This window comes from Hippocampus bargibanti, linkage group LG19, assembly GCF_051943395.1.
Source record: "Hippocampus bargibanti isolate YZ-2025 linkage group LG19, ASM5194339v1, whole genome shotgun sequence".
Lineage (NCBI taxonomy): Eukaryota > Metazoa > Chordata > Actinopteri > Syngnathiformes > Syngnathidae > Hippocampus > Hippocampus bargibanti.
This window is the reverse complement of record NC_142752.1, coordinates 2,836,385-2,908,473: the sequence shown is the minus strand read 5'-3', so window position 1 is coordinate 2,908,473 and position 72,089 is coordinate 2,836,385. Positions and strand designations below refer to the sequence as shown.

Here is a 72,089-nt window from a genome sequence, read left to right as displayed (position 1 = left end):
CGCGTTCATGAAAGGACGCGTTTCTCTTCATAATAATACTACTAATAATACTACTACTAATAATAATAATAATAATAATAATAATAATACATTTCATTTATAAGCGCCTTTCAAAACTCTTAAGGTCACTTTACAGTCACAGGATAAGCCACACACGCCAGCGTTCACTCAACCCGAAAGTAACTCAAATAGATAGAAAACTATCTATCTATCTATTACATAGCCAATAGAAAGCTAGCTAGATAACTAGCCAACTAACTAATAATAATAATACATTTCATTTATAAGCGCCTTTCAAAACTCTTAATGTCACTTTACAGTCACAGGATAAGTTGTTCTGTGGGTGAGCAGCGGGAGCCACACGCGCCAGCGTTCACTCAACCCGGAAAGTCACTCAAATAGATAGAAAGCTAGCTAATATATAGCTAATAACTAGCCAACTGGATAGCCAACCAGATAGCTAGCTAATAGCCAGCTATATATATATATATATATATATATAGCTGTTATATATAATATAACGTTATATGTTATATATAAAGTCTCGTTATATCGATATCGTATATATCGATAGTCCCTGTTATATCGATACTATTTCTATGCACGCACGGAGAAAATTACATGCAAATAGGGTCGGATATATCGATAGTCCCGGTTATATTGATATTTTCTGGACTCCCTTGAATATCGATATAACGAGACTTTACTGTATATATATATATATATATATATATATATATATATATATATATATAGATAGTCAGCTAGCTAGCCAGTTTGACAGCTAACTCTGTATCTTACACAGTGGAATGCAAGCTAATAATAATAATAAAAAGATATAGCGCTAGGCAGCTACATAGCTATCTATCTCGATAGATATATAGCTAATAGCTAGCTAGGTAGCCAGCTAGATAGCAAATAGACATTGAGAAATGGAGTGACCTTGTGACCCTTACACGAAAGCAATAAAAAGTCACATTTTTGTCATGCCGGGAATCCTTCAAACATCTGCTACGCCGTTGAGATCTTCCCGACAATATACGCAACCCGCAGAGCTGACAAAGGGTTATTCGTACCGTTGCTAGTTTACAGGAAGTTTTCCCTCCACTGCTGAATGCAGCGTGAAGTAAAATGTCAACATTGACCTGAAAAGAAGCCAAGATCGGAAAGCAAAGGAACAATCTGACACCAGCTGACAAGAAGAGAGCGTGCTACACTGGAGGCATGAGATATAAAGTTGGAAAATACCGATAGATTTCGGAATGGATGTATTCTGTGTAGGCCAAACAAAAACAATATAAAGGAAGACACAGAGATCGACCTGTCACTCAGTTCCACAGGCGGCCAGAAGATGATTTATGTCTATTTACAGTTCCCGTACTCATATTGAGTACTTCAAAATCACAATTTTTGTTCATTCCGAGCCTGACATGACACCATCGCGGTGAAATAACATGACCTTTGACCCCACAGTGAGAAAAAGTGAGAGGATGGCAAAACCGCACACATTCACACACAAAAAAAAAAAAATAATAATAACACAAAGAACCCCCCACCCCCACCCCCACCGCCACCCCGACACACACACACACATTGACACACATGGACAGACAGGAACAGACAGAGAGACGGACACATGGGTCCATATATAATATATTCGTGTGTGTGCATATAAAAGCCCGAATTCGATGTGTGTGTATGTGAGGAATGTGTTTTGTGTGTTACGTATGTGTGTGTGTGTGTTGTGTGAGTGTGTGCGCTACCTGGCCAGCAGTGGTAACAGGCTCTGAGGCCTTTAATGGGATTTAGCCCGAGGCTGTTTTATTAAGATGTCGGCTTTCCCTGCTGCCTGCGCAGCTGACACCATTCCCCACTGATACCCCACCCCACCTCACCTCACTACCACCAGCGCCAACCGTCCACCCCCAACCCCGCCGCTTACCAGCCTTCAAGCACCAAGCACCCCCCCACCCGCCAGCCTTCACCCCGCGCAAATCCCCCTCAACCCCCCCTTCCCCCTGCACCGATGCCCCCTCATCCACGCGCTGCTATTCCATGTAATTGCCCCCACCCTTCCCCGCCGTTGCCAAATACCTCACCACCATCATCCCGCTTTATTGCGGGGCCAGTTTATTGGTAATCAAGACAAAAATAAAATAAAAATTAAAAAAAATCGGATTGTCATGTCATACATGCATTCACTGAACAAATCATTGTCGCAGTTTGGAAATGAAGCGGATTTAAATGGGACAGGAGATGTGAGACAATTTTCCCCCCTTTCAGTCATTGTGAATTGACAAACCCGTGATTAAATCAACACAAAAATATATTTGCCTATACCACACCCTACAGATACAGTGTGCTAGCTCTGGCCAGTATGCGCTTATCACTAGCGGCAAGTGATACTGTGATTAGCTAGTGACTACTCAATTATGTGACGAGCCAATCATAATTTGCAAAAACTGACGTTTCCAGCGCCTCATACTCTGCAACAGTTTCATCCCCATTGATTTTTACGTTCCAGGGCCTGCAGAACGGATTGTGAAGGCGTCCAGGTAGATTTCCAACGCTAGTAACAAATGATGTCTGAAATGTGATTGGTTAAATTCTTAAATACGAAGAAACACATCTGGAAGCAGGGGGAACAAGGGAAAAGCAATGAGAGGAAGCTGAAAGACAATTTGGAATTCATGGACAAAATGTAATTCACATGAGTCTGTGATTCAGATATTTTTAGGCCATCAGAGAAGGCCTTGCAGGTCCTGACGGTCCACCCCTGATAGATAGATAGATACATGCAAATGTACTTTACTCTCACACAGAAAGCTCCCCTGGCCAAGTTATTTCGTTTAGTCTTCAATATACTTTGATTAATTTCCTTCCCTCCTGGCATCACGTTGGTGATTGCATCTTCCATTTTGCCGCTTTTGCCCCGATTCCTCTTGAAACGCTTTGCCCCGATCGTTCCGTTGCTAAACAAAGCCCACAGCAGTGACTCTGGACCTGTAGGCACTTCCTCTTGCTGTTTCAACACCCCCCAGGTACTCACTTCCTGTGCCCCATACCCTTCAGCATCCACCTTAAGGTAGCGCAGCCCTGCGGGCAATGTTGCAACCAAGGCGTTGAGGACCACGTTTGGCTTTTTACATGTACGTAAGTTCTTATAACGATGATGAAGAAGTTGTGTAACCTTGCATTTTTTCGCGTCGAGCGTTTCTTTCTCGTGATGGATTGTTTGCTTGGAGGGAGTTTTGAGAGGGGTGTGTATGTGTGTGTTTTCTCCTGTCCTTGTCTTGAGTGCCTTTGCTGTTTTTCCCTGGCAGGCTGTTCTGATTGGCTGGCCCAGGGGAAAGAAGATATCATGTTTAGCCCCAAACCAACATGCATCCCTCATCCGCCATCCACCGCCACAACGATTGTGTGTTTGTTGCGTGTGCGCGAGAGAGAAAGAGCAGAGAGACTTAGAGAAGCGGTGAAATCGCACAAGAGAGAGTCAGAAGGAGGTCTGCCCGTTCGGGCGATCAGACACTATCCTCTTTCTGCTAAAGTGCTTCTCGTCTACTTGGCCGAGGCTGATGAAGGATGACATCACAGCACTTTGTTTTATCTTTAAAAGATGAGCAGCGAGTCCTTCACTTCCCCTTAATGAGGCCGAGGTGCCCGCACACCACACACGCTCACAACAAAAATCGTGGCGTGCGTAGGGTCGGGCTTGCTTTTGGTTTTTTCCGCACACTCTCTTAAGCATTTTACCCATAACCCCTGGCGTTTCCTGTCCTGAAGCCATATGTCAAAGCTCATTGGCTACCGCATCAATAACGGTACCCTCACTCACATCTTCGCACCGCAACCGACGGCCGACATATCACTTTACAAGACACGGAATGTTCTGTTTAACGTCATCTTTTCTGCGGCTTTGGAGGGTAAACTAAAAGGCGCTAGTATCTTTTTCAGGGTTTGTCAGCATATAGCGAGTACGTATCAGAATCAGAGAGAACGAGAGGCGGTATCTCTCTTTCTTGCAGAGCAGGTGTCACAGTTTCTGGCTTAAAGAGCTACCCAGTGCTGTCAGGGTGAGCAGCAGGGGGTGGGCGGGTCTGTCCATCACATCTTTTATTTTAGCTAGCGTCTATCTGTTGCCAATGTCCTCCAGAGAGTCCAGGGAGCATCCCAGGTCAGAACTGGCCTTCTTGACCAGGCGCTCCAGTTTTTTTCCGTCCCGGAAATTCCATACTGGATGGCTGAAGTGACCACAGAGTCAAAGAAGGTCTTAAGGAGTGACCCCTGAACCCCAAAAGACCTCAGTTTCCCGAGTAGGAGGAGGCGACTCTGTCCCTTTTTGATCAGGGCATCCGTGTATGTAGTCCAGTTCAATTTATTGTTGAGAAGAACACCCAGGTACTTGTAGGAGGCCACACTTTCTGTGTCTGTACCCTGGATGTTCAACACTGCAGGTAAGGACTGTTGCCTGCAGAGGTCCACGACCAACTCCTTGGTTTATCTGGAGGTGATTCTGCTGGCACCAATCCACAAAGTCCTATGTCGTTCTCCTGTACTCCGGATCATCTCCCTCTGTAATGAGACCGTCTATCGCAGAGTCATCCGAGAACTTCTGAAGGCGGTAGGTTGTGTTGTAGCTGAAGTCCGAGGTGTAGAGAGTGAACAAGAATGGAACCAGGACTGTCCCCTGCGGAGCCCCAGTGCTGTAGAGAACCCTGTCCGCCTCACAGTTCTTTGCTCTCACATCTTGTGAGAGACAAAAAAAATAACAGCGGGTTTAAAGATGTGTCAAACAAAATTCGCACGCCACAGCGGTTCATAAAAGATAGCTAAACCCGCGCCGATTAATCCGAGATTAGCTACAGATGTGCTCTCCAAACAACTCTTGCTCCTAATCCTCATGGGAAGCTTCTCGACGTGAGTGCCATGTTGCCAGACGTGACAGTGGCTGGCTTACGCGGCTGTGTTGTGTGATTAACTAGCGTTAGCCGTCATTAGCCTGCGTGAACCAACGCAGGAACAGACACCAATTAACCCGCTAATCCGGCTAATCCACTAATGGAGCTAATCAGACTGTATAGTTCTTTTTTTTTTCTTCTTCAATAGGATCTCACTGCTAGTACACATTGTGTGCATTCATGCGCGCAATTGACAGTTGCAGATTTTCCAACAGACATTCATCGTCAATCATGACAGTGCGTGTATCACAAAAAGATACGAATAGATTTGGTGTTCCTGAACATGGTCTGTCATTTTAGAACATGGGTCTCTATTATGCATTGACCAATGAACCCACAAATCATTCTGAAGACGGCCTTTGATTCATTTGAATACATTTTGAATTAAAAGTCGACTAAATGCAAACGTGTTTGTGGTCTTTAAATCCCTGTTCAAAACTCATTTGTACCCTTTAACAGTTGACATGATTCCGACTTGATCTTAGTTTTACTTCCTGTTGCTTTCTCCTATCTTTGTGGCTGCTTTATTTCCTGTATAGGACAGTTGTCCAATGTTGGATTGGATTAGAGTTGCCTTTATTAGTCTCGCAGTGGAGAAATTTACATTTCACAGCAGCAAAGTTATGAAAGTGCTTTGTTACAGCTTCAGGTGTTGTCACAGCGCTGTCGCGGCTTGGAATTGAAGCGGATTTATGTGGGACAGGAGATGTGAGACAATCTCTTTTCGTCAATGGATGCTACAGCTTCGTGTTTGGTTTCAACATTTAGGTTGTAGTAGACGTACACATTCCACCATGACGTCCCTTATCCACTGCTGAAAAAGATGCTTTGATCCTCTCGCCTTTCATCTCGAACTCCATGTCACAAAGAGGGTACAGCAAGTGCTGAAGAATGAATGACTCATTGTATCTTTGTGTTGTCATATTGTTTATTTAGTTTTTTTTTTGTTTCTTTTCTTCTTCCTTTCATAACTTTGCTGCTGTGTTACTTCCAGGCAGTGTGAAAGCTGGCGCGAATTGCTGCCGCTACTCACCCGCACAAAAAAAAAAAAAAAAAATCCCATGACTGTAAAGTGTCCTTGAGAGTTTTGAAAGGCGCTGAATGGGGATCAATGTTATAACATGTGGGGGCATTGAAGAAACTAGTATAAGCGAAATTGTAAGAGTTTGGTTTAAGAGCAATTGTGCCTTCAAACGCTGACCTTGGCTATTCATCGCTTAATGGCGCTCGCTAGCATTAACATTCGATCTCAAAAGTGTGAATTTTAGTGTCGGTGTGTGTGTGTGAGAGAGAAGAAGCAGTATATACGTGCATGCAAGTATCATAATCACAGTTGCTAACGCTAATGAGCTAGCTCTTTGAAGAGACTGCCTCAGTGAGGGCCCCACTTCTACTCGCCCCACTTCTACTCGCTTGATGAAGACGGCATCAAAGGGCCCCCCTGTGAAAAGCGTTGGATGAGATTGATTTGCTATTTTTATTGCCGATAAAATGTACAAATATATTTTTCATGGGAGGAGAAAGCGGCAGAATGTTTCCTTTTATTCTTCAAACAGCCCACGTGTCATTTCGGTCTCAATTTTCTCGCGCTCACAAACAGCCGAGTGATGAATGCATGCAACCCCGTCTCGGTGGTTGGCACCTTACATGAGAGGAACGCTGGGTAAATTAGTGTTGGGGAGAAATGAATAGGACAGGATGTGGGGGTGGCGAAACACCCGTTTTGGAAGCTAGCGCGAACACAAACAGAGAGTGACATCTTTGCACTACAAAACTGCATTCAAGCGAGAAGGTTTTTATACCCTTATGTAAAAGCAAAAGAAGTATGTTTCATAACGTGATAATAAAGGAGCGCATTGACCAAAGCAATCTGTGAGAAATGATCCGGTTGTGTCGTTCAAAGCGATGAAGGGAAACCATTCCGCTTTTATCACGTTCAGCGCTCTGTTGACTCGGTACGGCGATCATGGAAAGGACAGAAACTTGTTGCATTGCGATGTAAATGGGAAACTTTCCGACAGGGATCGACCGTTTAATGTCGGGCTGACGTTTATTGCCGTTACCGTAACATTTTCTGCAAAATATCGGCAAAAAAATAGATCAATGTTTACGTATTATTATTATTTTTACAGTTATGCACTCTGTTTATATCAGTTGCACATATGGTTTTCTTACCAAAGTGTTCAGATAGAATGTTATATTACCTTTTTTTATTTATGTATTTATTTATGTATGTATTGATTTATTAATTGATGTGTTCATTTTTTTCATTCATTTATTTATTTGTTCATTTCGTCATTCATTTATTTACATATTTATTTATTTGCCTATCTATTTATTTAGCAATTTATTGATGTACTGTATTTACTAATTTGTTCATTTATTTATGTATCTATTTATTTACCTATGTATGTATGTATGTATATTTATTTCTTTATTTATTTATTTGTGTATTTATGCATTTATTAATCCATTTATTGATTTGTTTGTTTATTCATTTGCATATGTATGTATGTATTTGCATATGTATTTATTTTTTTATTTATCCATTTATTGATGTACTGTATTTATTTATTTATTTGTTCATTTGTTTATGTATCTATTTATTTGGATATGTATGTATGTATTTATTTATTTGTGTATTTATTTATTTATTCATTTATTTGTTCATTTATTTGTTCATTTATTCGTTCATTTATTTATGTATTTACTCGTTTATTTTGGAGGATTTGCGGGGGGGCAGTGCTGGGTTATAAGGTTGTGTAGAAAACCGAAGTGACTTTTTGTGACCTTTTCATGATGCGCAGGTGCACCGAAATGCACACTGCGTGTGTGCGTGTTGATGTGAACTGCCACCCATTTGTGTGTGTGTGTGTGTGTGTGTGTGTACATGTTTGTGTATGACTTGTAGTAGTTTAGGCAGGATCTCTCATAGTAAATTTGGACAGACTGGACTCTGTAGGGCAGTTCAAAGACAGCAGGCCCACAGGCAAGAAGCAACACATCCTGCTGTGTGTGTGTGTGTGTGTGTGTGTGTGTGTGTGTGTGTGTGTGTGTGTGTGTGTGTGTGTGTGTGTGTGCGTGTGTGTGTGTGTGTGTGTGTGTGCGTGTGCGTGTGCTTGAACAAGGATGTTAAGTCTGTGTAGATGAGCATGTTTAGGTTTTGCCATGTACGTTGGTTTCGCCGTGGTGATGCCGTGACCCTGCTACAAGTTCCGCACACATGCTGCTAACAAAGGATCAGCAAAAGAATGAATGATAAAAATATATCCTGCTAATTGCGTGGCTTCAATTAATGAGCGATCCTTTGTAAAGTTGGCGCGGAAGACGGCGATGGAAATTATTCATGTCATGTTTGCATATATGAATATGCAAGAGATAATCACACCCTCCAAAAAGGGACCCCCAAAATGCCCCTACGTTGCTATCAAAAGCATTTTTTTTACCTTTCTATATGCTCACACATACAGCCACACACACATAAATTCCTTTTGGAAAGTACAATTTTGTCTAAACTTGATTCATAAATGATGCAGAGGTTGATGTCTGTCGGTTTTTGACGCACGAGGCAGCGTCAGTGTGTCCGCGGGTGCCATACACGAAACGTTAGCCGTTAGCCCCCGATAAGCCATGCAGCGTCGTGGATATTGGGGCATTTATTCACATTAAAATTTTACTAAAAGTACTGACAGGACACTACAAAAGATTTTGGCGATTTGTAGTTAACTTATCCACTGCCAGATGATGTGCAAAAATGTGTCCACTCCAGTGCCAGGGTTTTTGTCATTGTCATTCGAGTTCCAGAACCCACAGTGATGAGTTAAAAGTGATTGTTCGTTCCTGGTTTGTATTGCGAATTACCCCAACACACACAATATTGAGTTTTAGGACTACATAAACATTGAATTCAGCATAAGAAATCTAAGATTCTCTTCTTTCATCAGAAAAATCCTAAATTACATGGGTCTGGAGTTATCTGAGCTTGAAATGGGGACAAATGTACAAAATACAATACATACATATTGGTTTATATAGCGCTTTAACAACAGCTGAAGCAGGAAAAAAAGCGCTAACATGGGGAAAAGGTAAATTCTTCCCGCTTGCGGAAGGGAAAAAACATTGCCAGAGGTCTGGCCAGCGCTTTATTAGCACCCCAGCAAGAAAAACCAAAAAGCGAGCAAATTTGGGAATGTCGCGCTACGTCCTATTTTCAATTCCCGAATAAATTTGTGAATGGCAGTGAGTGACTTAATGACACTTTTCAGCCATTGAGAAAATATTTGCTGAACATCAAACTGAAAAACTATTAAAATGCGGGAAAAAAAAAATACTCACGTGTGAGTTTCAGATGACAGACTACGCGCGTGTTGGAGACGACGGCCGATGCATTTTACATCTCCCGGCTGCATTGATTGCTTCGGTTTGCTGAGGGAGAAAAGCAGCTAATTGAATAGATGAATAAAATAAGTCTGAATAATAAATGAATGTTTTGTTCTGGCGCTTCTTTGCAAAGGAAAGCAACTACCTCTCAGGTGGCTTGAACTGTGTGTAGTGTGTGTGCGTGCGTGTGTGTGTGTGTGTGTGTGTGTGTGTGTGTGAGTGTGTGTGTGTGTGTGTGTCTCATTAGCTTCCTAGAATTACCATACACAGTACGTACACACCATACAGAGTGATCAATGCTATCGATGAGTCTCCCAACGCTGAACACAGAATACTTTGATTCTCAATAAGCAGTAGGTGGGCTGGAGTAATACACACACACACACACACACACACACACACACACACACACACACACACACACACACACACACACACACACACACACATACACACACAGGCACACACACACAGATTCATGTAGTGTATAATTATACACAAGTATTTTAGAAAACTGTAACTATATCCTTCCATCCATCCATTTTCTAGACTGCTTTATCCTCATTAGGGCCGCAGGGGGTGCTGTAACCTATCCCTGGCATCTTTGGGAACTAGGCAAAGGACACCCTGAACTGGTTGCCAGCCAGTCGCAGGCCACATATAGCCAAACAAACAAATTCATGCTCATAATCACAACTAGAGACTATTTAGAGTGTTCGATCAGCCTGCGATGCATGGATTTGGAATGTGGGAGGAAACCGGAGGACCCGGAGAAAAGCCACGCAAACATGCAAACTACACACAGGGAGGCCGGAGCGGGATTCGAACTCATGACCTCTGCATTGGCAACTACCGGGGCGCCCTGGAGTAATTATAATGATGGTAAAAAATGTCGTTAAATAGCGACACTTTTCCCCTTGCTTGCAACAAATACAGCAAAAAATAAAAAATAAACCTAAAACAAGTACAATTTTTTTTTTATCCTAAAATGAGCCATTTTGAAAAAAGTGTCACGCTTTGCTTGCAAGCAAGGTGGTGATGGTGGTGAATCCCAAAAAAAGCAGGCAGGATGGAGCACGAGGTTGTATTTGACAAATTGTATTAAAATAAAGTGAGCAGGAACAAAATCTAAAACATCCAAAGTCATTCGAACAGAAAAATACAAAGTATCAAAGAAAACAATGAGTAAAAATCTGCCAAGATGAAATAAACCTGACAGGGTGCAGACTGCCACTGATTGGAACGACCAACACCTGTGCAGGTGCAGGCGAGGACGACAGCGCCACCCAGATCGAGACAAAAAGTAATACAAACTAACAAACCGGCACTCAAAATGAAAAAAAAAAAGAATAAATGTGAGCTTTCTTGGATTTGTAATCGTTATTTTTTTGTGCATTTCACACTGCACATAAAACTAGAAGAACAGGGTGGGCAGCGCTTGGCTCAAGGACACCTTGAGAATAACCACAAAGCTGACCGACATCTCCAATAATATGATGTCACTTTGTCCTTTTTGATAAGCTTCTGCCATCCAAAATTGAACAAAAATAAATACATCCTGTCATGATCTGGTAGGCGACCAACGGGTAGCGCTGTCAGCCCTGCCTGCAGCCTCGGAGGTGCTGGTCGTTACAATCAGTGGCAGTCAAAAGGACTCCCGGCACGACCATTCGGCGTCGGGTCATTGTATGCAATTGTATGCATGTGTTTGTTTTATCTTGGCAGACTTTTACTCTTGGTCTTTATTTGATACTTTGTATTTTTCTCTTTGAATAACTTTGATGTTTTAGATTTTGTTCCTGTTGACTTTATTTTACTGAATCCAATAAAAGTACATCGAAATCATTCATGACAGAAATGTCACATTTATATTCAAGCTTTCACGCCTTTGGGCGTGCTCAACATTTGAATGTATCCATATGGACTTTGCGTATTTTTGCACTCTTCGCTTCTGCGACGTGATCCCAATTTAGACTCCGCCCACTCACGTCCTGCTGTTCATCAATTAGACATAACTCCACACACCTCAGTGACCATGACTTTTTTGGCCCACTGCACACACAAACAGACATGCCCGAGTAGCCATTGTAATAGAGGGTTTTTGTCCCAAGTGGCCCCGATTAACTTTTCATACATGCCCTGAGGGTGAAACACTTAAGGGTAAATCAGATTCTTCCAGCAGAATTAAAGGAGTTAACAGTCTGACTTTTTGTTCCATATAGCCCCCCCGACATATGTCATGGCTCTAGACTAGGATGTGAAAATCAAAACACAAGGTGAAATTTTATTCATTGATAAGCAGGCTGTCTGTGTAAGCTCTCAGTCGTACAAGAGTGGTCCATCGATGAAAAGGTTTCTTCAGCCGTCATCTGTACTGCTTCTTCAGCGAACTAAAGTCTTACTGGTAGTATCGGCCCTATATATAGGGCCGATACTACCTATATATAGGGCCGATACATTTATTTGCTCATTTATTTATTTATTTAGTTAGTTAGTTGTATATGTGTTTATTTTTTTGTTTATCCATTTATTCACCCATTTATTTATTTATTTATTCATTTAAGTGTTCATTTATTTGTACATTTATTTATTTATTTATTTATTGTCATTGGGGCGTTTGATTTGAACCCATTCCACCGAAACTGTCCCAAAAAAAAAAACAGATGTCTAATTACTATTTTACCACATTGACGGATGTTTGTCTGATCTAATTGAAGTCCGCCGAATGTTATTCTGTCAAGGAACAAAAGTTTTTCACCATTCGCTAATGACAGCCAAATTATTTCAATGATTAAAAAAAAATAATAATAAAAAAGGAGATGTGCTCTTTAGGATTGAACAAGAGAAGCGCTTCACCCGTTAGAGCTCGTCATCAGGAATCTGACAGTGGCGTGTTGAAGGTTGACAAGGTCGGCTTTCGGGGGGTCCGTGCGGCTGTTACACATCAGTCAGTTGTGGAAAAAAAATACTCAATCACCCCCCCCACCCGTCGCATATTTTGGGATGCAGTCAGACTGACGGTGCAACCTCACATCAGTCAAATGCTGCTTGATGGTGATGATTTTAAAAATTTAAAAAAAAACACAAACAAGCTGTCCAAAGTCTTGTCGATGTTTTATGTCATCCAGTTTCCACTTGAAATTTCTTCTGGTCGCGTGATTGGTTTAAATGGCCAAAAAATGTGTCGAATGGTATTGGTATTGCTTTATCGGTGACCTTTATCATCGAACAAGCAATCCAAACAGTCTGGAGTTAAAAAATAATAATATTCTGATGTGTTTGATTGCTATTATTGATTCTTAGTCATTATTGGATGGTATTCGGTTCATCTATTAGCAACTGTTAATAGATACAAGCTGCAAAGATATGCATCTCCCAAAAAAACGGCAATTTTTGACATCAAAGTTCCTTTTATAATAATAATAATAATATATTTCATTTGTAACCGCCGTTCAAAACTCTCAAGGTCACTTTACAGTCACAGAATATTTTTTTTTCTGTGGGTGAGCAGCGGCAGCCACACACGCCAGCGTTCAGTCAACCCAAAATAGATAGAAAGCTAGCTATTAGACAGCTAACAGATAGCTATTAGATTTCCAGCTAAATAGCTAATAGATAGATAGCTAGATAGCCAGCCAGCTAGACAGCTAGTAGATAGCCAATAGATAGCCATTAGACAGCTAGCTAGACAGCTAATATATAGCTAGCCAGATAGCCAGCCAGCCAGCTAGATAGATAGCCAGCTAGCTAGCCAGATAGCTAACAGACAGCAAATAGATAGCAAGCTAGGTAGTCGGCGAGATAGCAAATAGCTAGCTAGCTAGGTAGCTGGCTCCCGAATTGTAAAATAACGTACTTATAATTTGGCACTTTTAGAGCTCTTATAACTGTTTTTTTTTTTATTTCTAACAGCCCCATCGCCTTTTTTTAGCTTCTTCATGTCGCCAACGGACGCCGCCGAACTGGCCAATTGGAGCCAAGCGAAGAGAGAGAAGGCCAAGGACACAATGCGGCCTGGCAGCTTTAAGCAGCTGATGCAGAGCCGGGGTGACACACACTTAGGAAGCAAGGCGGGGATGGCGAATGCGGACGCGAGTGCATGCGCACGCCGGCGAAATGCACAAAAAAGACACGGGGACGACAACACGCGTACACAATCGGTGACATAGACGCATAGTGACAGGGCCTCTACTCTGGCTGGGAGTGGCAGATCTCAAGCCCCCCAGGCTACCAACCCCCCTCCCCCTTTACTTACTTTACACCGCTCTCACCCATCACTCCTTTTTTGACTCCCCCGTTGCACCTTTCCTCGCCAACCCCGCCCCTGTCAAAGTTAAACTCAGCTTGTGTCAAGAAAATGCGAAATGGCGGAAGCTTTCTGCCTCTGAGGCTGCATGTGTCTCATGTCAACTGTAGTTTTGTAGCTGGTGTGTTCGCACGGATGTGTGTTTGTTACGTGTGTGTAGTGGGAAGCGGTCGAGGGCCCGAGGCCAACGTCCCCATCACTCGCTGGAGGGAAGTCAATAATCATTAGTTCTCCAGGCGTAAACCGTTGAGCTTTTTTTTCCTACCACTCATGTCCGATTGCCCGTAAAACCCCCCGCCGACCACCTTTGATCATACGTGTGTTTTATGCTACACAGTGTGATTGCATAATGGCGATATTTAACTCATGCACAGCCAGACGATGTGCAATATTCTAAATGATTGCTCATTTGTGTGTACTATCTGTGCTCTGTTATTGGCTGGTGGCCAGTCCAAATTGAATTCCTACATTGATTAAGAAAAAAAAAGCAAAATGTTTGTATCTCAAATCATCTTTCCTCATTGAAATGAATGGAAATGCCTTTAATTTGGTCCTGCAACCATATATGGCGAAAAATCAGCAAAACATGTTTGGAACCTGTTCTTAATGAAAATAAAATAGGACTTTAACTCATTCACTTCCAGACGTGTAAAAATGTGTCCACTCCAGTGCCAGGGTTTTAGTCATTGTCACTTAAAATCCAGGACACACAGAATATTGGCATTTCGGACTATGTAAACATTCAATGCAGTGTAAGAAAACCTTACACTCTCTTTCATCGGAAAAAAATGAGTTAATTCCTAGGTTATATGGGTCTGGAGTTATCTGAGCTTGAAATAGGGGCGGCTGTACAAAATACAATACAATACATACATATTGATTTACATAGCGCTTTAACAAAAGCTGAAGCTACGATTAAGCTCTGACATGGATAAAAAGCAAATGCTGCCCGAGGTCTGACTAGCGCTTTAAAGTCAAACAAAAACCTGAACAATTTCGGGAATGACGCTCCACGTCATGCTTTTCAATTCCCGAATAAATTCGGGAATGTGGGCCCGCGCATGCCTCTATTACTCACCATACTTCCTCGTGGCAGCCTCAAGGCTCCCTGGCTCTGCCCCCCTTTCCCCTCCAGGCTACTGTTACATCCAAACCTCAGTAAACTAGCCGGTGGAAAACTACTGATTTGCAACAAAAGTGTCCTTATTTGAGGAAAAAAATGCTTCTGCGGGCTACTGATTGTTTCTTTATCTGTGAAGAATTGCGGGATAATGATTGCGAATGACGATGTCACCTGACTTCTGGTCGACATAAGACATATTTATGTTGCTGCCAAGTCAATTCTCATTTGATTCCAGAGCATTTCTCGAAAGTCCGTGATGATACGTTTACTCAGTGGGTGGGTTTGTTTGACCACGGGCGAAAAAAAAACATGCAAATTCTAAAATCCATATCGAAACATCCCCAACCTTCATGATCTTCGGGCCAAAGTTGTCTTGTTGTTTATTTGGCTGGACGGAAGCATGTCACATTTAAACAGTGATACCTCGGTTTACGAACGTTAAATTTATGAAAATTTTACCTTACCATACGAACTTTTTTCGGGATACACACGGAGATGCCCGTTCTTCTAACAACAAAATGGCAGCCGACTGTTTTGGTCCTCTACTCCCCGCCCCCAGTCTTCGGTTATCGCCACGTGATTGGTCAAGAACGCAGCAGTGAGGGGAGGTGGTTTAAACATTAAAGAGACAGGCAGACGACAGTAAGAGGGTTTCAACTTTGATAAATCAAAGGCAGAGTGTAGACTGCAAGGTTAAAATATCCCATCAATCAGGCTCCACAAACAACTCGCACAAGACATCTGTACACTTGATGCAAAAAGCCATAAACCCAGCTAAACAGAACACAATTGATGAGGAACTAGATACAATTATCACAGAGAAAGCACCTACAAGGGATCATTCCTCATAATGGTGAAATAAGGTTGCGTTCCTCATCAAGTGTTTAATGCCGGGGAAACCGGCCACTCCATTCCATCAAGCCATTAACGACCATCACAAAGGTCAATAAAATGACTTTATTATATAGTACAGTTTATTTCTTTACTTATAATACAATATCACATTTATTATACATAAAATAAGGTATATTTTGTTATAGTTTTAAGGCTTTGAAAATTAGAAAGTAGAAAATTATGTTTTATGGGAACGGATTATTCTCATTTTAATGGTTTCCTATGGGAAATTAATTTTTGGGATACACACTTTTCGCCTTACATACTCTGTCTGGGAACCAATTAAGTTCGTAAGCCAAGGTATCACTGCATGACTATTAAACCTTTTTTTTGGGGGGGTGGCGGGATGATCCTGTTTGGATAATGACTAAGCTCTATGTATGACGTGCGGGTGGGCCCCGCCGTGGGTGTGTGTAAGTGTCCATGAGAGTATAAGGATGATAAGTCCGGGTTTTAATGTGGTGCGGCCGACATAGCCTCGGGTCATGCAACAGGCCTATTGTGGGAGAGAGAGAGAATGAGAAAAAGAGAGCGGCAATGAACGAGAGAGGGCCAAGTGAAACCCGAGAGTGTGTGTGTGTCTGTGTGTGGCATTGTGTGTCTGTGTGTGATAAAAGTGTGTGTGTCGGCATGTATGTTAATGTGTCTAATTAAAAGCGTAGGCACATGCTCTGGCACTGAGCTCTAGCAGCCGCTTGACGCAGATATGACCTCGGGCCATGGTCTGTCTCTCTTTCTCTCTCACACACACACACATATATATATATATATACACACACACACACAAAAGTTAGAGAGCAAACTGCAACACGTGCACATCCGTTAGGCCACACACACACAAACACACTCAATAAGGACAACGTAGTGCACGTGGGAACACACGCAGACTTTTCTATTCACCCCGTGACGTTCTCCTGCATCTTTCGTTTCTTCAGAGTTAATTCATAAGTTATATGGGTCAGGAGTTATATGAGTTTGAATTGGGGGCGGATGAAAAAAATACATACTACATATTGGTTTATAAAGCGCTTACTTTCCCTTCATTCACATTCCCCTACACACCAACACACAAGCACAGCAAAGGTAGGTACTATAATTAACTCAGTCACTGCCAGAAATGTGCAAAAAATGTGTCCAGTCCAGTGCCAGGGTTTTTGTCATTGTCACTTGAATTCCAGGACCCACAGATTATTGGTTTTAGGACTACATAAACATTGAAAGCAGCATTAGAACCTTTATATTCTCTTATTTCATCCGAAAAAAAGAGTTAATTCATAAATTATATGGGTCTGGAGTTATTTGAGCTTGAAATGGGGGCGGATGTACAAAATACAATACATATTGGTTTATATAGCGCTTTAACAACAGCTCAAGCTGGAACAAAGCGCTAACATGGAAAAAAAGAAATGCTGCCCCCTCGTGGAAGGGAAAAACCTTGCCAGAGGTCTGACCAGCGCTTTATCGGCACCCAAGCATGAAAAAAAAAAAAAACCCGAAAAAATTTGGGAATGGCGTTCTACGTCATATCATCAGTTCCCGAAGAAATTTATGAATGGCAGTCAATGAGTTAAAGTGTTGAGTATGGTAAAAATTTTGAAAAAAAGTGCAGGGCAAAATATTGGTGCTTTTGCTGGTCCTGGAAAATTCGGAGACTGACGGGGGGGGGGCTATCGGGGAGTAAAAACGGGTGTAAGGCCACTCGCAGCCTGTCGCCCGAGGCTGTGACATTACCACACGTCTGCTTTGCTTCAAAAAGACCAAATCTGACGACTGAAATGATGGCTCTGTGTGTGGGTAGGTTTTTATATAGGTGTGTGTGTGTGTGTGTGTGTGTGTGTGTGTGTGTGTGTGTGTGTGTGTGTGTGTGTGTGTGCGCGACTGCAACGGAATGCCACCTCACCCGCATTAATAGATTGATTGACAGATAAACGGGTTGTGCGGAGGGGAGTTGAAGCGCAATCGAGTTTGCATCCCAAGTCAGCAGAGCCGTTTTTAGTGTCATTGGACAGTCTGAGCGTTATCGAATGCACCAAAACAGTTTGCGGCGCAGCTAATTGAAATCCTATAAGACAACTTAGAGGTGGTGCTGCTCTCCGGCTTTGGGTGTGATGAACTCCCGTATAAAAATAATAATAATAGAAAAAATACAGGTAACATTCGACTTACGACCGGGTTCCGTTCCGACCAAATGGTTGTAAGTAAAAATGGTCATAAGTCGATGCCATCACACGGTCGATTGCTATGCGAGCGTGAGATGCTGGCTGGCTGGCCAAAATTGTCGTACGTGCGTTGAATTAAAATATGAAAATATAGGGTCTGGCGGTCGTGGTTGTAAGTACGGGTGGTCATAAGTCACGCCGGTCGTAAGTCGGATATTACATCTATGTGATGAAATTATACTCTCAAAACAGATGGCTTAGAAATAGTCAAAAGTGCGTGAAAAACCTTTCAAATTTGTGCAGAAAATGGAGTCAGGGAGCCATTTTGAAAGCATATGAAGGACTATAACATCGTCATTGTGACCACACCCACAACATGGCCTCCCTTCCCTAAAAATATTATTTATTATATATTATACTTTAATAATAATAATAATAATAATAATAATAATAATAATAATAATAATAATGACCCATTTGATTTCTAAGCGCCTTTCAAAACTCTCAAGGTCACTTGACAGTCACAGGATACGTCTTTTTTCCTGTGGGGGAGCAGCGGCAGCCACACGCGCCAGCGTTCACTCAACTCGGAATAACTCAGATAGAAAGCTAGCTAGTTAGCTAGCTAATAGCCAGTTAGCTAGCTAATAGCTTGCTAGCTAGGCAGATAGATAGCTAATTGACACCAAACAGATAGCTAACAGATAACCAGCTAGCCAGATAGATAGCTAATATCCAGCGAATAGATAACAAATAGATAGCCTGCAACCTACCTAATAGCACGTTAGCAATCCATCTAATAGCTAGCCATCTAGATAGCCAGCTAGCCAGATATATAGCTATTAGACAACAAATAGCTAATAGACACCAAATAGATAGCTAATAGATAGATAGCTAGCTAGCCAGCCAGATAACTATATATAACTTATAACAAGTTTTTACTGAGGTATTCTGTGATGGGATGGATGTCGGAGGTGAAATGTTCAATTTGGATTTTTTGGGGGGTGAGAACACAAATGTGCGTGTGCGTGTGTGTGTGTGTGTGTGTGTGTGTGTGTGTGTGTGTGTGTGTGTGTGTGTGTGTGTGTGTGTGTGTGTGTGTGTGTGTGTGTGTGTGTGTGTGTGTGTGTGTGTGTGTGTGGCCTCATGAAAAGGCTGGTAATTTCACGCACGGCCTGGTGGTTGCCTTTCAGCTTTCGCCCGGAGTGTAGCAGGAACTCCTTAACTGTTCAATGACTTTCGCTTGAGGCAAGGTCCGCTCACACACGCACATCCATACTCACAACACACACACACACACACACACACACACACACACACACACACACACACACACACACACACACACACACACACACACACACACACACACACACACACACACACACACACATTTACATCCATGTAGTGTTACTCCAGCGAGTTGTGTTACTGAAAGGTGGACTGAAAGGAGTTGTTTAATACCGCTTTGTCTGTTTGATAAAGCAGCGACGTCCATCTACTTCAAATATCGCCGTGCTGATTTGATGCCAAGTGAGTGTGTTGAGGGATTTGACGATCACGCTGCCGCCCTGGGCACTCAACAAAACCACACATGACGACGACAATGAGACTTGATGAATGACGTTAAAATAAGGAAGGAATATATATATATGGGGGGGGGGTGCCGATAAAGCGCTAGTCAGACCTCTGGGATTGTTTTTCCCTTCCACAAGGTGGCAGAATTTGCCTTTTGTCCATGTTCACACTTTGTTACAGCTTCAACTGTTGTTAAAGTGTGATATAAATCAATATGTATGTATTGTTTTTTTTTTGTACAGTCATCCCCATTTCAAGGTCAGATAACTCCAGATCCACATCAGAATCAGAATCAGAATACCTTTATTCGTCCCGCAATGGGGAAATTTGCAGTCCACAGCAGCAATTGAAGAGGAAACCTAACCTAGGAATTAACTCTTTTTTCTGATGAAAGAAGAGAGTCTAAGTTTTTTTACGCTCTATTGAATGTTTATGTAATCCTAAAACTCAATATTTTATGGGTCCTGCAATTTGAGTGAAAATGACAAAAACTGACAGTGAATGACAGTGAATCAGATTACATTAATTATTATCAGTCTCACAGTGGCCGTATTCACAAAATGACTTTTTATAATAATAATACTACTACTACTAATAATACTAATACTACTACTACTACTACTAATAATAATACATTTCATACATTTCTCTCAAGGTCACTTTAAACTCACAGAATCAGTTTTTCTGCGGGTGAGCAGCGGCAGCCACACGCGCCAGCGTTCACTCAACCCGGAATAACTCATAAAGATAAAAAGCTAGCTAACTAATAGATAGCTAGGCAGTTAATAGATAGCTAGCTAGATGGCGAATATGTTTCCTGGCTCAAATAGCACGTGTCCACTCCAGTGCCAGGGTTTTTGTCATTGTCACTTGAAATATTGAGTTTCAAGGACTACCTAAACATTCAGTACAGTGTTAGAAACCTTCGACTTTCTTCTTTCATCAGAAATAAAAAATAAAGAGTTAATTCTTAGAGCATGATTTCATCCAGATAATGTTTAGGATTATTAGAATTATTATTCTGCTTTAACAGTAGTCTGCATTTAGAGTTTTGCTCACGAACAATATCTGAAAATGACACTGACAGGCTCAACGCTATGTATGTTCACATTAAATCCAGAGTCTAAACTACTTCCTGTACTTGTCACGATCCTTCGCATTGGATAAGCTAGTGACTCCGACAGCGAGCCCAACGCTACCAATCAAGAGAAAAACCACCTGATCTCCGGGGATTACAATATAAGGTGTGTAGGTGTGTGTGTGTGTGTGTCTTTAAAACCGTATCGTATATTAGACTCTCTCGACACTCACCAACCTAATGAGAAGGAGAGAGAGAGACCCCATCGCTGATGTATTGACATGCACAGCGTGGATCTACAGTACGCACCCGCCTGTACGTGCGCAAAAGCTGGAGTCGGTACAGCGCTAGGATTGCCAGGTTAGAGGATAATTGCCAAACCATTGGGACCTGAGCTCGGCCCGGCCTGTCAAAGCAGGCGTGACAAAACCTCCAATCAAGCTTGCAGGCGGCAGAGAGAAAAGACAGGCAACAGAGAGAGAGAGAGAGAGAGAAAAAGAGAGTGATTTATTATTTTTTAAATCCGAGTTGGTGAAAATGAAGTAGGTACATTGTGTCCAATGGTTGTTGTTATGTTACGTTACGTTTTCTTCAGCCGTCATCTGTACTTCTTTGAAGGTGTCGGACGTTTCGCTTCTCATCCAAGAGGCTTCGTCAGAGAACTAAAATTCTGGCAACCTCTGTTATGATAGGTCCTTGCTCCAAGTCCCGGGGGGAGCAGAGGACCACTCCCTGAAGCTACACTCATTACTTCTATTGTCCTGTCTGATTGTGGGGTCTACGACTGGCCTGATTGACCTATTTGCTCTTGTATCAGCTCATCAGCATAACTAAGCTTACGTGGTCTAAGAAGTCTGTTGTAAGAACGAGCCAAATTAAACCTCACCCCACCATGGCGATTTAGTGAAGGGTTTTGCTGTTTTATCAAAATCGCTTCTTTTACTCCCCTTTCAAACCAGATATATATATATATATATATATATATATATATATATATATATATATATATATATATATATATATATATATATATATATATAGGGCCAAAACTACCAGCAAGTTTTAGTTCGCTGACGAAGCCTCTTGGATGAGAAGCGAAACGTCCGACCCCTTCAAAGAAGTACAGATGACGGCTGAAGAAACCTTTTCACCGATGGAACACTCCTGTACGACTGAGAGCTTACACAGAGCGTTACGTGTGTTTATCAATATCAATATCGGTGGATAAGTAATGAGAGCAAAACCGACCAAACCTACGCCAGCATGTTCCCAGATGCCGGCGGTAGCGCCAGAGTCGTGCGGTTATTATCGTAGCGCCGCTAGGCTGATGGTTTAGGGTTAGCCGCAGCTCTCATGCATACGCAATCACGCACGTTGGGAGCGTCACCCATTCCCGAAGGACGCGGACGGCGGTTAGCCTGATAGCCGCATTTCTTTCCCAAACCGCTACAGGGGCAAACCTAGGCATTAAATAATGTTCACTCCCACAACGGCGCAAATGTTTTCTGGTGTCAGTAAGCACAGATGGATTATTTTTATATCATTTTGGACAGTGCAGATCTCACTATAGACGTGTCTGGAGATGTTATGCATCTCCTGTAAGACACTATATATTCTGTCTTCTAAAATCGGAACTTGATTGAATTGGATCTACCTTTCTTTGTCTTGCAGTGGAGGAATTTATATTTCACAGCGTCAAAATAATGAAAGAGGAAAGGAAAGAAAGAAATAGAAAAAATACAGGCAGCCAGCCTCGCCGCGCCATCTCGACGTCAAAAAAAAAAAAAAAAAAACTAAATAACAAATACGACAACACAAAGACACAGGAGTCAATCATTCTTCAGCACTTGCTGTACCCTCTTTGTGACATGAAGCAGTTCTAGATGAAGGAGGAGAGGATCAAAGCGTCCTAATCAGCAATGGATCAGGGACATCATGGTGGCATGTGAACGTCTACTACAAGCTAAATGTTGAAAGCAAACACAGCGTCATCTACAGTCGCTCCCCAACTTACAAACAAGTCGTTCGTAAGTTGAATTTGTTTGGAACTTGCTTGTTTAAGGCTTATATAAGTATGTTTAAGATTTATCTAAGTATGTTTAAGGCTTGTTTAAGTAACCTGTATTGGTTTGTACTGAAGAATAAACATTTAATCAAATCTATGCTCTCTAAAGATATGTACATGTACAACTGGAGAGAATATTACAAGAATTACAAAAATGTTGTTCGTAACTTGAATGTTCGTAAGTACGAGAGCGTCTGTACTACGATATTGTTCGGAGAAACCAGCCAAAGCACACGTATGGAGTACGTACACCTACACCTAGGACAGTGTTCACGAGGTGTCTGCGCTGTGGGGTTACACGGGTGAATACAGAGTGGAGCCGCACTGGGAATAAGATGTCAGATGAAACGCAGAGGAACGACTGAGAGGAAAAAGTGTGGGAGAGAGGCTGGGAGATTCTTTGCACGTGTGCAATGTGTTTTCCATGTGCTTGAAATGACACCAAGAACTAGTTTCTGGTGTTTGTCAATATGATACATTTTATCTGTTGATGCAGTGCGTTTATTTTGCATCGATGAGAAATTGTTGCAGCTTGGAATTGAAGCGGATTTACGTGGGACAGGAGATGTGAGACTCTTTATGTGAATCGATGCGACAGCTTCGTGTTTGCTTTTCACGTTTAGCTTGTAGCAGACGCACACATTTCACCATGACGTCCCTGCTCCACTGGGGAAAAGGATGCTTTGATACTCTCCTTTTTCATTTTAGAACTGCTTCATAGAATAAAGAAAGTGCAGAACGTGCTTGGTTTTTTTGTTGTTGTTTTGACTTCAAGATGGCACTACAAGAGTGTCTGCCTTTGCAGCAGCTCTTGTATTTTCTTTTTCTACTTCTTCCTTTCCTCTCCTCTTCCTTTTGTCACTTTGCTGCTGTGAAATATAAATTTCTCCACTGCAAGATGAATAATAATAATACTAATATATTTAATTTCTAAGCGCCGTTCAAAACTCTCAAGGTCACTTCACAGTCACAGGATTTATTTTTTTTTTGTGCGGGTGAGCAGCGGCAGCCATTCGCGCCAGCGTTTACTCTACCCGGATGTAACACAGCAGCAACGTTATGAAACGAAGAGGAAAGGAAAGAAAGAAGTAGAAAAACAAATGACAGGAGCTGCAGATTTTTTTTTTTTTTACTTAAGGTACATCCAATCCAGTCCACTGGTGAAAAGGATGCTTTGATCCTCTCCTCTTTCATTTTAGAACTGCTTCATACAATAAAGAAAGTGCAGAAAGTGCTTAAGATTAATGATTGTTTGTGTCTTTGGTGTTGTTATTTGTTCTTTGTTTTTTTTTTGTTGTTGTTTTGACTTCGAGATGGCGCCTGTATTTTGTTTTTCTACTTCTTCCTTTCCTTTCCTCTTAGTTTCATCACTTTGCTGCATGTGGCATGTAAATTTCTTCACTGGGAAACTAATAAAGGCTCATCCAATTCGATCCAAAAATAATAATAATAATAATAATAATAATAATAATAATAATAATAATAATAAATAAAATACTTAAGTACTAGCATGTCGAGCACCGCGGCGTCACAGTGCGCGAATATCCCGCCACAAAAACACGCAATGGTAAAATGAGCAAACGTGCGCATGCGATCCCTCAGGTAAAAAAAAAAAAACAGAAGAACACGCGCTCGAATCTGAGCCAACATCCTGAGATTGTTCCTGTTGATAAATTGATACCATGAAATATAGATGGCGAGCGTTTCATTCCGAGAAGGCAGCAGGAACCCCCGAGCGCCAAACGGCACCGCTTTGAATCCAAAGCTGGAAATTTTTCCTCCAAATCATCAAATCTGACAACAAAGGAAAAGTCAAATGGACTGCCTTAATGAGTTAAACACAGACGCAGGCCTGCGCGCGCTCACGTGTTCTCTTTTTAACCACCTTTTTACCATTGGCGAACATCAAACGTCGACGCATTTAAATATTCATATGAGGTGTTAGAAGATGGCCGACTGTGGCGCTCTCTGCAGGTTTATTAAAAATTCCTCCCGTCTCTCCGAGTTGAAGTTGTTTTTTTTTCGCTTCAGACAAAGTTTCTCGAAGTTTCTATAAATTAATAAGAGTGTGTTGGCTGTGAAGCCGGCCACTTTGAACCGAGCGTATTGATCTTGCAGGTGAGTCAGCCGCGCTGGATCCTGACTTCAAACGGATTCTGGCATTCCTGCGGGGAGGTGGACTCGGGGCACCCCACACCCCCCCCCCCCCCCCCCAGAACAATACGCCGACTGACTTTTCTGGATGATTGGGTCAATCTGAGGGTGGAGTGGACGTGAGGGTCGCGTTTGGATAAACGGTGTGATTGAGATGTTGGAATAATCGGGCGAATGGAGTTTAGGTTTGTATTCCCTCAGCTCACCTTTGATTTAATTCATTTTGACACATTTGAATATGTGGGCTGTTTACTCATTCATTGCCATTCACAAATTTATCTGGGAATTGAAAATATGACGAGAAAAGAAAGAGATACTGTATTGCCTTCCAGAGCTGGTTGTAAAAAGGTTATGGGCCGAAAATGGTAAATTTCACTTGACAAAAACATACGTAGTAAGAACTGACAAGTGTAATTTTACTTTGATATGTTCCGTTTTTTTTATGTGTCATATTTGTTCACCGCATCCAAAAGACAAACATATGAAGCTGGAAAAGCGCACGATGAAAAAGTTCAAGCACAGCGATACGCACGGTGTCACCGCTCAGCTTGTCTGAGTGAGCCAGAAGCGCTCTAAGTGCTGATTAGCGATTAGCAGCTCTGGAGGCTGACGGCAAAGCTGATCAGTATTTCCTTTGTGTGGGAGCTTTAGGGAACAAATCCCAACATTAACCCGGCTCTCATCTGCCTGGCAGAGCGCTAGCAGCAGCCTGCCAGCCATAGGCCGTACATCCATCTACAACCCCAAGCTAAAGTGCCAGAATCCCACTTTGATGGCTTCCTCCTTGTTGCCTCCTTTCCCAAATCAAAACGGCGCGTCATCATTACAGCGCCTCCGATGCTGCTCCCCACAACAAATCTGATGGGCTGTGACACGTCGCCTTTAATCAGGAGTCAAAAGTTTGCCGCGCGCCGCTTGACAAAAATGACATTTAAGTCGCAGCCCTTGAGGGACAAGTGAGACATTTCTATAGTTTAAAAAAAAGACGGTTTTCACGACGTAACAATAACAGAAGCAAAAAAGAAATTGTTTCTTTTAAGCGTGACGTCTCTCACAAGACACCGCGGGAGTAGTGACACATAATTGCCAGCGTTTTCAACTCATTGAAGAAGTAAATAACACTGTCGTGAAGATCACCGTCATCCATCGTTGGGGCGAGACAGACAGTCACCCGATTTAATTCGGAATAAATTGATTTAACTCATTCGCTGCCGTTCACGAATTTACTCGGGATTTGAAAATATGGCGTGGAGATAAATTAGTGAATGGCAGTGAATAAGTTAATGGAATTCAATAGCAAAATGAAGCTGCAGATGCATGGCCACAAAAAAAAATCCTAAAACCCTAACTCAAACCCCAAATCATAACCTTAACTCTAACCCTTGCAAATTTACCCATTGTGGGATGAATAAAGGTTTTCTGATTCTGAACCCTAACCTTAACCCTAAACCCTAAAAACACTAAACCCGAACTCCAAACTCCAAACCCTAAACCTAAACCCTAAAAACCCTAAAACCTAACCCCAAACCCTAGAAACCCTAAAACCCTAAAAATGAAAAACACATAAGTGCACATATACACATAAATCAGTGCTATTGATCAGTATACAGTTTCCATTGACTCTGTTCCCACACACACACACATGCCAGCATTTACTAATTGTGGGACGAATAAAGTTTTTCTGATTCTGAACCCTAAACCTAACCCTGACCCTAAACCCTAAACCCTAAACCATAACCCAAACCCTAAACCTAACCCTAAAAACACTCAAGCCTAAACCCTAACCCCAAACCCTAACCCTAAATCCTAACCCAAACCCTAAACCCTAACCCCTAACCCCTGACCCTAAAAAATGAAAAACACATAAGTGCACATATACACATAAATCAGTGCTATTGATCAGTAGTACAGTTTCCATTGACTCTGTTCTCTCACACACACACACCCACGCCAGCATACACAAACATGCTGCACCAGTCAGCATCTTCAAAACACTCCCCACCATCCAGCATCCGCCCGCAGCCGTCCGTGATTTTGATGGACGGCTCAGAAGAGAGCTCTGATGGCTGATGAGAGCGCGCAGCCGACGCGTGCCTCAGAGGCAACAGCAGCAGCCCTGTGTTCTCCTGCCCACCTCCTACTGCCCCGCCTCCCATCGTGGCCTCCTGCCGGCCCGCAAGCCAATTAAGATTGGGCGCTTGAAGGACATGTTAAGGTGACAAAATGGCGTTTTTTTTGCTGTATCGAGACACAAGAAAGCACATCGTACATAAACATGTCACGGGAGGACCACCGGAGCATTTAGAAGCCCATCCGTCTGTGACGTCCACAGAGTTCAGACAAACTTTACTATAAAGGCTTTTTCTTCCTGGCTTTCGAATTCCTTTAGATTGCTACTTCTTTTCTATCCACCTCCAACGTTTTCCCCACATCTCAATCTCAAGGACCACCTTTATCTTTCCGCTGTGGACCCTCAACCCATCATGCTATGCGAGACCACCTATTCTTTCTTGACCCCCTGGCTCAGTCGGCCGTATACTCCGCACCTCCTCCCCGAACCCCCTACCCTCTTCGTTCTGAAGATTCACCGTGACCACCGGTCGGACCGGCTGCCCCTGCAGGCCACACTTGCCTCCTCGGGCCTTCGCTGGTTTCTAGGCTTCTCATGCCCACAGCTATACCCCGTTTGATCTCGGTCTTCTGACACAAGGCTTGTTGGATGCTGAGAGCTGAAGGAAGCTCTTTGGTGTGTGTGTGTGTGTGTGTGTGTGTGTGTGTGTGTGTGTGTGTGTGTGTGTGTGTGTGTGTGTGTGTGTGTGTGTGTGTGTGTGTGTGTGCGCGCATGCGTACGTACACAACAAAAAAGGCAAACATGAAAAGGACTGAATGATGAATGACTGACAGCAGCCAACCTGATACTGGCCAAGTGGGAGGGACTTAGTGTGATGACTGACTGACATGCATCAAAACCATAGTGCAGCGTGGGCGTAGCCCAGCCGTGACGCCATGTAAAGAATATTGATCGGAGTTCTCAGTTGTTAATGTATTGTAATGTCGTGGTGCACCATTGTTATCTCATTCACCGCCATATGATGTGCAAAAATGTGTCCACTCCTGTGGCAGTTAATTCCGCCCTCATTTCAAGCTCATATAACTCCAGATAGATATCATTTAGGAATTAACTCTTTTGTTCTGATGAAAGAAGAGAAGCGAAGGTTTCTAACGCTGTATTGAATGTTTATATAGTCCTAAAACTCAATTTTCTGTGGATCCTGGAATTTGAGTGACAATGACAAAAACCCTGGCACTGGACTGGACACATTTTTGAACATTGTCTGGCAGTGAATGAGTTAAGTCGTTGCATGAAATAGAATCATTTGGATCCAGATATGTCTTTGGCCAATTTCGAACTTGGGCAGTGCTTATAATAAATTTTCTTGATTTTACTTTCTTAATGTAATTGTCATTTATTTATTTATCTGTAAAGCGATGGATCAACTCATGATCCTGCAATTACCGAGAGAGTGTGTGCGCATGTGTCGGATTAGTATTCTAATGAGGACAGACAAAAGAAGTCTGCAGCTCAGAGACAATTGGGCAGAGAGGTGCTGAGCATCAGAGAGAGAAAGCCGTGAAGGGACGGCGCTCGTTGCGGGGGGGTCGCAGAAGGGTTCAGGCTGGTGGCAGTCGGCGCCTAAGGCAGGGTTTTTGGGGTCAGACCCCCCTTCACGTCCGCCACCCCTCTAGAAAATCACCCCCACCGTCCATCGGCGCCCGCAAGCCTCAAGAGAAGGACACTAGGACCACGCTGGCCGTGGGAGGGGCACTCAATTAGGACAGCTTTCAACTCAATGCTCCTAAATGCAGCGCCATCTGATAACTGCACCTCACATACTTTAACCTCCGCTCAAGACACTCGCGCAGAGCTGAATGACATTGTTGAGTTACAACTTTTGGATTTTGGCTCTTAACTGAACAGACGTGACATAATTTTAAGTGTTGCAGAAACTCACCCCCCCCATAAGAAGTACCATGAGTCAAATTCCAATAGCAGTGAGCCATTGTGGGATGGAACCTAACCTAACATCTCCCATTTGCATCAAAATCAAATCTGATCGAGGTGTCAATATTTTTCAGTTCGGCCATTTTGTGCAATTAATTAGTTCTTCTGGTGAGGGGGTCAAGTGGTTTCATGTCAATTCAGTCACGGCTGCACGTCAAGCTGCCATGTGTGCACCTGTTTTCCTTCTGTAAGCAGCTGCCAAATAGGCTTGTCAAATTATTATTGATTCCGACACATGCACGCACACATCTAGCATTGAGGTTTTTTATTTGTAGTCCGTTTTTATAACCGAAAGTGAGAGTAGCCTTTTATATTATTTTATTTTATGATTTTATTCTATATTTTTTATTGCATTATGTTATTCTTGCATTACTTTATGATTGCATTATTTTATTGTTGTATTATTTTATTTTATTTAATTTTATTTTATTTTATTATTTTATTTTTGTATTATTTTATTATTCTATTATTTTATTTGATTTAATTTCATTTTGTTTTGTTATTTTAGTTTATTATTGTATTTTATTTTATTATTGTATTATTTGATTTGATTTAATTTCAGCTTATTTTTTTTTTTTTATTAATGTATTATTTTATTTGATTTAATGTCATCTTATTTGATTTTATTTTATTTTTGTATTATTTTATTATTGTATTATTTTCTTTGATTTAATTGTATCTTATTTTATTGCATTTAATTTCACTTTTATTTAATTTAATATTTTTAATTTAATTTAATATTTGTAATTTAATTTACTTATTAATTAAATTAAATTAAATTAAATTAAATTTCACTTCATTGAGACACATGACTCATGCACACATCCAAAAAAAATCTGTATATCCTGATTATGCACATCCAGTGACGGTTTCCTCCTATGCCATGACAGCTACAATGTGTTTTCCTGACAAAAGGCCTCACACCAAGTCCATTTCAAACTGGAGAGAGAATAAAACATCTTAAATGACAACAATCCATTTTCACCAGTCTTGAAATGTTGAAAATATTGGGAAAATAAAATAAAATCTTTGGTTGTGATGAAACATGTGCTTTGGCGTGATACTGGTGGACGCGTACGTTCTACAACCAGCCTGCGAATTAAGATGCAAAGCATGTTGGGATGCCAAGGAACACTCTGCGAGCAGAAAGTTAAATTAGAGATTGTTCAGGCACACACACACACACACACACACACACACACACACACACACACACAGCAAGCAAGGCAAACAAGGCGGCGCGTTTTAAAGCTCATCTGCAAACTGATTCTGTCAGGGAGACTTAGTGACGTGCTGTTGCTTTCTACAGCGTTCCTCCATAACGGCGCCGGGCGGGATCAGCGTTGTGAGGCCCACAGGGGAGAAGGCGAGGCGGCCGGCTCTAAATCCAGCCTTCCTCTGTTAAATATTAACACTCAGCCTGCCTTTGACAGAGAGCAGGCCGCCGTGTCGCCTACTATCTCCACCCGTAGAAGATGCAACATCGCATTGCACTCAAGCAGATACACACACACACACACACACACGCAGACACACACTTTAGCTGCGGACACCGCATATAAAAACAAAGTCAGCTATGTGCCTGTTCAAAAATCTTTCCGAATGATCGTAATAATAACCAAAACAAAATTACTTGAAATGAGCTGGCAATGAAGGAAGTTGCATTTGTGCATCGACGGGTGGAATGGATATATATCACAAGTAAGAAAGAAGCGATAGCGCAGAGCGCCGATGCGTAAGTAGAACGGCCGCTGCTTGGAATTGAAGCGGATTTACGTGAGACACTCGATGTGAGAAAATTTGATTTTGTCAATGGACGCTACAGCTGCTTTCAACATTTAGCTTGTAGAAGACGTGGACATTTCACCATGACGTCTCTGATCCACTGGTAAAAAGGACGGTTTGATTCATCTAGAACTGCTTCATGCAACAAAGAGGGTGCAGAAAGTGCTTCAGATTGAACGACCGCCTGTGTCTTATTTAGTTTTTTTTGTTGTTGTTTTGAATTCAAGATGGCGCCGTGAGAATGGCTTCCTTTACTTTTAAAGACACGTGATTGGTCAAGAACGCAGGAGTGAGGGGAGGTGGTTTAAACATGGTTACAGACTGTAAGGTTAACTGTAACTGTAACAGACTGCAAGGTTAAAATATCCCATCAATCAGGCTCCACAAACAACCGGCAGTAAAAGACAATGTTCCTGTGTTCGAGCCTTTGTCCACAGTGTCCGATCGAACATCTCTGACGTAGTTGCACCAGAGTTCTTGGGGGTGGGGGGGTGGGGTTGTCAGTGGCTCTAGGTATCGGAAATCACAGCGGTGACTGACATCGACCAATCCAGAGAAACAAACAAAACGGGAGTAGGGTGGAACATCTCTTACCAGTAAAAATCCACAAGCTAACCAGGCCTCAAGATGGCAACCGTCAACTAAGTCACAAACGGGTGCAAACACGCCATTTGGTTTTGATTTACGCAATTTGGCGTCCGCATCCTGTTGCGGTGCGACAAAACCGTGGGAAAGTCTGCCCCGCTGTACTTGTCACATCACATCCACAGCGCAGAGGCCGACAGCATATGCATGTGTTGTGTGCGTGTTTAGGAGGAAGGCGGGGAGGGTCTAGGTCTGGGGCTGTGCCTGAGGGCCTCGCCGGCGCTACAAAAGACTCCACTCAACTCCGGTTAGTCGCTCTCGCTAGCATATCAACGCTGACGGATTGCGCACGGGCGCAAATGCGCGCCTCGCCACCGAAAGAAATGATTAAATGTGTGTCCCACCGCCCTCCTCGACCAATAAACACACCCGTCCGCTTTGGTGTGGACGGCAGAGTGACAACATCAGTGCTTGTCTGAGTTGTCTCGTGTTGCTTTGTGCTCACGCGGACGCGAAGTAGAGGTAATGAAGGTGCGCTGGGTGTGTGTATTTGTGTGTGTGTGTGTGGCAGTGTGTGGTCGTGCGCGCGGCGCGTGCTATCACTCTCTTGCTAGGGGTGACAGGTTGGTTGGGGACTAATGCAGCGCGACGGAACTGAATGTGGCCTCGAGCAAAGCAGCTGCCTGCAGCCAGTCCTCATCTGAGCTGTCAAACATACACACTCACACACACATTGGCAAACACACACACACACACACACACACGAACTTGTTCCAGTGGTGAGAGTTTAAGATCCACACACACACACACTTACACACCTCTAAACAGACTCATGAGCATTCTAACGCCCCCCTCCGACACCCTGACTTTTCTGCTTGTGTGGCTCGCAGACGGCGACGGCGCCGCGGCGGACATGACATGTAGCGCTAGCTTCACTTTTTTACAGTCTTCTTTTTTGTTTCGATGAATGAAAAAATCTAATTCCAACCTGCGAATGTGGTCGATGTTTTAATATCACAAGACGGATGAGTCGAGATGGGATTGGGTGTAATGACGATCACGCAGCGTTAACGATGTCAGAAAAATAGTGGATGAATACGTGCGGGAGTCAAAACGATTAGCGTGTGTCTTCCTAACATCTGTTAGCTTGGCACATTATTAACTCATTTTAAGTGTCAATATCTTGAACGCTCAACTGTATTTGTGTATGTATGTGTGTATGTATGTATGTATGTATGTAGGTATGTGTGAATGTATGTATGTATGTGTGCATGTATGGATGTATGTGTGCATGTATGTATGTGTGTGTGCATGTATGTATGTGTGTGTGTATGTATGTATGTATGTATGTATGTATGTATGTGTGTATGTATGTGTGTGTATGTATGTAAGTAGGTAGGTACGCACGCACGCACGCACATACGTATGTATGTATTTGTTTGTTGTTTGTTTGTTGTTTATTTATGTATTTATGTATTTATGAATGTATGCATTTGTGTAATGTATTAGTGTATTTATGCAAGTATTTATTCATTTATTACCCGTTTATTTATTTATGTATTGTTTTTAATTATTTGTTGTTGATTGTTGTTTGTTTATTTGTTATGTATTTATATCTTGATATTTATGTATTTGTTTGTTTGTGTATCCTTATATGTATTTACATGTGTACATATGTTTTTATTTTTAATTAGTTAATTAATGTATTTATTTATTGTTTATTTATAATTATGTATTTGTCATTATTTAATTATTTTATTTATTTATTTATTTAGCGATTTTTTTATGTATTTATTTTATGTATGTATCTTTTATCTATGTATCTCTTTATTTATTGGTGTTTATTTATTTATTGGTGTTTATTTATTTATTTATTTATGAGACTGTAATGAGTACAAAAAGGTCCAGTTGTGTATATTTGAGGATGCTTTTTTGGGGTAAACATTGATCACTGGAATGCGGAAAGAATTGGTCAAACACGGAGGTAAAAACATTTGTGTGTCTGTGTGCATGTTATTCGTCGTATCGTATCAGTTTCACATTCACCCAAAAAAATGTTTTTGGTGCAAGGCAGACATAATTAAACGAGTGTCTCATACCAACAATGATTTTTTTCTTCGAGACACCCACTCAAGGATAATTGTGGTTTTGCATGAAAAGGGGGAAAAGGGTGATCAATATGGCAATATCCACATAACCTTCAGTCCAACCAATTTGCCTTCGCAACAGGGTCATAGTCATTTTTAATTGGAATTTTGATTAGTTTTGATTCCATTTTAACTTTTGCCTCTTTTAAATACAGTTTCTATTGATTTTTTGTATCGTATTTTTAGTATTTTTAGTATCGTATTTTAGTATAGTAAGTATTTTTTTTTAAATCACTTCACTTTTTATTTTGAAATCAATAACAATGGTTGTCCCCGAAATTTGATGATGTGTACAATTCATGGGGGAACCACTTTTCGGGGTGCCCAATGTTTTTTTTTTTTTTTTTTTTTTAACGACCCCCATGTTTACATCAGAGTTGGGGTGGTTACCATGGCAATGGAGTGCCCCTCTTAACTGATGCACTCAGGAATAATGCATTGTTGAACATTGCCCCAGGCTAGGCGCGCACACACACACAACACACACACACAAACTAATCCTTAACATCTGCTCGAGCGAACGTGTAAAAGTGTGTATGCATGCACGCAAAAGTGTGTGTGTGTGTCTGGCTTTCTCACTGTAAATTCATTGATAATCAGTTAAGGTGAGCTCTATCAAGTTCTCTATGTGTGTGTGTGTGAGTGTGTGTGTGGTGATGGAAAGAAAGGCAGATGAAATAGACTGTGAATAGCCTACCAAACTACTAGTGCTCCCTCTAGTGGTATGGCAGTGTTACAATCCCTTCACTCACCTTCCCCACACACAAACACACAAGCACAGCAAAGGTAAGCACAAGAATTCACTCATTCACTGCCAGAAATGTGCAAAAAATGTGTCCGGTCCAGTGCCAGGGTTTTTGTCATTGTCACTGGAATTCCAGGAATCCACAGAATATTGAGTTTTAGGATTACATCAGCATTCAAAGCAGTGTTAGAAATTTTAGACTCTCTTATTTCATCGGGAAAAAAAAGAGTTAATCCCTTAATTATATGAGTCTGGAGTTATATGAGCTTGAAATGAGGGTGGCTGTCCGAAATCTAATGCAATACACACATATTGGTTTATGTAGTGCTTTTACTTCCGGGTAGCGTGAACGCTGGCGCGAATGGCTGCGCTGCTCACCCACACAAAAAAAAAAAAAAAATCCTGTGAATGTAAAATGTCCTTGAGAGTTTTGAAAGGCGCTTAGAAATTAAATGAATTATTATTATTATTATTATTATTATTATTATTATTATTATTATTATTATTATACTACTACTACTACTACTAATAATAATAATAATCAATAATCAAAATCAAGACTCTCAAGGTCACTTTACAGTCACAGGATAAGTTTTTCAGCGGTTGAGCAGCGGTCGCCGCATGCGCCAGCGTTCACTCAACCCGGAAGTAACTCAAATAGATGGGAAGCTAGCTATCTTGCTCGCTAATGGATAGCTAACACAGTAGATAGCTGGCTAGATAGCTAGCCAGTCAGCTAGACTGCTAATATCTAGCTAGCTAGATAGCTACTAAGCCAACTATACCACTAATAGCTAGCAAATAGCTAGCTAATAGATAACTAACAGAGAGCAAATAGGCAGCTGGGTAGCTAGCTCGACTCTCATAATTTATGATGTAACATGAACCCTAACCATAAATTGTTTTCAAATTTTACTCACAAAGCCCTAACATGGAAAAAAGGGAAATGCTGCCCCCTTGCGGAAGGAAAAAAAATAACATTGCCAGAGGTCACTTTACAGTCACAGGATACGTTTTTCTGTGGGTGAGCAGCGGCAGCCACACGTGTCAGCAACCCGGAAAGTAACTCAAATAGAAAGAAAGCTAGCTATCTTCCTAGCTAATAGATAGTGAAGAGATCGCCATCTAGCTAGCTAATAGATAGTTTGCCAGATAGCTAGCTAGTGAGAGCTAATAGATAGCAAGCTAGGTGGCCAGCTAGATAGTCAGATAGATAGCTTTTTTGAACAGTTCCCACGTTAGCATAAGACCTCTGACCTGTAACCGATTCAATTCTGCAAGTCAATAAATGAGCTTGTGTCACATGATTTACTCAACCCGGAAGTAACTTGGATAGAAAGCTAGCTAGCTAATAGAAAGCTACTATTGTCACCCAAGCATGAAAAAACAAAACCCGAACAAATTCGGCAATGGCGCTTTCCATCAATATTTTCAATGCCCGGAAAAATTTGCGAATGGCAGTGAATGAGTTGAATTTCTCCGGAGACAAATGTCAAAAAAAATGGCTACAGCGTGAATTAAAACCGGAGCAGATCGCTAATAATCTCAAGACGAGATTCCGCAGGGTTTTTTTGGGACACATCCTATTGGGAATGAACCATCCTACAGTCATTTGCCAATCCCAATTGGAGCTCAAGTGTATAAATAATGAGGCTCGGTACGAAACAAAAGACGGTAAAAAAAAAAAAAAAGAAGAAGATGGAGTGTCATGAGATGCTTCCGAAGTCTAATTGGGGAAGTTGCAAAGTCTACAACGCCAACTGCGGAGGAAATAAAAAAAAAAAAAAAAAACTGACAAGCTTGAATTCGATGCTTAACCGTCGTCTTCAGATACGAGCGCATGCAACATTTAGTCGAAACTTCGTTTTCTTTGTTCCAAACCTTCCCGCAATCAGCGTATTTACTCTGCCGTGATTAGGTGGCTCCTTTCATGCCAATGAACCTTGTTTCAATTTGAATGTGAATTTGAATTTTAAAGGATAAACGAAGGGGGGGGGGGGTAAGAAGGGGTGGGCAGGATTGAGGAAAAAAGTGGGGAGAGAAGGCGAGAGAGTGAGGTTGTCAGTTGGCTGTCTGTGTTTAATGGAGGTCCCTGGTGTCGCCCTCAGGCTCCTTCACTTCACAATTAATGGAGGATCTCTCCGGGGAAAGCTGTGCTTCTCAATAACAGCGGCACACACACACACACACACACACACTTGCATAGTACAATCACACAAACCCATTCCATACACATCACAATAGAGCTCCTGGTGGTTGAGTTGAACTTGTAGCATGTAGCATGTAGCATATAGCAATGCGTGAAACCTCTATTACTGTTTGTAGTACTACCACCACCGGTTCCACACGCACCCATATACAAGTTTTAAAAGTGCGGGTTGAGATGTTATGGAGATGAGAGGAAATAAGAAGGAGCGAAATGCTTTTAGCCTCAGAACTCAAACTTGATTAGATCTCAGCTCTGATCTGCCCGCTTTTTTTTTTCCTGGCTTACGTTGTGTGTGTGTGTGTGTGTGTGTGTGTGTGTGCATACATAAAGCTATATACACAACAAAGCGTACTTTCATGTCAAAGCGTAAGGTGTTGCCGGGATGATAATTGACTCGCCACAATGACACAATGGTTAATTTCAATAAACAAGACTTAAAAAATAATATTTTAGTCTTCATATTTTTTAGTCTAAATCAATGACAATTCGATGGCCATCAATGTCTCTACATTTCAGAACAACAAGCAAGAAGGTGCAAAAAAATCGTGTTCTGCTTTTCATGTAACGATTGCCACAACATGGCGGTTTTTTTGTTTGTTTTAAAAATGAAAAAAAAGCTAACATGATATCATTAACTCATTCACTGCCATTCGTCAATTTATTCAGGAATTAAAAATATGACATATAGCGCCATTCCTGATTTTGTTCGGGTTTTGTTTTTTTCATGCTCGTGTACCGATAAAGCACTAGTAAGACCTCTGGCCATGTTTTTTCCCTTCCACAAGGAGGCAGCATTTCCCTTTTAGTCCATGTTAGCACTTTGTTCCAGCTTCAGCTGTTGTTAAAGCGCTATATAAACCAATATGTATGTATTGCATTTTATTTTGTACACCTGCCCCCATTTCAAGCTCAGATAACTCCAGACCTATATAGTCTAGAAATTAACTCTTTTTTACAGATAAAAGAAGAGAGTCTACGGTTTCCAACGCTCTATTGAATGTTCATATAGTCCTAAAACTCAATATTCTGTGGGTCCTGGAATTCAAGTGACAATGACAAAAACCCTGGCAGTGAATGAGTTAAAATCCTTTTTTTTTTTTCATTAAAAACAGGTTCCAAACATGATTTTTTTTGCCCTACATGGTTGCAGGAACAAATTAAAGGCCTGTCCATTCATTTCAATAGGGAAAGATGATTTGAGATACAAATATTTTGCTTTTTTTTAAATATTGAAGTAAGGAATTAAATTTGAACTGGCCAACAGCCAATCACAGAGTGCAGACAGTCGACACATATGACCGTTCATTCCCATATGTATTGCATTGTTTTATTATTATTATTATTATTATTATTATTATAAATGTAAATTTCTCCACTGCGAGACTAATAAAGGCAAATCCAATTCAATTATTATTATTATTATTATTATTATTGATGGTTTACGTATTTTCATGGAAGTTGCTAGCTATTTGCTATCAATTAGCTATCTAGCTAGCTATTTGCTATCAAGCTAGCTATCTATTCACTATCTAACTGACTGGCTATCTAGCGAGATATCTGTTGGCTATCTATTAGCTAGCTAGCTAGCTTTCTATCTATTTGAGTTACTTCCGGGTTGAGCGAACGCTGGCGCCTGTGGCTGCCGCTGATTATTATGATTGTATTTAGCATATCAAAACCCCACACAGGTACGACGACCACACAGGAACCTCAGAATTGAGTCAGAAGCGCTAAGCGCCGGTTCAACGATGCCACTTTTGATTTGTAATCACAACGCGCACAAAATAATAAGCGATTTATATGAATAAAGTTGACTTGTGTGGCCCCTCCCACCCCAGTACAGACCGCAACGTCCGATTGGATGGCGCTACCTCACCTGCATGCGGCCACTTTCTTCTCTGCATATTCATCAAACCGCTCATCAATATTGATGGGCTGGCACCGGGCGCAGCGGTTGCCCAGTGGCTGCGGGGCATTGTGGGAAATTAGCCACATCACTAATTGTGATCCGTTGCCCCTCGAGCATGTCAATCAAATTCGGGGAAGTATACTTTTGGGGGCACCTGTAGCTCCGAATATGTATGCATGAAGCGGCGGGAAGAGATCGAGGGAAAGGAGACGAGCGAGCGCGCCGGTTGTGTGCGGGGGCGCATCCAGGGCCACGAGACCACACCGTTGCCGTGGTAACGAGTATCATCAGGGCACCGGAGGTTTCGCTCGGGCCGGCGATCGCACAGAGAGTGATGGAGTGAGGCTGCATGAGAAATAAAATGGGCTTCATATATTGCCGTGCGTCCAAAGCGGGCAATTTTTTTGGACATTTGGCGACAATTCAGTTAAAATACGTAAACCATTAATAAATAATAATAATAATAATAATAATATACTATTGGCTATCTGTTGGCTATCTGCTCAACCACAGAAAAACGTATCCTGTGACTGTGAAGTGACCTTGAGCCACCTTCGTTTACACAGGCTGATAAATTCCTTATATGGCGCTTGGACGCCCTCTTCTGGCGGCTTTTGGGTGCAACACGAGGTCCCCAGACCAAACAAGTACAGCAAAATACATTGACGTTATGGAAGGACCGCTACAATGCGTCTTTTTTTCGGTCAGGGGCGTTCCTTTAGTGACGTCACGTAAGGACTCGTCACCAACTCAAAAACAAGACTTCCGGAATATTCAGCGCAAGTCTTAAAATGTAAAATATAGCGATATGCGGTGGAATCTTATTAAGATACACTCAGTAGAAGTCATTTGAAGCCATTTTACAAATTATGGACACAACTTGTCCGGAGACGTCGGTTGTCCTTGAAGCAAAGCCGCGTTACAACAGACATCCATTGAAATATGCATGCATTATCCAATTTGCATGCATATCAAAAGCTATGACCAAGGAGATCTTTACATATTTATACGCTACGCGTCAATCTAATCCCCTTTTTTCCCCCCGAACTTCAACGCCTCGACGTGGCTTTTCGTGTGATGACTCGAGTCTTGCGAACAAAATTAAAAAAAAAAAAAAAAAAAAAAAATCAGACATGGAATTGAAAACAGCAAAACATCTCGCAAAAATGTACCAAAAACCTCCACCATCTTGCATTTCCCCCCGCTTGATGTGACGTTCTTTGACGAATATCAGAAGCATCCGACGTTATTTCGCTACATTTTTTCTTTCCTTTCCTCCAAAAGAGTGCATTGATGAATTGCATATGGCGCCGCTTCGGAAATGCAAGACGCAACGGCCTATTGCAGCTGAATGAAGTCATTAATATTTCCTCTGTATCAATATCAACCCGTGCGCGGAAGGGCGTGCGCGCCAAAAGTAGATGTGTGTGTCGAATTTGTGTGCTTTAGATTGACAGGTGGATGATCTCAGTGAGTAGGGCACCCCGGGATCTACTGCATAATCAGGGAGACAAAGGAGCAGAGGAAGAGATGAAGAGAGAGAGGAAAAAAAGTGTGTGAGTGTGAGTGTGTGTGTGTGTGTGTGTGTGTGTGTGTGTGTGTGTGTGTGTGTGTGTGTGTGTGTGTGTGTGTGTGTGTGTGTGTGTGTGTGTGTGTGTGTGTGTGTGTGTGTGTATACGTGAATGTGTGTGAAAGGGGATAAGAGAAGCACAGAATAGTAAAATTCCCACTGGGTTGAAGGGGTTGTGTGCTCTCGTCTCTGTTTATTTCCCTGCATCCGTTTGAAATGCTTCGAGTGTGTGTGTGTGTGTGTGTGTGTGTGTGTGTGTGTGTGTGTGTGTGTGTGTGTGTGTGTGTGTGTGTGTGTGTGTGTACTAACTCTGGGCCTGTGCCAGCCTGTGTTTGTGTGTGTGTGTGTGTGTGTGTGTGTGTGTGTGTGTGTGTGTGTGTGTGTGTGTGTGTGTGTGTGTGTGTGTGTGTGTGTGTGTGTGTGTGTGTGTGTGTGTGTGTGTGTGAGTGCGTGAGTGTGCTGTTAGGTTAAAATAGTATCAATTTCCCACAGTGCGTGTGTGTGTGTGTGTGTGTGTGTGTGTGTGTGTGTGTGTGTGTGTGTGTGTGTGTGTGTGTGTGTGTGTGTGTGTGTGCTAACTCTGGGCCTGTGCCAGCCTGTGTTTGTGTGTGAGTGTGTGTGTGTGTGTGTGTGTGTGTGTGTGTGTGTGTGTGTGTGTGTGTGTGTGTGTGTGTGAGTGTGTGAGTGCGTGAGTGTGTGAGTGTGTGAGTGTGTGAGTGTGCTGTTAGGTTAAAATAGTATCAATTTCCCACAGTGCGTGTGTGTGTGTGTGTGTGTGTGTGTGTGTGTGTGTGTGTGTGTGTGTGTGTGTGTGTGTGTGTGTGTGTGTGTGTGTGTGTGTGTGTGTGTGTGGTGTGCGTGTGTGTGTGCGATCCCCGTATGCTAAAAACCAGCAGTGTGTGTGTGTGTGTGTGTGTTTGTCAGGCGTTTGAGGGTTTGCAGCGGTAAATGGGTTCCTTGTGAGAACAGGCAAAGGTTCCACATCAGGAGACTTGGCAGGTAATTACGTGGGAAGCATGTAAAAAGAAGAAAAAAAAAAAAAAACAACCCGCTCAACAGCCACCTTCTACCTCTCCGCATATCGGCGTACGTCGCCGTTTGTATAACGTGGGCTGTTTGGCGGCGTCTGTGATCTCGGGTGAGTTGGTACACGCGCGAGCTGGTATTCACGGAGGTTGGTGTACGGCAAACAGGTTTCCCATGAATAAATATGACTTCATCTGTTGGTACCTATCGTATGATAATGGTGCAATATGTGCAGTATATATTTTTGCTTGTAAATTCCATTCAATGTCAGTTATCTAGCTAGCTACCTGGCTATCTATTAGCTACATAGCTATCTAGCTAGCTATTAGCTATCTATCAGCTAGCTGGCTTGCTTTCTATCTAATTGAGCCATTCCGGGTTGAATGAACGCAGGCGCGTTTGGTTGCCGCTGCTCACCCACGAAATAACAGATCCTGTGACTCTAAAGTGACCTTGAGAGTTTTGAAAGGCGCTTATAAATGAAATGTATTATTATTATTAGGAATGTCAGTTATCTAGCTAGCTACCTAGCTATCTATTTGCTATCTATTAGCAGTCTAGCTGACTCGCTAGCTATCTAACTAGCTATCTTTTAGCTAACTAGCTAGCTGGCTAGTTAGCTATCTAATAGCTATCTATTAGCTTGGTCGCTAGCTTTCTATTTTTTGAGTTACTTCCGGGTTGTGTCAACGCTGGCGCGTATAGCTGCCACTGCTCACCCACAGAAAAACTTATCATGGGACTGTAAAGTGACCGTGAGAGTTTTGAAAGGCGCTGTGAAATCAAATGTATTATTATTATGATTACGATTACTATCATTATTATTATTATTATTATTATTATTATTATTATATACAAATAGACTGCAGAAGAGATGGTAGCGAGTTGAAGAAATTCATTTTAATAAAAATATCATCTAACAAATGACTGTTCAGCTGTTGGACTGTCTGCGATGAGAAGAAAGGAGAAAGGAGCTTCAGCGCAGAATTCCGATGCATATGTTGAACAGTCGCGGCTTGGAATTGAAGCGGATTGACGTGGGACAGGGGATGTGAGACAGTATGTATTCGTCAATGGATGCTTCAGCTTTGTGTTTTATTTCAACATTTAGCTTGTAGCAGACGTGCATATTTCACCATGGCGTCTCTGATCCACTGGTGAAAAGGACGCATTGGTCGTCTCCTCTTTTTTCTTAAACTGTTATTTAGTTTGTTGTTGTTTTGACTTCAAGATGGCGTCGCAAAAGTGGTTTTTCTACTTCTTCCTTTCCTTTCCTCTTCCTCTTACCAGACCATACATGGCAAAAGTATTGAATTGGGAATCTGATTACGCATAACTTCGAAAAAACCAATTAAAAAAAGTGCTTGGAATTGATCTGTACGAAGTTTGAAGGAATAAAATGTGAAACATTATATCATGCAAGACAACAGGAGCTGAAACACAAATTTTGATGTTTATCTAAAATGTTAACTTTATCAATACAGGTTGACCAGACAGTGATTAGCTTCATTTTGCTAATCCAATGTACACAATAAGCATTATCACTCACAACATGCAAACAGTTGGGTGTTAAAAGATTACAGAAATTACCCAGGAATTACACAATTGAAGCTCTTGAACCTCCTCAAAGCCAATTTGCCCATTTAAATGGTGTGTGTGTGTGTGTGTGTGTGTGTGTGTGTGTGTGTGTGTGTGTGTGTGTGTGTGTGTGTGTGTGTGTGTGTGTGTGTGTGTGTGTGTGTTGTCTTGCTCTGACAGAAGCGAAGCAAATTACACTCCCTCCAGGCTGCACTACCAGATTGGCGCCCTCTGCTGGTTGGGATATAAACAGCACAAAGACTTTTTAAGACTTAATTGATAATTCAATAATCAAAAATATTTAAAAAAAAACATGTTGCGAAATCCATTAAAGGCAAATATTCTGGTGATAATTCACACATATATTTATGTCAAGGAAAATAGGATTTTATATAGATAAATACTGATGGAACCAAAGCATGAAGAAAGTAATCAATACATTTAATCTCTAAGCACCTTTCAATACTCTCAAGGTCACTTTACAGTCGCAGGATTCGTTTTAACCTGTTGGTGAGCAGCGGCAGCCACACGCGTCAGCGTTCACTTAACCTGGGAGTAACTCAAATAGATAGCAAGCTATCTAGCTAGCTAGCGAATAGCTAGTTAATAGATAGCTCATAGCCAGCGAATAGATAGCTAATAGCTAGCAAACAGATAGTTATTAGGCAGCGAATAGATAGCTATTAGCTAGTGAATAGATAACCCAATAGCTAGCAAACAGATAGTTATTAGGCAACAAATATAGCTATTAGCTAGCGAATAGATAGCTAATAGCTAGCAAACATAGTTATTAGGCAGCGAATAGATAGGTATTAGCTAGCGAATAGATAGCTAATAGCGAGCGAATAGCTAGCCATCAGCTAGCGAATAGATAGAGATTAGCTAGCGAATAGCTAAATCATGAAAGGGACCGTGATCCACCAAAACTAACATTTTGATCGATTTTCTTCATGTCATACTGAAACTAAAGGCGACGCAGTTTATTTTGAAGTATTCAACAAAACAAGCCACTTCTTATGTCCACATCACTTGCAATTAAAATAAGATTAGCGGCACCATATGTTTCGATTTATGACATCTCAGGCTGAGGAGTCACCAAATCAATCAATAGTGTGCATTTGAGGTTATTACAAAAAAAAACTGACTCCCAACGACTCTTTTTTTATATTCATTTCAAAATAAAAGCGGATGGGAACTATCGGGGAGACTTTTGGCTTCCGTGTTGATCTTGTGAGAGAACTCATGGCGATGAGAAGTTAATAAGCATCGATTCAAGCGCAAACACGCACAGACGCACGCGCACCGGGTACACTGGGCCACAACAGCTGCTTAAATTAAGTTTCAAGATCAATTTTTTTTTTGGGGGGGGAGCATCGGTTTGATGCTTGGTGGTTTTGGACTGATATAAAAAAAAATAAGATACATATTGTGCATGGGTGGCCGTGTGGAAGACGCCATTGATTGATTGAATGGCGTTTTTACACAGTGGGAAATCGGAATCAAATCTAGGGCGATTTTTTTTTTTGCAGGCGTGAATGATGAGGGGGCTCTAATAATTATTATTACTATGATTAATATTATGATAATACATTTTAATGACAATGAAGGATTATAAATGGCCAATACAGTTGGTGAATGGCGGCTGTCCGTTAGTGGCAGATTGGCCTTTTGCTGCACTAAATTTCCTGAGTAGCAGATGACACGTGTCTACCCCCCCCCCCCCCATCCCCCCAATAAACCTCCCGATTGACTTCGGGACTAATTACGCGCACAAAGAACAACAATTAAAAGCACTAATTGGCAACACAAACCAGCAATGATACCCCAACGAATTAACAGCTTTTTGAACTTTGCTTTTTCGTCTTTTTTTTTTTAATAGTATTTGATGACTATTTAGAATGAATGTATCTCACTGTTTTCTTTTATTTCTGCTGAGTTGCATGCAAACGCTTGCAAAGCTATAGATGGATTGAATTAAAAAAAGGAGTCAATAAAGATTTTTTTTTTGGGGAGGTCCCTATTGCTCAATCTGTTTCTCCCTCACTGTCCATTTGTGAACGACCACCTGTTTCCTGCCTCCTCACCTCACGCACTGCATCCATGCATGGGTAAAAATTAATTTGCAGCAAAACAAGACGCCCCACCGCCCCCCTTTACCCCCCCCCCCTTCCCCTTTGCAAACCGACAAATAAATCCCCACAATTAGCGGATCCATATTAGCATATTAACCTGTGCTTCCAGTCGGGCGGCGCTTCCTTTATGTAGGTCAGACAGCATTTTCTCTTAATTACTTTTTTTTTTCTTTCAGGGGAGGACAAACATCTTCTGGGCCGTTTGTTTACGAGACGCACGCTATTGGTGGCACCAGTCGTTCGTTGTTTGGCCTGCCAAAAACAAAAAAAAGGTTCGAGTCCGCATGCAGACAAGTTGCAAGGGATGATATAACGGACGCAAGGAGCCATATGAGCTTCTTAGTGATTAAAATGAAAACAGATTCGAAGAAAACGACAACTGCGCATGCGCACAGAGTCAATAGACGTCAATTCTACAGTTTGCTCTTCATTTTGGGACATTTATGAATGAACAAACGTTATTATTATTATTAATAATTATTATTATTATTATTTGTTCAATGGCCACGTGGTGAGGGTCATTTGCACAATCAGATGAAATTCAATTGAAAAACAATACATTCATAAAAGTTTATATCCATATACATCACATTATAAGTACAGTGTGCAATATTTTGAAACTCTCACTGCATGGGGGCCAAATCTTCATTGTAGAATGGGGAAAATAAATTTTTAACTCATTCACTGCCATTCACAAATGTATTCAGGAATAAAAAATGTGTCATAGAGCGCCATTCCCGAATTTGTTCAGGTTTTTTTGGGGTTTTTTTTCCATGCTTGGGTGCCTATAAAGCGCTGGCCATGGCCTCTGGCAATTTTTGTTTCCTTTTCCTTCCCATGTTAGCGCTAGCTTTGTTCCAGCTTCAGGTGTTGTTAAAGCGCTATATAAACCAAAATGTAGACTGTATTTTCTACAGTCGCCCTCATTTCAAGCTCATATAACTCAACACCCATACAACTTAGGAATTAACACTTTTTTTCTGGTGAAAGAAGAGAGTCCAAGATTTATAACGCTGAAATGCATCTTTATGTAGTCCTAAAACTCAATATTCTGTGACAATGGCAAAAACCTTGGAACTGGAGTGGACACGTTTTTACACATCTGGCAGTGAATGAGTTAAAATCAATACACCCTCAAAATCAAACTGTAAACTATTCTATTTTTTTCACGGGTCTGCAAAATTAAATTGTCGTCCAGATCACCATGGAAACCCACGTGTGTGTTTTTTTTTTTTCAGTCTTCAGTCAGTGATTGATTTTGATGACCACCACGTCGTTAAATTTGTCTTGGTTTTATTTTAGGTCCAAATTCACACGTCATCCATCCCTCTGCTTGTCTTGTTTACTGCTACTTCCTACTCTAAAAATATATCAACAAGCCCTCTCAGCTTCCTGCACAACTCATCAAAATTCTCGCCCGTGGGCTTGTGCGCGTTTTGGGGCCTTTCCCTGCCTCGTCAGGCGGCAGATGGACTGGCTCCTGTCCGGAGATCAGTTCGCATCTGCTGCATGAGGCGCTTCCAGAAAACCGGTACCAGTACAGTGGGGCCACCAGAAACCCCTAAACCGCCATTAAACATGCACGTGGGACCCAAATATGATATTTTACAGCGCAACTGTTGCACTTTGTATTTAAAAAATGGCCTCGTCTTCAGATTCGATTAGATTAAATGTGGATATCCCAAATCGGCCTTCGTGGAGGTTTGACTGAGGCTGGAGGCTGAACACACATCCCAAAAACGAATGATTCATTTAAATATTCAAGGCCTTGAGAGCATTTTAAGGATGCTCTTGGAGGCCTGTTATACGCGAAATGGTTGCTGATTCAGACCAAGAGCTTTAAAAAAAAAACACATTCGTGACGTCACATAAACGATTGCGGAAACGATTGAGGAAAAAAACGACATCAAATGCATTTTTGTTGATGTAAAATCATGAATATTCAATTATAACTGTTATCAAGATGACAACGACCAGAACGGTGTGAGAGGCGTGCGGGTAGGAACAGATGGGGAGGGTTAAATAGTTGCTTAATTAAAGTGCAGAGTCAATGGTGGCGTCTGGGCGTCAGCAGTCTGCACTTGTAATAATATCATAGACGAAGAGTGGCTTTCCTTACAGATGACTGGCAATCATAACACAAAAAAAACAAGCCTGATTGGGGCTTATCTCCACTCTGCTTCTCTTGTCCGAGAAGAACGTGACAGTTGTAGTCAGACGGCGCATGTTCCTCCCCTCCCATCACACATTTTGCTCCTCACCGAGTTATGGCCGCGAGCTTTACCTTCTCCCGTTTACGTTTCCCATTCCTGTTTCTTCCCGGGCTGCCCAACGGCGACGATTCGAGGTGTAGGTGGTATTTGTACTTCCGGAAACAAGCTGTAGATATCACACGGTGCACCGATATCTCACATTATCGCCTATTTTATTCGAGGAGGTCGATATCGTGTTCGAGTGATTTTTAAATGTCGTCATTGACCAGGTAAAAAAAAGTCAATGAGACGTATGCAAATAGAAGACTTTTATCCTATCATATGCACAGGTGAGTAAAATCATTAGGGTACATGCAGAAAGAAGATTTATTGCAAAACAATGAAAAAACGTTATTTTACAAGTTATTAACATTCGGTTTTCAATCGATTTTTAATGGATATTTGGACAAAAAATAGCACCGGTTTTCTTTTCCATAATGCACAAAAAGCACAATCGACATTCCATCTCCACAAAAAAACGTCAAAATCTCAGGAAAATAATTACCAAAATACAAATTGTATGACGATATAAAATGTCGATGCAATTCTGGTAATGAAAAAAATGGTTAAAAATTCATTTGTGAAAAAAACGACGAATAGGTATAAGGGGCGTGCCGAAAATGCATTCCTGTTCTTTTGGGGGGGAAATACATAAAAAGCAGTCTTATTCTTTTGTAAAAAAAAATATATATATTGCCATACCAGGAGGAATAAAAACGGTCAGAAAAGCAGTTCCATCTCAAACGGTCCATCCATACGAAAATATTCGATATCATGCTTGATAGTAAACTTCCATATTTTGGTCGAAAATCCATACAGCGTTTGTTAAAAAGAATAATATAAAAGAAGGATGATAGGTGGTGCGATTAAAAGAAGAGGAAAGCAAGCAGAGGACCGTGCACAAAGCAGTCAAAATGAGAAATGTCCGTCTAGCTCCCTAAACACAAAAAAAAAAGCAACAAAAAAAGAGGAAAATATTAAAAGCAGTTGTTGCTTCCTTATCAAGACAAAGATCCAATATTTATTCCCGGTCTCCTGGGATGCTCCACTCCGTCTATTGTCCTCCCATTCCTGTGCTGATGCTTAATTTTCAAAACTTGGGATATTACCAAGGGACCTATACGACATCAGCCGAGAAATACCCTGCAAGTACAAAATCCGTGAGCCAGCCCCGTCCGTGCAGAGGGGAGACGCTCGCCTTGCACCAGAGCCTTTTTTCTTCTCCCCCCCACCCCTACTTTGCCCTTATTACCCACACACGGCGCGCGAGGGGAGACTTTTCCACCGCTCGTACATTTGGGGGATTTTAACGCTTTTTCGCCGCCGTCGGGGAGGAAAGCAACGAGTACTTTGGAGGGTGGAGGAAAAAAAAAACCACCATGTCAGCGACCTTCCCGGGGCTTGTTCACGACGCAGAGGTAACATTTTTTACTTTACGTCAAACTAAAGCGGTGGTTTAAATAGTCCGGTTGATAGTTCGATATTTAAATTCGTCGATTTGCATTGAGAGATTTAAACGGGGAAAGCGGAGTGATAAATAAAAAGTTGTTTCAGAATCAGGTTGAAATGAGGAGTGATGCTAGAAAATAGTGGCTGGCGTATATTGTAAGTAACTGAGCATAGCATGAAATTACAATAATTCATGTAATAATATTAGCGTGAGAGAAATTTGCAAAAAAATACATATACATAAAGAGAAAATGAGGATCATTGCAGTTTGTTTCCCTCCCGGGCATGTAGAAGTGAAATCTGCTCTAGGTGGGGGGGAGGGGAGGGGGGGGTGTAAATATATTTTTTGTTATTGCAGAATTATTATTATTATTTTGGAAGCGAACGCGAGGCTAAGCGACTCGGTTCCCACATCCCTTAGATACGTCACGACGGCTCCAACAGCTACCGGCTGATGCAGCTCGGTTGCCTGGAGTCCGTGGCCAACTCGTCGGTCGCCTACTCGTCCTCCTCCCCGCTCACCTACCCGGCGTCGGCGGGCACGGAGTTCGCCTCCCCTTATTTCTCCGCCAACCACCAGTACACCCCCCTGCACCACCAATCCTTCCACTACGAGTTCCAACACTCGCACCCGGCCGTGGCCCCGGAGGCCTACGGGCTCAACTCGCTCCACTCGGGTCAGTACTACCAACAGATCCACCACGGGGAACCGGCGGACTTCATCAATCTGCACAACGCGCGCTCGGCGCTCAAGTCGTCGTGTCTGGACGAGCAGCAACGGCGAGAGCTGGGATGCCTCGACGCTTACCGGCGACACGACCTGTCGCTCATGACGTCACACGGCTCCCAGGCCTACGGCGTCGGGATGCATCATCCGGATCAGAGATTGCTTCCCGCTGCCGGCCTGGGTTTACAGGCGGCTGCAGATGACCTACAGGTACATGCACGTCCTTCATATGCTCCATACTATAAAAAAAAAAATCACATTTACTGCAACTAACAAGTGTTTCCGAACATTTTTTGAACAATAGAGCATATTTAACTGTAGGAATATAAATGTAATATCACCCAATCAAACAAGAAGCGGATACACAGGTCAATTCAGTTCCTTCAGCCAGCATATGTGCATATAACTATGATGCCTGCTTGCCATGATAAATAGCTGGCATGGATAGACGATCAACGATATTTGCAGTCAATATTCTGATCAGCTTTTATGACATGCTTTTGAGAAGTACAGGTCGTAAATTGCAGTTTAATTGCATTGCCTAATGCAGACTATGCACGCCTAATCAATGTTACAATATACCAATATGGTCAAAAGCATATATTTCATATCTTGATTTAGATCTGACATGGTGCTTGCCCTCTTTTTGTAACCATGTATCACGAGGAAGCGGGCAATGGGGAAAACAGTAGCAAAAAATGTAGACTATTACCAATGACATTTAAATGAAAACTTTGTAACCAGCGCAATGGCTTTGCCAAGTACAACATATTGTTTTAAGGGGAATATTCATTCCCGTTCAATCAAAAACATAGTGAAGCATAATTCAGTGTATGCAAGCCGGATATACATAACTTTCTACATGTACATTATTGTCAAATAAAATCACATCTAACCATATACAGGCAATAGTAGCCAAATGTAATCTATTGTCATTGAGCGTAGTGGTGTCTCATTGTAATTTAGCACAGTCGTTTAGCCAAAACAAACATGCGAATCAAACCTCTGAAGATGGAGGACACTGATTCGCTGTGGCGACCCCTTGAAGGAAAAGAAGAAGTTTAGCCTAGCATGCTACAATATAGCATGGCTGAGTGCCGTATTGTGTGCAATAACATGACACCCTGAAGTCCAGTGTAGTACATATCAAAGTATAGATCGTCTTGTATAAGTGCAGTGTTGAATTTGACCAATATAGCATAAATCATAGCAAAACAAAGTATGAGCGGATTTGGTTTAGGGCAGACAAATTTTATCGTAAAATAGTATGTTTTTCACATAATGTAGTAAAAAGTAGTGGATCAAGTAAAATGTCATTGGACTGATACTGCAATCAATGCAAACCTATCGGCAAGAAAACCCCATCTGTAGCCTGGAATAGTCTAACTATGTAGGCCATGTACAGACCAGGAAGACTATTGGAGTTCCGAATCGATCAAAAGTGCTTTAAAAGGTTCTCGTGTCGTCTATTGAGTCTTCAATAAGGAGCATAGTCAACTATTACGCAGCATGGATTACATAGACAATTCAAGTGCTTAGGGTAGAGTACTCTATAGTCACTATTTAACATAGTCTAGTACCGTCCAGTCGAGTACGTCACCCCATTGCCCCCACCCTAGCCTGTGCCCCACTGGCCTACTATTGGCACCAGCCCCCACCTCCACCGCAACCATAATTCCCCAAATATGAGTGGGGAAGGAGGGCGCCAGATGTCTGCCAGTCTGCTGACTGTGCGAGGCCCTTCGGTTCTTTACAAGCAGGTCTTTGGAGGAAAGGGAATAATGCTGCATATCATCTCCAGATCATTTGCTTGCCAGCAAGTAAGGGCGAAGGGCGTTGGAGGGGATGGGGGGGGGGGGGGGGCAAACCAAACGTGACCGTACAACAAGTAAATGTCAAGTCTGCACGGGACTGAGTCTGTAAAAGCCAGGCGGCTGTTTTTTTCCCAAAGGTTAATTGACTGGCACTCTATACAATCCTCGTCAAATCCGCCCTTTATTTTACCACGTGGACACGTGACCTAGACTTTACATAATTCTTTTGGATGTAAAATAGTAGTGGAGATGAAAATTGTGTGTGCATGTGAGTGTGTGTGTGTGTGTGTGTGTGTGTGTGTGTGTGACCGGTTAGCTGTTGAGGCAAAGAAAGGCGGCTAGTTTCTCTATTCTGTGGTCAAGGGCGGATTAAGGGATCGAGGTTGAGGACACAATACGCTGCTCGAGGACCATAAAGCACCGTAGTTTATCCAATTAGGGACTTAACGTCAATCAACTTTGTTACTTATGCAGCAACATCTGAGCTGATTTCATCAAGCTTGCCAGTTAAACACCTCGCCAAATTATTTCTGCCATGTTAAGTGTGATCACTAATTTCTGCACCTTGGATTCCATCATCTATTTTCAATATGTTGTTATTATTTTCATCTATTTATTATTATTATTTATTCTATATCATGGCGTGTATACTGTATCTCTAACTATATATAACTATCTATATATATATATATAACTATCTATATATATATATATAACTATCTATCTATATATATATATATATATACACGCACACACATGTATATACATATGTACATATATATACACACATGTATATACAGATATGTACATATATACACACATGTATATACATATGTACATATATATACACATATATTTATACATATGTACATATATATACACACATACACACACATATATACACATATATACACACATATATACACATATATACACACATATATACATATATATATACACATATATATATATATATATATATATATATACATATATATACACATATATATATGTATCTAAAGTATGTATATATATATATATATATATATATATATATATATATACATACTTTAGATACATATAAATGTAGATACATGCTGATACATAATATATATACTGTAGATACATATACATATATAAAGATATATATATATATATACACATACATATACACACACACATATATATATATATACATATATAGTGTATATATACACACAAATATATATATATATATACACACACACACACACACACACACATTATATATATATATATATATATATATATATACACACACATATGTATGTTCATATAAAATATTTACATATATGTACGATGTTCATCTGTAATATATTTTATATGAATGAACGCTATCAATATATATTTACATGTTTAGAGCAGCATTTAAAAATATTTCAGATTGGGATGTGTTTTTTTTGGGGGGGTGACATATTTTGGTTCTTTCTTTTCAAAATTGCTGAGACGTTCTAAATCCAGCCATCGTTTTACTTCTCCGTCGGGTGAACAAACAAACAAACAAACACACACACACACACACACACACACACACACACACACACACACACACACACACACACACACACACACACACACACACACACACACACACACACACACACACACACACACACACACACACACACACACACACACACACACACACACACACAATAAACTAAAAACAAAAAAGCAAAAGAAGAAAGAAAGCAAAGGTTCCGTGAACCGGAGCTGGCACGAGGCGTGAACAGAACAGATGCGCCCTATGGTTCGCTCGAGCCCACTGTCATCTTTTGAGCGCCTTAAAGAGATTTTCATGCTGAACAAAAGCAAGTGCCACACCTTTCCCCTCGTCACTAAGCTAATTCATGCAAGACCTCTGCGGTTTTTTTTTGTGTATATTGATCTTATAATCACTTTAGCCTCGCAACGGAAGAAAAAGAAACAGAAGCTGGAGCTGGTTAGATGTATAGTTCTTCGCACCCCCCCCCCTCCCCAAAACCTCGCTTTTCCACATTTTATTACAATCTGCCTCGGTTTTGAGGCTCGTACGAGGGGATTAAATATCTCGGAATAAAAAAAAATGTTTTTCTTTCTTGATGACATCGTTGATAGTGCTTATCTGGACTAAAATGGCGTCCTTCAGGCCAGTAACTCTACAACAGGTTGGATATAGTTTTTAAAAATTCATAATAAAGTGTCCCTTGAGATTTTGGAAATGCGCTTAGAAATTGAATGTATTATTATTATATAAGATTGTAACTAATATGTAAGTTTAAAATGTATTCAATTGTTCCAGTGAGCGTTTAAGCAAACATACTTTCCACTACTACACTTTACACTTTACTACACATTTGCATGGGCGATGCTAATTTAAACTGCAAATCGTTTAATTAGTGCAATGCTATTTTGATGCAATTGGGATAAAAATATACTTTTTTTCCTCTTCTCATTCGCTGTAATGTTTTTACAGTGTAATGGCATTATTTGTTATTTAGGTTTTTTTTTGTTTTTGTATGAGAAAGGAAAAAAAATTAAATAAGAAATTAAAATAACACTAATAATAGCAATAATTAACTAAATTAAATCAACTTGAGTGGATTGGGGTCATTAGGGTAACTTAATTATCTTTACAAGCACTTAGGTTGCCCTGTATTTTCTCCAGGTATCCCATATTCAAAGGACCAAAGGACACTTTGATCCTCTCCTCTTTCATCTAGAACGGCTTCATGTCACAAAGAGGGTACAGCAAATGCTGAAGAATGAATGACTCTCTGTGTCTTTGTGTTGTCATATTATTTAGTTTTGTTTTTTTGACTTCAAGATGGCGTCGCGAGAGTGGCTGACTTTCCAGCAGCTCCTTTATTTTGTTTTTCTACTTCTTTCTTTCCTTTTCTCTTGCTTTCTTAACTTTGCTGCTGTGTTACTTCCGGGTAGAGTGAACGGTGGCGCGAATGGCTGCCGCTGCTCACCCGCACACAAAAAAAAATCCTGTGATTGTAAAGTGTTCTTGATAGTTTTGAAATGCACTTAGAAATTAAATGTTTTATTATTATATATTCTTTTTATTTTGACACTGATTAGCTTTGAGTTGGACTACCCAGCAGTGGAGGCCATTTTGGACTTTGTCCCATTGCCATAAATTTAAAAAAAAAAAAATACTCCAGCAACGTACTGAATATAATGTCCAAAATAGTAAACAAAAACAAAAGGTCAATAATGCAATATTTTTCATGGCATTTTATGGCTTTGTTGCGAGTAAACTACCCCCGCGGCAGTCCACCTGTTGTCCCCCTATAGCAAGACAACAAGAAATCGAGGCACTGCTTATTTTTTCAACATCTCACTCGTTTCTCCACAGGGCTCCGTGGAAGCGCAGTGTGGGCTGGTGCTCAACGGCCAAGGGGGCGTCATCCGCAGAGGTAAACCCCCACTTCCACTTGTCTCTTCTATTGTATTACATTGTTGTCTGTCTACATGTTCTGACACGAGACAAGAGAGCAGGCAGACAAACACGCCGGAACAGCCTCGTTCGTTCGTGTGCTGTCAGCGTGTTGCATGTACATCATCACTTGCAACACGCTCTTTGCCATTTCCGGTTTGAACCCCCCTCCGCCTCCCACATTCCACTTTTTAATACCATATTTTTGTTTTCATATCATGTATGGTTATATTACAGCCATACATGTATATAAAATATATAAATGTATATATGATATTACATATTGTGTTATATATATATATATATATATATTTGACTCAAATATGCAGTCTGTTGCATAGTATAAAATGGATGACGTCATCTTAAAAACACTAATGCATTGTAGATGCCAAACAAATGACATCACTATAATATAAAACCTGCATTATGAACTCATAACACCCAATACACGGCACTTTTATTTTGAAAAACGGTAATGTGTTTTTCTATTGACATAGTTACATGTTTTCCCCCTCCTTCCTCTTTTTAATGCCTGATGAATCCTTTTATATCATGTATGGCTATATTATTATATCCATACATAATATTCTATATACAAATGTATATAATATATATGGCTATTATTATATCCATACATGATATACTATATACAAATGTATAGAATATATATAAATATGATATTATATATTTTATTACATATTAATATATGACTCCAACATGCAGAGTCTGTTGCATAATATAAAATGGATGACGTCATCTTAAAAATACCAATGCCAAAAAAATGACATCACTCCATAATATAACACCTGCATTATGATCTCATAACACCCAATACGCAACGCTTTTATTTTGAAGGACGGTGATGTTTTTTTTTTCTATTCATTTAACGTGTTGATTTAAATACATTTATTATAGGGGTTATTATAGGGGTTGAAACTAATCAATGGATCAGATGTTTTTTTTCTGAAGTAAATGCACAATTTGGATTTGGGTTGCATAAAATTAAATATAAATGAAATCAATACAGTATTGATTGCATTGTACTGTATTGTAAAATGGATTAGTTCGGAATTACAGTTCTGGTTTCCACCAAATCGAATTTATCACCCAAAAAGACCAAGTGGGTTGCAACCGTCCACCAGTTTGTTTACACGCTTCTTCCATGGAGCAAAAAAAAAGTGTTTTTGAAAACGCACGCGCGCGCCTGTCTATGTGCGTGCGTCTACAGGGGAGATCCAGAGAGAGTCAACCCGCTGCGTTTTTGCAAACGGAGAAGGAAAGCTGCGTGTCTCCAGTTTAATTTTTCATCGGGCCTTCTTCAGTGTTGGGTGGGGGGGGGGATCTTTTTTTTCTCTCGGATTGACGCGGGAATCCCTCCGCTATCACATTCGGTTAATGGTGCGCACTATTTGGCCCTGAGCTCAGCCGCCGCAACCATCACAACCAATCATCTTTGCTTTAGTTCGCACTCCTGTATCGATAGCTTCTCTCGCCTCGGGCGCGCGCTTTGATATGCTAATGAGGAGCGAAGGCCCCCGGATTCAGTCGAGATCATATTAATGTTGTTCTTTCTGACTGCGGCTTTGCAGGCATGAATATTCACACCCCCCCCCACCCCCACACCCAACATCCCTCCACGACGCCTTCAGAAGAAAACCAGTCAAGAAAGGCGCTTTTCTGTCTGCGCTTTTAATTAACCCCTGCGTTTGGATCCCCACTTCCGGTTCCGATCGTGACATCACAACGCGCACGCGCCCACTTTGCGGCAACCCTCGCTTTTTGCTTATTGTTAGAAGCTGTAAACATTGTTGTGCAACTCGGAAAAAGAATGACATTTGGCCCGTGTTCTTTTTCTTTTAATTTTCGGCAAACCGGTTTTAAAACAGGCGCTTGATTCGACGTGTGATCCCGCCCGCCGCTCGCGCCGCAGCCCGAGGCTACTCTCCGTTGCTTAAATACCGTTATCGCCTCTGGGCCCCCCCCCCCCTCCTGCACGCTCCGCTCGCTGCATTCACAGCAATAGCTCGTTTCGATTGCCCTTGGCAACATAAAATACAAACTACTTTGTATCAAAACATTTTTAAGGGGAATTAATGCGATGTGAACCTGAGGCTTTCTGAGAACGCGTCAATCTGACAGACAGGTTGCAGATTGCTCCAGAACAATCGGACGAATGGATTCTAAAGGGGTCGTTGTACAGGTTCTCAATCCTCAGCCTCCTTTTACTATCATTTTACTGTCGTTCGATGTACTTAAATATGATCCTCTCTTTTCGAACTGTTTATAATAAAAATCCCGAAAAAAGTTTAATACAGTAAAGTCTCGTTATATCGATATTCAAGGGAGTCCGAAAAAATATCGATATATCCGACTCTGTTTGCATGTAATTTTCTCCGTGCGTGCATAGAAATAGTATCGATATAACCGGGACTATCGATATATCCGATATCGATATAACAAGACTTTACTGTAACTCAAAAAAATCATACAAATTAAAATACATTCTTGATTAGGCTAAAATCTAGGAGACTATGGGATACCTGGAAAATTCTCAAAAGTGCGTGTAGAGATAGTTAAGTTACCCTCATGACCCCAATCCATTCAAGTTGATTTAATTTAGTTAATTATTGCTATTATTATATTTTATTATTTTTATTTCTTTTTTTTTCTTTGTCATATAGCACAGTGAACAGGACATTGCATATAACATATATATTTTATCGACATGGTTATGATGCATGTTCTGTTTTGATGTCCGGAACAGATGATGTTCAATGTACTTAAACACGTGACCATGTTTTCCCCTTCTCTAATTGTTTATAATAAAAATCACCAAAAACTTTAATAACCCCCCAAAAAATCATACAAATTCCAATTAATTCTTGATAAGACTAAAATCTGGGACACTATGGGATACCTGGAACTTTTTTACTGCAACCTAAGTGCTTGTAAAGATAGTTAAATTGCCCTAATGACCATCATCCACTAAAGTTGGTTTAATTTTCTTCATTATTGTTATTATTTTACTTTATTATTTTTATTTCTTTTTTTTTTTTTTTTTTCCTCATATGTGAATATGTGAGCACAGTGAACAGGACATTGCATATGCGGAAGGGCCAAAAGCATAAAACATTTTATCGAGATGGCTATATGATGCATGTTCTGTTTTGATGATGCTCAATGTACTTTAACATGTCATCATTTTCCCCTTTTCTAACTGTTAAAAAAATCAATAAAACGTTTAATAACCCCACCAAAAAATTCTAATATAAAGACATTATTAATAAGACTAAAATCTAAACTGTTTTGGATGAAGGATGCTCAGGTAAGCGACACTCAGTCTATTCTACGGGGTCGCTGTCCAGGGTGCTGGAAAAAAAATCATCTACCTTCCTGCAGGGGAAGAAAGTACCACAGTCTGGTGCGTTTGTGCTGATGGTGAATAATACATCCTTCACAGCTTAAAATGTAGGTTAGAAAGCCTTGGTTGGTGGCCCAAAGTGCACCCCCTCCTTATAAAAAAAAAAAAAAAAAAAAAAGACTGGCGTGGGCATCAACGCCTGTAGCCTTGTTCCGCTTGGCCTAAAATGGCATCCCCCTTTTTTTCCCCTCCGTTTCCTTTCACATCACGGGCCTGATAACAAAGCGACACACCCCGCTGTTGGATTTGATAATGAGGCGGATGAATAATAGAATATAGCCCACAGTAGATCAGACAGCAACCTTGCGTTTCAGCCGTTTGGCACGTTAGTTTAAGTGAAAGTTTATTAATAATGGGCCTCCTCAGCTCCAGCGGTCAATATTTTCCATGGAAGGGGGCGGGGGAGGGGGAGATTCATTGGGATGCAGTTAATAATGCGCGAGAGCCTTCACGGGAAATGATTTATTCACGCTATTACAGGCGCAACTTTGTCAACTCGGCGGTGGCTGGAAGGTGATAAAATGAAGCTTTTGTTTGGATGAAAGCGGGCGGCGGCGGCGTACAAATATTGGTTTCAAGCTCAAGTACGTCAAGGCAATGTAAACGACGGCGATATGATGAGACGGCGCGGATGAGAAAAAGGGGAAATGTTAGCTTAGCGCCAAGAAAGAAAAAAATAGCAGCCATCAAGTTTTATATTTCATATATTTTTGATGGGACTGTACATTTGCATATTACATGCAGCACTTAGTGTACGGTGTGTTATTCTACGTGTTATTATTAACCAGCTCGACTTACGACCACCCGTACTTAACGACCACACTCCCAATGATTACTGTATTTTCATTTTGTTTTCCATATGTAAGGTGCAGTGATCTATCAGGCGCACCGTCAAGGAATGAAAAAAAGTTTTACAAATACAGTAAAGTCTCGTTATATCGATATCGGATATATCGATAGTCCCGGTTATATCGATACTATTTCTATGCACGCACGGAGAAAATTACATGCAAACAGGGTCGGATATATCGATAGTCCCGGTTATATCGATATTTTTTCGGACTCCCTTGAATATCGATATAACGAGACTTTACTGTATAATATATGAATACTGTATATAAACGTTTTCCAAATACAGGTAACATCCGACTTACGACCAGCTTGATTTATGACCACCCATACTTACAACCACGACCTCCAAACCCTATTTTTAAAATGTTAATTCTACGCCTGGCACCGCAACTCGCTAGCAGGTCGGCAACGCGTACGACAATTTTGGCCAGCTAGCATCTCACTCTCGCACAGCAATCGACCGTGTGATGGCACCCCGGGGGGGAGTTTGCGAGTCATTTAGCCTTCGAGTCTCTACTCAACATTTTGAATGGATTTCAACTTACGACCATTTTGACTTACAACCATTTGGTTGGAACGGAACTCGGTCGTATGTTGGATGTTACCTGTGCGGATATAGATTTGGCTTTTGTCTATATATTTGGCTTTGTCAGCCAGGTAGTGTTGAATTAAATGTAACTATGAATAATTAGCCAATTTATATTTCCGCTCACAAAATTGTCGTGGCAATCTTACTCAAACAATTTGTCTCCGCTTTTACCACACAGGAGGAACTTGTGTGGTGAATCCGACAGATTTATTCTGCTCCGTACCGGGTCGACTGTCACTACTCAGTTCCACTTCCAAGTACAAAGTCACCATCGCAGAGGTGAAACGAAGACTGTCACCGCCGGAATGCCTCAACGCTTCTCTTCTGGGAGGAATACTGCGCAGGTTTGTATTTTAAAGTAGAAAAAAAAAGACAAATGTGACAGTCGGATTACTTTTCAAGGGGGTTGGGGGCGTGACTCAAGATGCCACTTATACTGTCGGTATACTCGCATGATGATAAATACATGTCAGTAAAACACATTCAAGTTTGGATTGGATTGGATTAGCCTTGATTTAGTGGAGAAATTATCATTTCACAGCAGCAAAGTGATGAAAGGAAGAGGAAAGGAAAGGAAGAAGTAGAAAAACAAACTACCGGAGCCGCTGTAAAGGCAGCCACTGTTGCAACGCCATCTTGAAGTCAAAGCAACAAAAAAAACTAAATAACAAACAATGTGACAACACAAAAGACACCGTCATTCAATCTTAAGCACTTTCTGCACCGCACTTGTCTCGTGTTGTATGAATCAGTTCTAGATGAAAGAGGAGAGGATCAAAGCATCCTTTTTACCAGTGGATCAGGGACGTCATGGTGAAATGTGCGCGCCTGCTACAAGCTAAATGTTGAGAGCAAACACGGAGCAGTAACATCCGTTGACGAAAAAAGATTGTCTCGCATCTTCTGTCTCACGTAAATCCGCTTCAATTCCAAGCCGCGACAGTTCCACATATGACCTTTCCGCTGGAAAAATTACATTACAGCCGCCAAAAAAAAAAGGCACAATCGGCGCACAGCCATCCAGCCATCCAGAGATGACAGTCAAATGGCACCAACATTCCTTTCTAATCAAAAACAGTGCTGGCATATTCATGCTGCAGAAAAGGCGCAAAACCACTCAGCAGAGTGTCCTCCTTGATGAACATCGTGGCCAAAAAATGCTGAAAAACAATCCGTATCCATTCCAAATGATGCACAACAACTTCAAGTGACAAATGAAAGACAAAAACAACAAAACAAGCAAACATCGTGAGCGCAATTGGTAATGGCAGCCTACTCAGGCGCCATCTTGGACCACCATCATAAAATTGGTCTTAAAAATATGCAGTGTGAATCAAACCAAATTATAGCAACATTTCAGACTCTACGTTTCCTGGACATTCAACTACTTCCTAGATGCGTACGGCGCTGACCCACTGCACTTTAATGACGTTACGTTTTAACAGCCATGGTAATTGCGGGCGATTGCGGAACCGTGTTAATCCGTCTGATGAACAACCGAGAGCGCTAACACGGACGGCTCTTTGTAGAGCTCAGATAAAAGCCACGCAAACGCGTCTGAAAAGACTATCGGCGAGGATTAGATGAACCAAGAGGTCGGCTGTATTATTGATAAGGTAGAGACGATGGAGAGAGAGAATTACAACAATGGTCAAATAAGGTCACTGAAAGATCGGGGAAAAGAATTTACGGGCAGAGACGTTCAGTGGACAGAACGTAAAACTTCGCCGGTCATCGATCGAAATGACTCGTGATAAAAGGCAGCCATTTTGGACGGTTTGTTAACATGATCGCCGGTCGCAATCGGTCACCACCGCTCATTAGATCTTAACATGGAGGAATTTAGCGACAGCCTTTATTTTATACACAGTGAGGTAGCTATCTATTAGCTATCTAGCTGGCTATCTATTCGTTATATAGCTAGCTAGCTATCTGACTGTCTAGCTGGCTATCTATTAGTTATATAGCTATCTAGCTAGCTAGCTGTCTATTTATTAGCTAGCTAGCTTTCTATCTATTTGAGTTATTTCTGGGTTGAGTGAAAGCTGGTGCGTGTGGCTGCCGCTGCTCACCCACTGCAAAACTTATACTGTAACTGAAAAGTGACCTTGAGAGTTTTGGTAGGCGCTTATAAATTAAATGTAATTATTATTATTATTTTGCGCATATACATCATTGGCTGGCTAGCTATTAGCTGTCTAGCTGACTGGCTGTCTAGCTATCTGTTAGCTATTTATTTGCTATCCATTAGCTATCTAGCTTTCTATCTATTTGAGTTATTTCTGGGTTGAGTGAGTTCTGGCGCGTGTGGCTGCCACTGCTCACCTACTGCAAATCTTATCCTGTGACTGAAAAATGACCTTGAGAGTTTTGAAAGGGGCTTATAAATGAAATGTATTATTATTATTATTATTATTATTATTATGTAAGACAAAGCCGTGTTTGGAAATGAGCGTTGCGTGACAAAATTCACCTCAAAGAAAACGCTCATCAAGTTCTCATTTTAACATAAGTGACATAAAAAACACACATTTGTCACATTTCTACGCGGGATATGATAACGAAAATGACAAAGATCGAAAATAGTATCTATATATTCGACCAAAGAAATGTGCAGATTCAAACCCGAGACACTCGGGGGAATTACAACCTGAAAGCGCATTCATTATGCAAATACGCTTGATTAAAGAAGTGACGCTTTTCAATGCAAGATGACACCTTTTAATTTATTCAAGCTTTCATTTTACTACAACCGTCTTGTCATAATAATCACATGAAATCTTATCCAGATCTGCTTTTTTTGTGTGTCTGTGTGGACTGTAAAGTGTCCTTGAGAGCTTTGAAAGACGCTTAAAATGTAATGTATTATTATTATTATTATTACTGGAGACTTCCAGGACGTGCAAAATTGTATTTTGTAACAATTCCCAAGAAACAACAGAGCGAAATATTCTAAAAATATGTTCAGATGTGACACGAGACTTGCCGATTTTTCCGCAGAGCAAAGTCAAAGAACGGCGGGCGATGTCTTCGGGAGAAATTAGACCGACTTGGCCTCAACCTGCCGGCGGGTCGGAGGAAAGCTGCTAATGTCACACTGCTAACCTCCCTGGTCGAAGGTCAGTTTTTAAATCTCAAATATTTTACTTTAATTTTTTATCCGTATCCTTCTAATCGACATTTTTATGTGTCCACGTAGGAGAAGCGCTTCACCTAGCAAGAGATTTTGGCTACACCTGTGAGACGGAATTTCCTAGCAAGGCGGTGGGCGAACATTTAGCCCGACAGCACAATGAATCGAAAGAAAATAATGCGCGAAAGAAAATGGTTTTGGCTACAAAGTGAGTAGACATGCACGAAAAAAAAACAACATTAGCTTAGCAAAGCGCTGTCAAAGTCATTTTGTAGTTAGGATTTCCTATCGAGGTTTCATCTCCTCCACGTTATATCTAGAGAAGACAACAAATTAAGGAATAACAAGTTTTCAAATCGGAAGTAAAAAATAATGACTATTTTTTTGTGGTTTAAATACGACAATTTGATGCTTTGGTTTGGATTTTAGCAAGCATCCTGAAATTTTACAAGTATGATTTGCATTCGCGGGCCGAATAAAATGATGTGGCGGGCCCGATTTGGCCCCCGGGCCTTGACTTTGACACCATAACCATTAAAAATGTTGGTTCGAACTTTGGCAAGCATCATGAAATTTTACAAGCTTGAGTTGCATTCGCGGGCCGAATAAAATGATGTGGCGGGCCCGATTTGGCCCCCAGGCCTTGACTTTGACACCTGTAGCATATAGCATTTTTGCAAATGGCGATCCCGAATTAATGTCCTTTCTTTGTCTTAGGCAAATCTGTAAGGAGTTCCAAGACTTGTTAAGTCAAGATCGGTCTCCTTTGGGCTCTTCCAGACCGACACCCATCTTGGATTTAGACATCCAGAGACACTTGACACACTTCAGGTAAATTTGGGTGTAAAATGGCGCTTGTTTGGTCTCCACAGAGCCATTTGACATTTCCAAAAATGTGACAACTTTGCAATTTGTTACATTGGGTGGGGTGGTTGGGGTGCGGAGGTCACCATCAGTCTCTTCACGGAAAGGTCACGTGCGGTTTTGACCTTTTGAGAAATGAGGGGCAAATTCCAACTCAGTCAAAGTCAGTCAAAGTTAGCTTTATTGTCAAAAATGCTAATATGCATGACATACAGCACAGATGAAATTAATGTCCTCTCTGACCCAGCGTGCAAGGCACTTATAACGTGGCTAAAAAAAGACAGACAATTGACAACAGACAATACATGTAATTTCTGAATGTAAAGTGAGGTAGTGGCGTATGTAAAGTGAGGTAGTGGCGTATGTAAAGTGAAACTGTGTAAAAATGCAAAAACAAACACAAAAAAAGTTGAAGTGAGGTCTTGCAGGAAAAAAATGAGAAAAAAAATAAAATTCAGGATGATAGTACAACGTGTAGCGTGTCAGAGTTCAATGAGTGTGGCAGTGGGAAGGGGTAAGGGGGCAGGGCTGGGAGGGAGTTTAGTCTCCTGACTGTCAACGTCTCTGATGTTTGCTTTGTCCTTTTTTTTTCTCCCAAAACAGTCTAATCACGCACGGTTTCGGTACGCCGGCCGTTTGCGCCGCTCTCAGCACTTTCCAAACGGTCCTGAGTGAGATGCTCAACTACCTGGACAAAAACTCCAGCGGCAAAACAAGCGGATCCAACGACCATCAACAGATAAACGGCGGCTCGGAAAAGTCGCAGCTACGCAAAGCGGCCGAGTCACAGAACAAAGACGGAAAAATTGAAAAGACAGAGTAGTCCCACCCGCCTGGTCCCCCCCGTGCCTTGGAGATGTGTATGTGTGAGAGTGTATGTGAGAGAGAGAGAGAGAAAATATGTATGTTTTATGGGTGGTTTTTTTTTGTTTTTTTTGAGGGGGGGGGGGGGTGTAAATTGTGAAATGGGTCCAAGTCAGCCATTTTGTAAAAGTGACGCCGCAATTCCTATTTCCTGTGCATGTCCATGTCTATCTTTGTTACACTTTACGAAAAAAATAACAAAAACAAAAAAACAACTCAACGCAGGTTTGGCTAACGCAAGCTCTCCATGAACATTTGTAAAGATATACAGTATATAAATATTTAAATGACTTTTCTTGTAGGACTTGGACTGACGATACAGTGATATCTTGGCTTACAAACTTAATTGGTTCCCAGACAGTGTAAGGCAAAAAGTGTATATCCCAAAAAATTATTTCCCATAGGAAACAATTAAAATAACAATAATCCGTTCCCAGGTGCCCAGAAAACATACTTTTCTAATTTTCTAAGCATTAAAACTACACGACATATACCTTATTTTATGTATAATAAACGTGCTATGGTATTATAGTTAAAGAAATAAACTGTACTATATAATAAAGTAATTTTATTTACCTTTATGATGGTCTTTGAATGCCTGATGGAATGGAGTGGCCGGTTTCCTTAGCATTAAACACTTGAGGAACGTAACCTTCTTTTTTCACCATCTTGACGAATGATCTCTTGTAGGTGCTTTCTCTATGATAATTTTACCTTGTTCCTCATTAATTGTGTTCTGTTTTTGCTGGGTTGATAACGTTTTGCATCAAGTGTACAGATGGCTTGTGCGGGTTGTTTGTGGATGGGATATTTTAACCTTGTCGTCTACACTTCTTTGAAACTCTTTCACTGTCATCTGCCTGTCTCTTTAATGTTTAAACCACCTCCCCTCCGTGCTACGTTCTTGACCAATCAAGTGGCTTTTACCGAAGACTGGGGGCGGGGAATGGAGGACAAAAACAGTCGGCTGCCATTTTGTTGTTAGAAGAACGGGGTCGTTCGCGAACGACACATCACTCATTATGGCGCTCCGTGTGTATCCTGAATAAAAGTTTGTATGCCAAGGTAAAATTTTCATAAATTTAACGTTCGTAAACCGAAAAGTACATAAGCCAAGGGGTTCGTAAACCGAGGTATCACTGTATATATGTTCGACTTACATTTGGAAAAAAACGCTGGTGTTCAATAAATACAAGTGACGACGTGTTCTTTTATTGACTTGGGGTCTTTTCGTGAGTGGAACAGACGCGTGAGCGCAGTCGATGCTACTTAAGTAGCAAAGTTGAAAAGAAACAAGTTTCACACATTCATGCTAGCTTACGATGCCGACACGCGCTTTGTTCTCCAGGAGGCGAGGTGAGGCGTGTACCGTGTTCAAAAGCCACTTTTTGTTTGTTTTCAGGCGGAGTGACTTTTTGTCAACTTAACCGCTTCAATACCTTTCAACCAGAAAAAGTGATGACACAGAGAGCGGAGCAGCTGATTGCTGCCATCTCCATCCCGCCTCTGTCGATTGTGTTGACTTGTTAGCATTAAAAAAAAGGAGGTCACGCTCACGACACGGCATTAAAATACACACAAAAAAAAAAAAAAAATCACAGACACCCGCGCCGGTTTGTCACACTCACTCAATCTCGGCAAATTTCGGGTGGGAACGGGATCTATCAGCGAAGACTGTGATACGTGAAGGAAAAAAAAAAAAAAAAACGGTGCAGTGGGTGTACAATTGGCAAATAGCTACAGGTTGGCTGCTATTGTTGGATTTCATTCCGCTACGGATATGACACGAAGGATTAGGCAGAAAACAACAACTGACTTTTCAATACTTCAAAGATAGATTTAGGTGGAAAAATATATACATATATCACACACGTGTATATATATCACACACGTGTATATATATCACATATATATACATATATATATATCACATATATATATACATATATATCACATATATATATACACATATACATATATATATATACATATATATATACACACACACACACACATATATATTTATATGCAAAATGTGCACATATTCATGTATGCACATATACATATATGCATATATGCATATATACATATACACATATAAACATAAACACATAAACAGATACATATGTACATATACATATATGCATATATACATATACACATATAAACAAACATACATATGTACATATACATATATACATACATATACAGTAAATATGCACATATATACAGTATATATTTGCACATCGCACTGCAACTCTGATTGTATGAGTTGACTTCAACACACTTGGCTAGGTTTTAAACGTTACTTCCTTTCATTATTTTAATGGTACAATTACTTCCTATTTTATAGTTAGCGCGTTTCAACATTTTCAATCAAATGATGAAAGGAATATTTGACGGTTTAAAAAAAAAAAAAGAAAAGAAACGTAGTTGGAAGTATGTTTAGCATTCCTTTTTTTTTCATCTTGTTCTAGACACAATAATGAGCGCGTTTGTTCACCTTTCTCTTTGTTTTCTTTGTTGCTGTTTGCATATGACAGGAAAGTACAGAAGAGCTCTTCTTCATCGCCTGCGGGGCTTTCCTCATTAAATCACCTCGTCCCCAATATTTTAGATTTAAAAAACAAAACACAAACTCTTCATGCTTAGATTCTCACCTAGTCAGTCAAAATGTGTATTTTTTTTCATATTTTGCAGCCTTTATTAATTAAAACAGGGGGCGTACAGGTGGGTATATTTGCAATGATATCATTTAGGATTTTAAAGGCAGTTTTTGTCACACTTTTTCACTCACTTTAATGCACATTGTACTGATCATTTTACTTTGTATACCTTTAGGCACCTGTTGACATCTTAACAGCTGTATGAATGTTTGGCTATGCATATATATATATATATATATATATATATATATATATATATATATATATATATATATATATATATATATATATAGTTGGTCTTAGCTTCTCAGTGCTACATCAAGAGCCAAATATCAATATGTAGGTAGAACACGCATCCTCTCACATACGACATAAAATGTATAATAATAATCATCATCATGATAAGAAGAATAATAAGAAGAAGAATAAGAATAAAAATAAAAATGAGAATGACAAGAAGAAGAAGAAGAAGAAAAATAAGAAGAAGAAGAAGAAAAAGAAGAAAAAGAAGAGTAAAGTGTCCTCTCAAGGACACTTTACAGTCACGGGATTCTTTTGTGCGGGTGAGCGGCGGCAGCCATTCGCGCCAGCGTTCACGCTACCCGGAAGTAACAGAAGCAAAGTTATGAAAGGAAGAGGAAAGGAAAGAAAGAAGTAGAAAAATAAAATGGAGGAGCTGCTGGAAAGGAAGCCACTCTCGCCGTGCGATCTTGAAGTAAAAAAAAAAAACAAACTAAATAACAAATAATTTGACAACACAGACAATAATAAATAAATAAATAAATAAATTTACCCAAAATACAATTAAAATACACAAAAAAAATAATCCAAATGAAAATAAATAAATAAATAAATATGCAAAAATACAAATGAAATTAAAATTTAAAATTATGTTTTTGTTAATTTTAATTTAAAAAAATTACATTAAAAAACAAAATAAAATTAAAAATGAAAAGTTAACAATACTAATAATATAAAATCCTATGTAACTCATCATCCGAAAAATTGCTGCATTTTTGTTATTAGCCATTAAAAGTGTACAGACTGTGTACACTACTGTATATGAGAGCAAAATGCATTTTTTGTGCTTGTATGATTTTTTTCACCTGATCCACACTGTGTTCAAAGTGAGTTGCAGAGCGGAAATAAATGAAAAATAACTGATATTCTGTACGTATATTTTAAAAAAAATCAATTAGGATGAATGTTTGCTACATGCTTTCTGGTGTGGTCTTTTGTTGCCATCGTGTGGCCACAGCAAGAACTGCAACACCTCGTTTTTTAATTTGTACTCAGTCACTGCTTTACTTTTAGTTCGACCACAGATGCCAGAACGGGTGCAAACAAAACCGCCTTAAAATTTACTCCCAATTGAAGTGAAAATAAATACAAATGTGGCAAAAAAAGGGGTATGAATAGAACAAAAAAAAGCCCACGAGTTGTATTCTTGTGACATGTGTTCCTATGTTAAATATGCTGATCCCACCGTGTATGAAAAAACCCTTCAGGATATCACCACAACCATGCCTCCAGACCTCCAGACTGTCAGGACATCTGTCATTGCTAACAGTCATATGTCTCTCCGTCTTTTTGTGTGCACGCCTCTGACAGAAAGCCAAACAAAGCCGGATGAATCTTTTGGCAACGGTTCATTTGCAGACACGCTGACAACAGCCTTGCTTCTAAAACATTCATGTCAAAAGGATGCCTTTTTTTTCTTGCATTAAATATCAAAAGCAAAGCAGCAATACTAGCCAAGTACCAGCCCCATATAGCAAGTATTACAAAAAATGTTCAACTATTTATGCCCATAACGTTTCATGAAAAGCATTACAATTACAGTAAATAATGATATAATAATAAATTGTATTCATAAGCGCCTTTCAAAACTCTCAAGGGCACTTTACAGGCACAAGATAAGGACAACATTTCTTTCTGCGGGTGAGCAGCGGCAGCCAGACGTGCCAGCGTTCACCCAATTCACACCACTATAACTCAAATATAAAATGGTCATCGCAAAGATAGTTTCGAACATTAAACTAGTGCCGTACTGATGAGACCAGGGAGTAAATGAGAGGTTAGTAGTAACCCCACTTTCTAGGCAGTGCAAGTTGGAAAAAATTAGATGACGATGAAAAAACAAATTAGCATCGCAAAGATCGTTATGAACATTAAACTAGTGCCGTACTGATGAGACCAGAGAGTAAATGAGAGTTTTGTACTAACCCCACTTTCTAGGCAGGGCAAGTTGGCAAAAATTAGATGACTATGAAAACACAAAAGACATTTTTTTTTCTCCATAAAGTGACATGTGAAAGTGAGATCAAGCCTTCAATGCACAATTCAACAACAAACAAGCACATTCAATAGAAATGAACAACTTATATTTTTAAAGCCATTTTCAAGAAGAGATCAAAACACCTTTATAACATTACGCAGCTTTAAACCACAAACATATGAAATGCAAAATCTTGCAAATATTATTTGGAAGCTATGCAGCGAGATGTACACGAATGAAACTTTGCACTAGAAGAAGACAGAAGAAGGTAAGAAATGCAACAATGCACACAGGCTTGCATGCATCCTGTTGTGCCACAAGATGGCGCAGCTCAAACACGTTTAAAAATGCTTTATGGCAGAGGGGGTGTTGGACTGACTAGTGAGTACTTGGTGAAAAGGAGGTTGGGGATGGGCCAGGTGGGAGGTTGAAAGTGGTTCTGATGCTGAAATATTTTCTCATGACTCATCAAGGTGCCTATTTCTTGAATTTGCAACCAAATTCCTTCATTCCACTGCATAATATAACATTTTTTTAATGTCAGTTAAACTTATTTAGACCCTCCACAAGTCATAATAATGACACATTTCATTTCTAAGCGTCTTTCAAAACTCAAGGTCGCTTTACAGTCACAGGATCAGTTTTTCTGTGCGTGAGCAGCGGCAGCCACACGTGCCAGCGTTCACTCAACCCGGAAGTTACTCAAACAGACAGAAAGCTAGCTAGCTAGCTAATGATCACTCAACCCAGAAGTAAATCAAATAGACAGAAAGCTAGCTAGCTAGCTAGCTAAGAGTCAGCTAATACTCACTCAACCCGGAAGTAACTCAAATAGATAGACACCTAACAATCTAGCTAAGAGTTAGCTAATAATCACTCAACCCGGAAGTAACTCAAATAGACAGACAGCTAACAAGCTAGCTAAGAGTTAGCTAATAATCACTCAACCCGGAACTAAATCAAATAGATAGAAAGCTAGCTAGCTAAGAGCTAGCTAATGATCACTCAACCCAGAAGTAAATCAAATAGACAGAAAGCTAGCTAGCTAGCTAAGAGTCAGCTAATACTCACTCAACCCGGAAGTAACTCAAATAGATAGACACCTAACAAGCTAGCTAAGAGTTAGCTAATAATCACTCAACCCGGAAGTAACTCAAATAGACAGACAGCTAACAAGCTAGCTAAGAGTTAGCTAATAATCACTCAACCCGGAACTAAATCAAATAGACAGAAAGCTAGCTAGCTATCTAAGAGTTAGCTTATGATCACTCAATCCGGAAGTAACTCAAATAGATAGAAAGCGAGCTAGCTAGCTAAGAGTTAGCTAATAATCACTCAACCCGGAAGTAACTCAAATAGACAGAGAGCTAACAAGCTAGCTAAGAGTTAGCTAATAATCACTCAACCCGGAAGTAACTCAAATAGACTGACAGCTAACAAGCTAGCTAAGAGTTAGCTAATAATCACTCAACCCGGAACTAAATCAAATAGACAGAAAGCTAGCTAGCTATCTAAGAGTTAGCTTATGATCACTCAACCCGGAAGTAACTCAAATAGATAGAAAGCGAGCTAGCTAGCTAAGAGTTAGCTAATAATCACTCAACCCGAAAGTAACTCAAATAGATAGAAAGCTAAATACAAACAACAATTCAGACATTGAAACTTCCAATGAACTCAATATGCACACTTTTGAAAGAAAAGCCACGAAAAAAACACTAAACACAGGAAAGTTTGAACCCTGAACTTCAGAAATACAAGGCAAGCATTTGTAACCATTTTCACATCATCATGTTTTCATGATTTCTATTTTAGTCTTCATTGATTTGATAGAAGAAAATCGAGTGCATTTCTCACGTGGATCGGGTGGAAAACTTTGAAAATGAACTCACATGCCCAGCGGAAACTTTTCAATCCGAGGTACGGTGTAGAGCAGCCATTTGCCGTCAAATCTATAATGAGATAAAAAAAAAAGAATAAATAAGATGTGGCTTATATATGGAAAAGTTTTTGAAATACATTATTCATCGCGGGTGCGGTTTATACTCCGGTGGGGCTTATACACCGGAAAATACGGTAATCTAAACCAAAGGTCCCCAAAGGAAGAATACATAATTTACATAATTTCCCTTTTATTTATTGTCTGAGTCCGAACTATGTTTTATTTTGAAAAATGAAAAATTACCAGATTACATCCGTCTATGACATTACTCTTGACGCTTGTTTTTGGGGTGTATCTTATTTTGAAGGCACGTTTAAACATTACCATGGTGACCATAGAGCGTTGAGGGGCAGAGACGAACTAAACTATCAAAGTATCATGACGCAATATAATTAGTGGGTGAGGAAGAATCGGGCACTGTTAATCCATCAATTGGTTGTCAATAATATTGCCTGAATAGTTGAGTTAACATCTGAGAAATTAATAAACGGATTGGATAAAGGCGACTTGGAATGACTCGAAGTCAGCTTACTTTTGAGACATGAGGTGGATTCTGTTCTGCAAGTCCAGGAATGAGCTTGTGTCAAATGATTGTTATTAATTCTAACACGTTTGTCAGAAAGTTGCGTCTAATAACAGCTAATAGCTAGTTTACACACACACATATTCCTGTTTCAATGGTTTTGTGAGGTCCGGATAACTCCAGATAAGGAGTGATGACCACTGTTGCTGATAAGTTAACTAGTGTTCCATTTGAAGACTAAATGTCACCATGCCATTTCAACTTCTTCAAAAAAAAAGAAATAAAAAGTAGACTTGAAACTGAAATAACAGCAGCAGTGAGGTTTCTGAATGGGTAGATTCAAAGTCCTCACCGCTGTGGCGAATTTGGTTAAAATATCATTTGACTTTTTGTGGTATGAACTTTTCCCTCTCATTAACCACACACAAACATAAACACACACATAGTGAGTAAAAAGTGTGTGTATCCAAGTGAAATGAAAATACACAGCAAAAAAATAATTTTGCGTGAATTTATGAGGACCTCACTGAAACTTTAACAGATGCATATATAAGCCCTCTAGAAGCCTTTAGAATGGAAAAACTTGTGAGGACTGACCAAAAGGTCCTCACTCGTCAAACATGTCCTCACTGCGTATTGTATAAAATGTTAGTGGTCCTCACAAGACTAGCCATACAAACACACACGCACATTGTAGTTAATCTCCAGTGTTTTATGGTCTTTTTGTGTTGACACTAGAGTCTTTGAGAAGCATTTCGGGGCTGTCTTTATGAATAAGGAAGTGGTAGAGGGAACATCAGGGAGGGGTTGG

At 40.7% G+C, this 72,089-nt stretch overlaps 1 protein-coding gene across 1 annotated transcript; it reads left to right on the top strand.

Annotated features, from left to right (window-relative positions):
* Window positions 1-47,076: 47,076 nt before the first annotated feature.
* tfap2d (transcription factor AP-2 delta (activating enhancer binding protein 2 delta)) lies at window positions 47,077-65,053 on the top strand. Its single transcript, XM_089021945.1, has 8 exons — window positions 47,077-48,114; window positions 48,567-49,082; window positions 54,069-54,129; window positions 59,190-59,355; window positions 62,012-62,130; window positions 62,211-62,352; window positions 62,862-62,975; window positions 63,612-65,053. Exons 1-8 carry the CDS (start codon window positions 48,076-48,078, stop codon window positions 63,829-63,831), a joined length of 1,377 nt encoding a protein of 458 aa, XP_088878071.1. The 5' UTR covers window positions 47,077-48,075; the 3' UTR covers window positions 63,832-65,053.
* Window positions 65,054-72,089: the final 7,036 nt, after the last annotated feature.

Bases quoted from the DNA above. Each gene is read 5' to 3' on its own strand.
- tfap2d (XM_089021945.1), top strand. From the start codon at position 48,076: ATGTCAGCGACCTTCCCGGGGCTTGTTCACGACGCAGAG. The intron at 54,130-59,189 runs GTAAACCCCCAC...TTTACCACACAG, and splicing joins AGGGGGCGTCATCCGCAGAG to GAGGAACTTGTGTGGTGAAT. The intron at 62,353-62,861 runs GTGAGTAGACAT...TCTTTGTCTTAG, and splicing joins AAAATGGTTTTGGCTACAAA to GCAAATCTGTAAGGAGTTCC.